At 39.0% G+C, this 72,089-nt stretch overlaps 1 protein-coding gene across 2 annotated transcripts; it reads right to left on the minus strand.

Annotated features, from left to right (window-relative positions):
* Positions 1-265: 265 nt before the first annotated feature.
* Ppt2 (palmitoyl-protein thioesterase 2) lies at positions 266-57,296 on the minus strand. 2 transcript variants are annotated; one of them, XM_067146562.2, is made up of 6 exons: positions 57,142-57,296; positions 56,884-56,974; positions 52,052-52,193; positions 49,010-49,117; positions 46,468-46,741; positions 266-851 (listed from the first exon to the last, which is right to left on the minus strand). In XM_067146562.2, the coding sequence occupies exons 2-6, from the start codon at positions 56,911-56,913 to the stop codon at positions 653-655; spliced, it is 753 nt and encodes a 250-aa protein (XP_067002663.1). In that variant the 5' UTR covers positions 56,914-56,974; positions 57,142-57,296; the 3' UTR covers positions 266-652. The 2 variants fall into 2 exon arrangements, with proteins under 2 accessions (XP_067002663.1, XP_067002662.1); XM_067146561.2 differs by having other exon boundaries at positions 56,884-57,296.
* Between the last annotated feature and the right edge of the window lie 14,793 nt (positions 57,297-72,089).

A 72,089-nucleotide genomic window follows, 5' to 3' on the forward strand; every position in this document is an offset into this window, starting at 1 on the left:
TATTGATCCCAGCCATCAAACCAGTGTCTGTTACAATAAGTTTGAATACACCCTGTATACCACCTGATTTGTCACTTGCTTGTTTCTCTCCACTGCTTTCTGCTGAGTACATACACTCAGCTCTAGAATGTATGAAATCTCTTGGCCAAATTATTTTTTAAAAGATTTTGCAACCGTAAATAGTTATAAATATAATTACAAGGCAAATTTTTCCTACAGTGACTGTAAGGTTAAGGTCTAAGCTACCACTACAAGTAAAAAATGGTACGAAGCAAGAGTCATTATATTTAAACATTTTGATATACATAGACTGATACATAGTAATAGGTACTTAGTAATCTACTTAATCTTATTCCACCTTAGAGAACAGGAAAATGTCTTCTGGCAATGCATATCACAGATGACCTAATATGTTATTAGTTTTATAAGAAATAAAACATATTTCTAAAAAACTTAGCAATAAACATCATTATAATGATAATTTCAAAGAAAAACAAAGCCTAAGTAAACGCAGAGTATGATGAATAAACTCTGTGTTATTTTCTCCTTGTTTAGAGATGTTATGCACCAGCATTAGGTTGAAATGATCACTACAAGACTACAAATTGTACAACAAAATGCGATTAATGAATTAAATTAATGTCACTAAACATTAATCAAGGAAGGGTAAGATGTATTTGTCCAAGACTGTACTATTCTTATGCCAGTCAAAGTGTGAAACTCCACTTAATTCCACTACTGTTAACTTCCCATTCAAGTCCAATGTTTTCAAGCCAATTAGATCGTTCTTATAGAATTCACGTTGTCTCATGTCAATAACTTCTTCTTCTTCATTGTAGTAGCCGAAGTGACTGGAAGAAGGAAAAACAGAGTATTAATTACAAATCACCACAAATTGAACCACTCTCATAAATACCTGATAAACTTATATTCGGGAGATAGTGAGTTCAAACCCCACTGTCGGCAGGCCCGAAGATGGTTTTACCGAGGTTTCCCATTTTCGCATCAGTACCTTAATTAAGACAACGGTCGCTTCCTTTCCACTCCTAGCCCCTTCCTGTCCCATTGTCGCCATAAGACCTATCAGTGTCGGCGCAACGTAAAACATCTTGTTAAATATAAACTTATATTCCAGATTATTTATATAGAAAGATAGAAATATGAATAGCGACACATACTAGAATAAGCACAATGACAGGTCGGGGTGGGCAGAGGAAGAAAACAGAAGTATGAGATAAGTACAAACATGAAATACAAAAGGACAAGGATATTCTCCATACTTTTGTTCATAGCCATCTTCAAATAGATAGGATCTCTCCCCATCAATGCCAATTATTCTACATCCCTTTCGGGTCTGAGGACAAGACCTGTGTTTAAACAGTGCCTGGCACCAGGAACAGTACTCAGAAACAAGCAACTGCTCAGTAGCAATATCATGCCTTCAGAAATACTGACTGAGCAGTGAAGGCTTGCATCTCTAATCACATAAGAGGCGGCCTATTTTGTTTGACTGCCAGACTGAATTGACAACGCCCGCTCTAGACTATGTGAAATAAAAACAACAACAACAATAATAATAATAATGTATGTATGTATGCATGCCAATCCTTATCCTGTTTCTTTACAAGGCTGGGTATGAATCTTTGTAGCAAGTTTTTATGACATCCCCTTCCTGACAACAACTTCATTAGAGGAGTTAATGAGATGAAATGAACAATCTGATATATGATAGTAGGAAGGGAAGTTGAAACCCAGTGCCAGCACATAAGCCTACTCCTGTTGAATAGCACCAAGGGGTCTGTTCAAGGCTTTAACGCCTCCATTTGATGGACAAATCACCATCAACAGTCATATGCCCTCACTCCATATAAACACTACGGAAAGGTTTAGAAATGAATCCAAGCTTTTGGAACACAATCTAATGATTAGAAATTGTATTTCACCACCTCTCCTACCATGCCAGCCAATATTCTGATAGTGGAATCTTTTTTTTTTTTTTTTTTTACTAACAGGAGTCAAACTGGCTGATCATGGTGTCAGATCATATTGCAGACTTGATGTCTTAAAGATCATCACCACCAGAAGGCCTAATAATAATAATAATAATAATAATATCATCATCATTTGATGCCATTTAAGCTGCCTACATGTCAATTTTGACATTCCATTTTATTCTGCCAGATAGCAGAGTAAACCGGATCTCTGTGGTCAAGTTTTAATTGATTTTGTTGGGTAAACACCGAACGTGTCACCACAGATCTTTTACATGCTGACGACATAGGACATAGTTAGCTGCCCTTCAAAAACTATTACCTCTGCCAAGTTTGAACCCATGATCATGGAGTCTAGAAGCCAACACTACAGAGGGAGCTCAAACACTGATACTTGTCAAAATGTAACCACTACGTACTAGCCCAAAAGACAAGATCTTTCTATCAAGTGAATGAATTGTGCCCCATTTACTGCTCTGACAATCTACAGTAGAGGAATAGTTCCTATCTTCGATATACTGATAATGAGCTCCTTGGTAATGCCCGTGTCGATGAATGTGCCTATATTTTCACATCCTGTAGTGTGTTAAAATTTTATAATTTGGGGAGCAGTTACCTGTACCCATTACATTTAAGTTGCATGTGCTCCCTGGGTGGCGCTAAGTGGATGAGAGCAATCAGGTGCTGCCGTACTCCACTCTTGGGCCTCACAGCCGATACACAAAAGGCCACATTTAAGCCTAGTAGTCCTTCTGAGGGTGTAAAATCCCACAAGAACATCTGAACAACAATTAACAGTGTATCAATAGCAAGGGAATCAGCAGAGCTAAAAGGGATTACTCGGCCAAAATGCTGCAGGGTCATCATGTTGATGAGCTGGTATTGCAGGAAACTCTCACAACTTGTAAATATGCAGAGAAACCCTACCTATAATATATTAACAGCTATAAATCATAAACCCTAAATACTGTATTGCCACTAAGAAAGACATTAATTATCTATATATAATGCCTGTAACAGTTAGATCAAACTGTCTTTTTCACAGCAATAGAGGTACAAAATATAACCACCATGAATGCCTACAATCCTCCGATGATAAACTGGTCAATTGCCATCCTGACAGAAAACTCTGTAATCCTTGGCAACTTTACTGCATGGGATTACAACTAAAATGAAGAATATTGTGACAAGCTCTGATGTTTTGTATACCATAGTCTGATGGTATAAACTTCCTAAATTCAGAGACAAGTTATGAATGACTTCCCACACACCAACGCAGGCCTATAATTTACAGATTCCGGTCATCCAGTGCAGACCTAAGCCTCACTGGAACTTTCAGAAAGCTGATGGGTCACACACTAGGAACACAGATATTAACATCAGATGGAATGAAGGACCAAGGACCAAGGGAAAAGTTTTCATTCCCCTTCCCAAAGGGAAGGGGCGGGCCACCTAGAAAGTTACGCCTTCTCTCTGGCCAGGAGATTTGGCGATGTTTGGGGACTTGTTGGAGTTGGAAAAGGAAAAAATACGATGTTGTGTTTATTGGGGATGTTACGGGATTTGGCCTCTTGGCTAAGACAGTGCTGTTCTCTGGTGCTTTATTAATGAGAAGTACATACATGGATTGACATATACAAAGCGTTTTTACAAGATACATAGTGTTTTTATGTGAAGTGCATAGTGTTTTTATAACCAGGTTACATACTGAGTGGGGTTTTGGCTGGGTTGTGATAGGAGATGGAGTGCTAGGATATGGTACAAAGATGAAAAGTTTACTAGGGAGGTAAGCAGAAGGTTTAGGAAGTTAGACGGAGGAGGGGGTGGTGGGCGGTTACTAGGTGGGGGTTTCTAGGTGGTGGTGGTAGATAGTTGTTGGGTGGCAGTGGAGGTAGACGGGAGTGTGGACTTGGTGGTAGAATAGTGGGTGCTGCCCGGGAGCATGTGCGGTGGTGGGGTAAGTTAGGTCGACTGGGGGTTTGGGGAGGGGAGCGGGAAGGTTCAATCTGGTGGTGGCGTCCGTTGAGATGTACTCCATGGTTTATTAATCGCTGGACGTCTTCGGGTGTAGGCAAGTGCAGTCGTACTAGGTACGTTGGGCCGTCATCGTTTCGTATTCGGAAGGCTCTCAGCACCAGGAGTCCTGTTTGCTGGAGCTCTTGGAGTATTGCTGTGACTGGTAGGCTTGGTTCTACTCCACAGGCAACACAGCTGAATGTGTTGTTCTGGCTGGGTGGTGGTGGTGGTGGTGGTGGCAGCCTTGTATTTTGTTCTTCCTGCTGGTCCTGGGCGGGGGGAGGTGGGGGTGGGTATGTCAGAGGAGAGGGGTGGGTTGTTACAGTGATGGTAGTAGGAGCATAGGTGGTGGCTTGAATGGAGGTAATAGTAGTAGTGGTGGTGGTGGTGGTGGTGGTGGTGGTGGTGGTGGTGGTAGCTGTGGTGGTTAGGGAGGTGGAGGGAGGGGGCTGCTGCTGTTGCTGTTCTAACAGCATTTTGGCAATCTGCTTTGCTGACATCTCATCTATTGGGTACTGCAGTCTTCAGAAATAGACACCATTTTCCAGCGCCATCTTGAAGTCTTCTAGTGATGGGTAGAATAGGATGATTTCCCTTAGGGGTACGCCATTTTCTCTTGTTCTGATGGCGGAGTAAACGCCAGTGGGTCGGAGTTCCGTAATTACGCCTTCTACTGGGATTGCAGGGTCAATATCACCGAGGGAGATGGCATACATTGTAGGGGACGCCGACTTCCTCTTGGTGTCAGGCCTATTTGCTTTTTTACCTCGGCTGGGTGTGTAGTTATAGTTGTAGCGCTACCCGGCCGAAAAAAAATATATTTGTGGGTGTTTTGAGGGGTCACAGTCCACTTTTGGAGTTTGGAGAGGGGATCTGGAATGAAACCAGTTCTGAGACCTATGAAGATTGTGTGGCTTAATAAAATCAGCTGCCAAAAGAAGTGTTCCCAGAAACTTACAAAAGGAGCTCATACCAGGCTGGAGTGAGAAGACAAGTCAATTGAGCAGTGAATTTCAGGAAGATGGATATCCTGAGAAAGCCACAGAACTGTTAAAATTCCTAGATAATACTAAAATAGAAAAACAGGCTAAAACTGTCGAAGACAAATTTCACACACTCCAGCCAGAGAGCCTGGTCCTTCATATGCAAGTTGGACTCTTATATCAATACCAATGAGAAAGCACACTCTATCAATGTGGAACTACTGCTATTAACCACCTTCTTTTCATCTACAGAATGGCTAGATAGAAGAAACTGACCAGATAGGTCAGAGCTGAGCTGACAGAGAAAGCGAGAAATCCAACCCCATGCATTTTATTCTCAACCCTTCAATCAGCGTGGAAGAATTACAGACTGGGCCAGATGTACTGCAAAACAGAAAAGCAGCAGGATTTGACGGGATACTCCTTGAACTTCTGAAGAACTGTGGCCCAGCAACCAACTGTTGGCTTGCCTCCTTTTTTTTCACCTCTATCTTGCATTCAGGATGACTGCCTCCTTTGGTCAAAAAGACCAAAATCATTGCTATTTAAAAACCAGCAAAAGATCCAAGTCTACCCCAGAGCTATAGACTACTCTGCATCAACTACAAACTCTTAGAAAGACTAATATTCAACAGAATTGCTCCAGCAATAAATCGCCTTAACCCTGCTGAACAGACTGGATTCCATCCCGAACAATATTTCAGCAACCAGGTACCAGCACTCGTATCTTATCTGGAAAATGGATTCCAATCCACTGTATACAACACTGGACTAAAAGGAAGGAGAGAAAACCCGGCTGACCAAAGCTAGAAAAAAATCAGCACTGGATCTTGAGCACTTTGTGTGTATAAAAGGCAAAGATAGTCAGCAATTACAGGAAAACAGGACATCCTCAAACACTGGCTGTAACACTTTGAAGAGATTTCCAACACTGAGTTCCTGTACCCTCCCATTTCAGAAGATAATCCAACAGCAGGCCCTAACTTATGCATCACGTCAGAGGAAGTCAGCAGCGCCATCAAAAGTACGAAGAACCAAAAAACGTCAGGATCAGATTACCTTCTGGCAGATTTTTGGAAGTTGCATGAATTAAAAGAACCCACAATCAATTGCATGACCAAATTTTTCAATGCCGCAGTAGACTCTGCTTCAAGGGACATCTTGCAAAAGGACTAAATGAAAAGGCTGAAGGAAACACAATAGAAGAAGAGTGGATAGTCATGAAAAATGAAGTCGGTAGGGCTGCTAAAGAAATGTTAGGAAGGAAGAAAAGATCAACTAAGAATCAGTGGATAACTCTGGAGATACTGGACCCGATTGATGAATGACGAAAATACAAGAATGCTAGAGGTCAAGAGGGCAGAAAAGAATACAGGCGATTAAAGAATGAAGTGGATAGAAAGTGCAAGTTAGCTAAGAAAGACTGGCTGAAGGAGAAGTGCAAGGATGTGGAAGGTTGTATGGTCCTAGGAAAGGTAGAAGCTGCATACAGGAAAATCAAGAAAACCTTTGGAGAAAGGAAATCTAGGTGTATGAATATTAAGAGCTCAGATGGAAAGCCACTTCTAGGGAAAGAAGACAAAGCTGAAAGATGACAGGAACATATCCAACAGTTGTATCAAGGTGAAGGTGTAGATAATTTGGTTCTAGAACAGGAAGAGGCTGTTGATGCTAATGAAATGGGAGACCCAGTTGTGAGGTCAGAGTTTGACAGAGCTGTGAGCGACCTAAATAGGAACAAGGCACCTGGAATTGATGACATTCCCTCTGAATTACTGACTGCCTTAGGAGAATCCAGCATGGCAAGTTATTCCATTTAGTGTGTAAGATATATGAGACAGAAGAAGTCCCGTCCAATTTTTGGCACAATGTTGTTATACCTATTCCCAAGAAAGCCGATGCTGACAGGTATGAAAACTATCGCATCATTAGTTTAGTATCCCACCGGGCGAGTTGGCCGTGCGCGTAGAGGCGCGCGGCTGTGAGCTTGCATCCGGGAGATCGTGGGTTCGAGCCCCACTGTCGGGAGCCCTGAAGATGGTTTTCCGTGGTTTCCCATTTTCACACCAGGCAAATGCTGGGGCTGTACCTTAATTAAGGCCACGGCCGCTTCCTTCCAACTCCTAGGCCTTTCCTATCCCATCATCGCCATAAGATCTATCTGTGTCGGTGCGACGTAAAGCAATTAGCAAAAAAAGTTTAGTATCTCATGCCTGCATTATTGTTTACAGAAGAATGGAAAAACAAGTTGAAGCTGAGTTGGGAGAAGATCAATTTGGCTTCAGAAGAAATGTAGGAACACGTGAAGCAATCCTGACTTTACGTCTGATCTTAGAGGATCGAATCAAGGAGGCCAAGCCCACGTACATAGCATTCGTAGATCTAGAAAAGGCATTCGATAATGTTGATTGGACCAAGCTATTTAAGATTCTGAAGGTGATTGGAATCAGATACCGAGGACGAAGAATTAACTACAATCTGTATAAAAATCAGTCTGCATTGATAAGAATCGAGGGCTTTGAAAAAGAAGCAGCAATCCAGAAAGGAGTGAGGCAAGACTGCAGTTTGTCTCCCCTCCTTTTCAGTGTTTACATAGAACAGGCAGTAAAGGAAATCAGCGAGGAATTTGGAAAGGGAATCACAGTCCAAAGGGAGGAAATCAAAACCTTGAGATTTGCCGATAATATTGTTATTTTATCTGAGACTGCAGAAGATCTCTGCATTTTATGTCCTCCTCACTTCTGCCATCGTTAGTTATTTTACTCCCCAAGTAACAATATTCATCTACTTCCTTTAAGACTTCATTTCCCAATTTAATATTTCTTGCATCACCTGCCTTCGTTCGACTACACTCCATTACTTTTGTTTTGGACTTCATCCATACCATTCAGCAGCTTCTCGAGATCTTCTGCAGTCTCAGATAAAATAACAATATTATCGGCAAATCTCAAGGTTTTGATTTCCTCTCTTTGGACTGTGATTCCCTTTCCAAATTCCTCGCTGATTTCCTTTACTGCCTGTTCTATGTAAACACTGAAAAGGAGGGGAGACAAACTGCAGTCTTGCCTCACTCCTTTCTGGATTGCTGCTTCTTTTTCAAAGCCCTCGATTCTTATCAATGCAGACTGATTTTTATACAGATTGTAGATAATTCTTCCTCCTCGGTATCTGATCCCAATCACCTTCAGAATCTTAAATAGCTTGGTCCAATCAACATTATCGAATGCCTTTTCTAGATCTACGATTGCCATGTACGTGGGCTTGTCCTCCTTGATTCGATCCTCTCAGATCAGACGTAAAGTCAGGATTGCTTCACGTGTTCCTACATTTCTTCTGAAGCCAAATTGATCTTCTCCCAACTCAGCTTCAACTTGTTTTTCCATTCTTCTGTAAACAATAATGCAGGCATGAGATACTAAACTTTTTTTGCTAATTGCTTTACGTCGCACCGACACAGATAGATCTTACGGCGATGATGGGATAGGAAAGGCCTAGGAGTTGGAAGGAAGCGGCCGTGGCCTTAATTAAGGTACAGCCCCAGCATTTGCCTGGTGTGAAAATGGGAAACCACGGAAAACCATCTTCAGGGCTCCCGACAGTGGGGCTCGAACCCACGATCTCCCGGATGCAAGCTCACAGCCGCGCGCCTCTACGCGCACGGCCAACTCGCCCGGTGGGATACTAAACTAATGATGCGATAGTTTTCATACCTGTCAGCATCGGCTTTCTTGGGAATAGGTATAACAACATTGTGCCAAAAATTGGACGGGACTTCTTCTGTCTCATATATCTTACACACTAAATGGAATAACTTGCCATGCTGGATTCTCCTAAGGCAGTCAATAATTCAGAGGGAATGTCATCAATTCCAGGTGCCTTGTTCCTATTTAGGTCGCTCACAGCTCTGTCAAACTCTGACCTCACAACTGGGTCTCCCATTTCATTAGCATCAACAGCCTCTTCCTGTTCTAGAACCAAATTATCTACACCTTCACCTTGATACAACTGTTGGATATGTTCCTGTCATCTTTCAGCTTTGTCTTCTTTCCCTAGAAGTGGCTTTCCATCTGAGCTCTTAATATTCATACACCTAGATTTCCTTTCTCCAAAAGTTTTCTTGATTTTCCTGTATGCAGCTTCTACCTTTCCTAGGACCATACAACCTTCCACATCCTTGCACTTCTCCTTCAGCCAGTCTTCCTTAGCTAACTTGCACTTTCTATCCACTTCATTCTTTAATTGCCTGTATTCTTTTCTGCCCTCTTCACCTCTAGCATTCTTGTATTTTCGTCATTCATCAATCAGCTCCAGTATCTCCAGAGTTATCCACTGATTCTTAGTTGATCTTTTCTTCCTTCCTAACATTTCTTTAGCAGCCCTACCGACTTCATTTTTCATGACTATCCACTCTTCTTCTATTGTGTTTCCTTCAGCCTTTTCATTTAGTCCTTTTGCAAGATGTCCCTTGAAGCAATCCTTCACACTCTTTTCTTTCAAATTGTCGAGATCCCATTTTTTGCATTCTTTCCTTTCTTCAATTTCTTCAGCTTCAGATGGCATTTCATGACCAACAAGTTGTGGTCAGAGTCCACGTCTGATCCTGGGAAAGTTTTGCAATCCAACACCTGGTTTCTGAATCTCTGCCTAATCATAATGAAGTCTATTTGATACCTTCCAGTGTCTCCAGGTCTCATCCACATATACAGCCATCGTTTGTGGTGTTTGAACCAAGAATTGGCAAGGAAAAAATTATGATCAGTGCAGAATTCAATCAGCCGACTTCCTCTTTCATTCCTTTGTCCCAATCTGAATTCTCCTACTGTATTACCTTCTCTTCCTTGGCCTATCACTGCATTCCAGTCTCCCATCATAATTAGATGCTCGTCACCTTTTACATATTGTATTAAATCTTCTATCTCTTCATATGTTCTTTCGATTTCCTCATCATCCGCTGAGCTAGTAGGCATATAGACCTGCAGTATTGTGATGGGCATTGGTTTGGTGTCTATATCTCGACAACAATAATTATTTCGCTATGCTGGTCATAGTAGCTTACCTTGTGCCCTATTTTCTTATTCATTATTAAACCAACTCCTGCATTTCCCCTGTTTGATTTTGTGTTGATAATTCGGTAGTCGCCAGACCAAAAATCCTGTTCTTCTTGCCAACGTACTTCACTTATACCAACTAAATCTAACTTTAGTCTATCCATCTCCCTTTTCAGATTCTCTAATCTACCACAACGATTCAAACTTCTAACATTCCACACTCCGACTCACAGAATATCAGTATCCATCTTCCTGATGATCGCCCCCTCTCGTGTAGTCCTCACCTGGAGATCCGAATGGGGGCCTAGTTTACCTCCAGAATATTTTACCCGGGAGGAAGCCATCATCAGTACATCATTCATACAGAGAGAACTGCATGTCCTTGGGAGTTAGTTACGGCTGTAGTTTTCTGTTGCTTTCAGCCGTGTAGCAGTATCAACACAGCTAAGACATGCTGAGTATTATTACAAGGCCATATCAGTCAATCATCCAGACTGCCACCCTCGCAACTTCTGAAAGGCTGCTACCCCCCTTTTGATGAACCATTCCGTAGTCTGGTCTCTCAACAGATACCCATTCGATATGGCTGCACCTGCGGCTCGGCTATCTGCTTCATTGGGACACGCAAGCCTCCCCACCGTGGCAAGGTCACATGGTTTGCAATGACATTTTATTGTGATTGAATCACATGTTACACTACTCTTTTGTCGGAAATCACCGGAACAAATTGAGCTGCTTTTCTTTGGATATTTTCCAGTTCTTGAATCAAGTAATCGTGATGAGGGTCCCATACACTGGAACCATACTCTAGTTGGGGTCCTACCAGACACTTATATGCTCTCTCCTTTACATCTTTACTACAACCCCTAAACACCCTCATAACTATGTGCAGAGATCTGCACCCTTTATTTACAATCCCATTTATGTGATTACCCCAATGAAGATCTTTCCTTATATTAACACTTAGATAATTACAGTGATCCCCATAAGGAACTTTCACCCCATTAACACAGCAATTAAAACTGACAGGACTTTTCCTATTTGTGAAACTCACAACCTGACTTTTAACCCCGTTTATCTTCATACCATTGCCTGCCGTCCATTTTACAACATTTTCCAGGTCATTTTGCGGTTACTCACAATCTTGTAATTTATTTATTACTCTATATAGAATAACAACATCTGCAAAAAGCCTCATCTCCGATTCGACTTCTTCGCTCATTTAATTTATATATATATATATATATATATATATATATATATATGAAAACATAAAGGTCCCTTATCAGTGCTACTGCGCACACGTGGCTAGCGGGGTATATAAGAGTGAGCAAGCTGCTGCTTGCTCATTCTGAGCGGAGCAATGCCACGTTATAGACGTGTATGTTATCCATGTATAGGTCTCCTCGACCTATAGTTAAGAAAAGTGTAATTCATATTGATAGTTATGCTAATGGTGATGGCTATCATGCATTCTTGTTGTATAAGCCAGAAGAATAAGGCACCCGTCTATAATAAAACCATGACGGGTGCCGCTGTAAAACTTGCCGGCGAGTTTCTAACCATGACGGGTGCCGCTGTAAAACTTGCCGGCGAGTTTCTAAGTCCCTTATCAGTGCTACTGCGCATGCGTGGCTAGGGGGGTATATAAGCGCAAGCAAGCTGCTGCTTGCTCATTCTGAGCGGAGCAATGCCACGTTACAGACATGTACGTTATCCTATGTATAGGTCTCCTCGACCTGTAGTTAAGAAAAGTGTAATTCATATTTATATTTGAGGAATTCCCCTCTTAAATATTACAGGGTCAGATAGAGTTTTGCCTACTGTAATTCTCTGAGATCTATTTTCTAGAAATATAGCAACCCATTCAGTCACTCTTTTGTCTAGTCCAATTGCACTCATTTTTGCCACTAGTTTCCCATGATCCACCCTATCAAATGCTTTAGACAGGTCAATTGCGATACAGTCCATCTGACCTCCTGAATTCAAGATATCTGCTATATCTTGCTGGAATCCTACAAGATGAGCTTCAGTGGATAATAACTTTTCCTAAACCCGAACTGCCTTCTATTGAACCAGTTATTAATTTCACAAACATGTCTAATATAATCAGAAAGAATGCCTTCCCAAAGCTTACATGCAATGCATGTCAAACTAACTGGTCAGTAATTTTCAGCTTTATGTCTATCACCCTTTCCTTTATACACAGGGGCTACTATAGTAACTCTCCATTAATTCGGTACAACTCCTTCATGCAAATAATAATCAAAGAAGTACTTCAGATATGGTACTATATCCCAACCCATTGTCTTTGGTTTATCCCCAGAAATCTTATCAATTCCAGCTGCTTTTCCAGTTTTCAACTTTTGTCACCATCACCATCATCATCATTTCCCAACTCCAGTTTCCTAGGTGTGGTGTACAAGCGCTCGCCATCTCCTTCTGTCTTCATAGATCTTCTGTTCCAGTACATCCTCCCATTTGTGTCCTCTCTCCTACACATCTGATCTTACAGTCTCTATCCAGCGTTTTCTTGGTCTTCCCTGTGGTCTTCTTCCTATGAGTTAAGGTCAAAATTCTCATTATGTGCCCATACCACTGAAGTCTGTGTTTCTTTATGGTAATAGGAACGTCGATACCAGCTACTTTCCTATTCACTTCATTTCTGATCTTGTCCTTTCTGGTAGTTTGGTTCAGGGTTCTAATAAATCTCATTTTAGTTGCTTGGATTCTACTGAAGTCTTTGTTTGGTAGGGTACATATCTCTAAACTGTACGTGAGAACTGGTACAAAGTAAGTGTGGTACATGATTGTTTTTGCTTTTTGTGCTATTTTGCAGTCCCAGAGAAGATTTCTGACTCGACTGTAGAAGTTTGATGTTTTCTGTGTCCTGCTGAGTATTTCCTGCCTAACAGTGTTGTCTTTCGAGATTGTGCTTCTGAGGTACTTGAAGTGGGAAGCTGATTCGATTTTTACTCCTTCCAGAAATATATTTCAGCTTGTTCATTCCCTATTGAGGGTCATTTCCACTGTCTTTCTTTTGCTCATCCTCAGTGCAAAATTTTTGAATGTATTGTTCCATTTGTTAAGTTTCTTCTGAACTTCAGCTTCTGTCTCTTCCCATAAAAGCACATCAGCAAATACCAGGGCGTTTGGTTCACTGCCCATTTTCTTGATAGATTTTATGAACTTGTCCAATACTGTTATGAACAGGAGTGGTGATAGGGCACTTCCTTGCTGGACACCTCTCTTTGTTTCAAACCATTCTGATCGTCCGTTGTCTATCTGGATACAGCTGTAGCACTTCTGGTATAGCATCCTGACTTTGTCAATTAAGTACTTTGGCACATTTAGGACATCCAGACATTCCCATATCTTGTTTTGAGGAACACTATCATATGCTTTTTCAATGTCCACAAATACAATCACAAGATTTCTTCCGTACTTTTCTGTAAGCATTTTTTCTGCAAAGATAAGATCCACAGTACTTTGACCTTTCCTGAACCCGTGTTGTTCTCTCTCAAGCAAAGGTTCCACTACCTTCCTAAGTCTCACTTCTATGATCTTCTCCAGCAGCTTCAGTGTGTGTGACAACAGCGTGATGCCTCTGTAATTTACACATTTCTATCGGTTGCCCTTTTTGACTCCTTTACTCCAATCTTCTGGGATTTTGTTAATCACTGATAACACTCTATATAGCCAATTCAAGCCTGGTATTCCAGCTGCCTTTCTCGTGTCTGAGTTGAGAACATCAAAGCCTGCGGACTTCCCATTTCGCATGCTCTTTAGTGCTGTTTCTACCTCAAGCCATGTTAATGGGTATTTATTTTTTTTGGCCTCACCTATACTACAGTCATTGGTGGTGGTGTTGCCCCCACCTCCATTTAACAGCACACTGAAGTAATGGTTCGCGGTGTGGGTTACTATAGTCACATCCTAGTTCGTGAACCATGGGCAACGGCTGAGTGGCCTAGTAAGTGGTCCTGAGAGTTGGGATACCAGGTGCTATGGAATGGGAGTGAGCATCCCGGACATATTCTGAGTCACAGCCCTTGTGCTCAGGCGGCTAGGACTATACAATCCACCGGTGGTCCATAACCCATTAGAGGAGAGATCCTCACTTGGACTATGTGTAAGTAAGGTAGCATCCTGCTTCATGAATTTACCAAGCTCAGAACATTTTAAGCAAGCATCGGAACTATGGGAGTAATGGAGTCCCACTCCCATTTGACGGGAGGGACTCCTTGTCAACAACTTGGAAAACGAAATGGAATTTAATGGGACTTATGGAAGAAAGAAAGTAGAACTAGCTGAGACAGCAAAGAGGATGCATCTGGATGTGCTAGGAGTAAGTGATGTTTCGGGTAAGGGGAGATAACGAGGAAGAGATAGGAGATTATAAAGTGTACTTGACGGTTGTTAGAAAGGGAAGGGTAGAGTATGGGGTAGGGCTGTTTATCACGAATACCATTGCACGCAACATAGTTTCTGTTAGTCACGTAAATGAGCGAATGATGTGGGTAGATTTGGCAGTTGGAGGAATTAGGACGAGAATTGTCTCAGTGTATTCACCATGTGAGGCTGCAGAGGAGGATGAAGTTGACAAGTTTTAAGAAGCATTGAGTGACATCGTGGTCAGGGTCAATAGCAAGGATGGAATAATGCTAATGGGCGATTTCAATGTGAGAGTTGGAAATAGAACTGAAGGATACGAAAGGTGATTGGTAAATGTGGGGAAGATATGGAAGCCAATGGGAATGGGAAGCGTTTGCTGGACTTCTGTGCTAGTGTGGGTTTAGCTGTTACGAATACATTCTTCAAACATTAAGCTATTCACCGCTACACATGGGAAGCTAGGGGAACCAGATCAATAATAGACTACATGTTAACCGATTTCGAATTCAGGAAATCTGTTAGGAATGTACAAGTTTTCCAGGGATTTTTCCGAGACTGACAGGGATTTGTACGTAGATGAAAGAAACAGAGCGAAACAAATAGTTGTTGAATCCAAAGATAAGTCGTGGAAAGATTTTGGTAGTAATCTGGAAAGGCTAGGTCAAGCAGCAGGGAAACCTTTCTGGAAAGTAATAAATAATCTTAGGAAGGGAGGGAAAAAGGAAATGAAGTGTTTCGAGTAATTCAGGTGAACTCGAAATAGATCCCAGGGAATCACTGGAGAGGTGGAGGGAATATTTTGAACATCATCTCAACAAAAAAGGAAAACTTCCTGGTGGTGTAAACAGCCAAGCTCATGGGGAGGAGGAAAATGATGTCGGTGAAATTACACTTGAGGAAGTGGAAAGGATAGTAAATAAACTCCATTGTCATAAAGCAGCAGGAATAGATGAAATTAGACCTGAAATAGTGAAGTATAGTGGGAAGGCAGGGATGAAATGGCTTCATAGAGTAGTAAGATTAGCATGGAGTGTTGGTAAGGTACCTTCAAATTGGACAAAAGCAGTAATTGCACCTAACTATAAGCAAGGGAACAGGAAGGATTGCAAAAACTATAGAGGTATCTCATTGATTAGTATACCAGGCAAAGTATTCTCTGGCATCTTGGAAGGGAGGGTGCAATCTGTAGTTGAGAGCGAGTTGGATGAAAACCATTGTGGTTTCAGACCATAGAGGAGGATGTCAGGATCAGATTTTCAGTATGAGCAAGGTAACTGAAAAATGCTATGAGAGGAATAGGCAGTTGTGTTCATGTTTCATAGATATAGAGAAAGCATATGACAGGTTACCGAGGGAAAAGATGTTCGCCATACTGGGGAACTATGGAATTAAAGGTAGATTATTAAAATCTTCAAAGGCATTTATGTTGACAATTGGGCTTCAGTGAGAATTGATGGTAGAATGAGTTCTTGTTTCAGGGTACTTATAGGGGTTAGACAAGGCTGTAATCTTTCAACTTTGCTATTTGTAGTTTACATGGATCATCTGCTGAAAGGTATGAAATGGCAGGGAGGGATTCAGTTAGGTGGAAATGTAGTAAGCAGTCTGACCTATGCTGACGACTTGGTCTTAATGGCAGATTGTGCCAAAAACCCACAGTCTAATATCTTGGAACTTGAAAATATGATGATGATGCTTGTCGTTTTAAGGGACCTAACATCTAGGTCATCGGCCCCTCATGGTACAAAATGAAATGACAAAACAAAAGTTTTAAATCATCCACTGACCAAAAGAAAAAAAAAAAAGGTGACATGAAGAATGAATGGATGGACACGAACCCAAAACAATCGGTGGATTCTACCCAAAAACTACCAGAAGGAAACAGCGTTACCGACCAGGGGACCATTCTAAGGTACAATCCTGATGATGATGACGCTTGTTTTCTAAAGGGGTCCAAATTCCAGGTCAACAGCCCCTCATAATGATACATGTAACTAGTAAAGTAGAACCATGGTATTTGTCATGTTGGGGTACTAATCAAAAGTAGCGAAGACTCATGGTGTTCCACACATGATGGTACTACTCACAGGTATTGTACGTCGTACAGGTAACCCAGACCTATGGTGTTTCTCACACAATGGCGCCACTCATAGCCAACATAAACCGATGAGGTTCCTCACCTAGGTGTACTAGTCACGGGTGCCGGTAATCCCAGGGTGTTCCTCACATAGTGGTTACTAATCACAGGCAACGCAGACCCACGGTGTCGCTCATATAGTGGTACAACCCACAGGCAACGCCCAGACTCGCGGTGTTGCTCACAAGGGTACTGGAAACCCACAGGCAAACCAACTCTGCTTATACTAATCATAAACCTATTTCGTACCTAATATAGTGGTACTACTCGCAAGTACAGGCAACCCATGGTGTTCCCCGCGTGATGGTACGAATCAAAAGAAGTTTCATGGTTCTAATTCAATCATCCTTTAGTCACCCCTCACGACAGGCAGGGTGTATTTTTCGTCTGCGTCCCCCACCCACAGGGCGTAGAGAGAGAGAGAAAAGAGAACAAGAAAGAAGGGATCCGTCACTTCGAAAAATGAAGTAACGGACGATGAAAGGCTAGGGCCAAGAAGGGTGTGAAAAAGAAAGACTCCCTAGGCCTCGAATGCTCTAATATCATCGGGGTCGGAAAAGAGCAATAGTTGACCGAGGGAGGTCAGACAGGATAGACAAAAGTTAGGAGCCTGGCACAAGTAAGTGGAAGCAATGCCAAGACTCAACTAAGGGCCCCGTGGTCACCAATCCACACTCTTAAGTTGAGAGCCCCTTGGGCCCCTTGTAGTCGCCTCTTATGACAGGCAAGGGATACCGTGGGTGTATTCTACATGTGCATCCCCTACCTGCAGGGGTAGTGTGTTTGGTCCACGAGAGGTATTTTATTTCCCTCAAGTCCACCAGCAAGCCGGTTAGGACCCCCCTATCCGCCACGTGGAAGTAACACCTCTCCCCCTGCTATGCCAGCGTAGTAGGTTTGTGAGAACTTGAAAATAGGTGCAATGAGTATGGTATGAAAGTTAGCCTTTCAAAGACTAAATTGATGTCAATAGGTAAGAAATTCAACAGAAATGAATGTCAGATTGGTGATACAAAGCTGGAACAGGTAGATAATTTCAAGTATTTAGGTTGTGTGTTCTCCCAGGATGGTAATATAGTGAGATTGAATCAAGGTGTAGTAAAGCTAATGCAGTAAGCTCGCAGTTGCGATCAACAGTATTCTGCAAGAAGGAAGTCAGTTCCCAGATAAAACCATCTTTACATCGGTCTTTTTTCAGACCAACTTTACTTTATGGGAGCGAAATCTGGGTGGACTCAGGATAACTTATTCATAAGTTAGAAGTAACAGACATGAATGTAGCGAGAATGATTGCTGGTACAAGCAAGTGGGAACAATGGCAGGAGGATACTCAGAATGAGGAGATAAAGGCTAATTTACGAATGAACTCGATGGATGAAGCTGTACGCATAAACTGGCTTCAGTGGTGGGGTCATGTGATGCGAATGGAGGAGGATAGGTTACCTAGGAGAATAATGGACTCTGTTATGGACGGTAAGAGAAAGAGGGGGAGATCAAGACGACGATGGTTACACTCAGTTCTAACGATTTAAAGATAAGAGTTATAGAACTAAATGAGGCCACAGCACTAGTTACAAATAGAGGATAGTGGCAACGTTTAGTAAATTCACAGAGGCTGCAGACTGAACGCTGTAAGGCGCAACAGTCTGTAATGATAATATATGTATATATTGAAGTACTTCTTCATTTCATCCCTGATCCCTTCCTCTGTTCATATTAAGCTACCATATCTGTTTCCAGTGCAAGGATGTTTATATATTCATTTCTTTTACTGTTTACTATTTTGTACAGTAGTTTCCTACTTTCTTGACAGTCTTCCTGTACCCTCGTAGTAAAGTCTTCCCAGCACTTTTCTTTTTCTTCCTGGCCTGATCCCTTCCTCTGTTCATATTAAGCTACCATATCTGTTTCCAGTGCAAGGATGTTTATATATTCATTTCTTTTACTGTGTACTATTTTGTACAGTAGTTTCCTACTTTCTTGACAGTCTTCCTCTACCCTCGTAGACAAGTCATCCCAGTACTTTTCTTTTTCTTCCTGGATCAGTCTTTTTACAGCCAGTTTCTTTTTCCTGTATTCCTGTACTAGATGTTCAATTTCGAATTCATCTCGTCTATCATCTTTTTTTTCTGTTTTTCAAGGTCTAATTTTCTTTTCAATATACTTCTATCTTTTACTGTTGTCTTCACTCAGTCATTCCACCAAGGTGTTTCCTTCTCTTTTGGTGTGGCACTTGTTTTTCCGCAAATTTCCATGGCTTCTTTTACAAGGATTTCTTTGAATAAGGACCATTCTTCTACCCCTCCTTTCTCAGTTTTGGATAATTTGGCTGATATCCTCACTTCATAGTTTCCTTTCCTCTCCATGTCCTTCAACAGCCATGTCTTAATCCTTGGCATTTTCTTTTGTTCAATTTTGGGCACAAGGACATCTTTTAGGTCAGCGATTAACAGCCGATGGTCACTATCAAGGCACTCGCTGGGTATGACTAATATCTGTAACATACAGACCCTCTTTTCTATCAGTGATAATGAAGTCGATTAGTCTTGAGCTTTCCATCCCAACTGTATCTCGTTATTTTATGGCTCTCCCTCTTCTGATACCATATGTTCTGTACGGTTAAGTTGTTTCACACACAGTGTAACTTTTGATGATAATAATAAATAAAATCATGAATAAAAATATATAAATAAAATTACTCAAAAACTTAATAAAATTAATAAGCATAATTAACCGAAATGTCCGTAGTATGGGCGCCAGAGTTCACCAGAATGGATCCCTCGAATTTAGATAAGAACATGATAAACTTTATATCCCAGGGCGTGTACATAATGCTGCGTACTGGTACATCTGCTGCAGGCCTTACCTAACCTCCTGAAAACGACTAATTAGGTAGGAACTGCACCTAGGTTCATCAATAACACTGATTCTAAAATAGCTAACTATATTCTGAACAAATTCCGTGCATGAGCACCTCATCAACATACAACATTATACATATAATACACACATAAAATATTGCTGGAAGTCTCCATATTTACAACAACAACAATAATAATAATGAAAACAGTGGGAAAACGAAAGCGAGAACTAAGCTACCATTTGTAGATGGTCCGATGAACAATGTACATGTCTCTATATCAATTCGATTTACCAATTCTCATAATCGGCAGTTATCACATCACACAGATACTGTACCTTGTACTACTGTGTTCACATATTTTAACACTTGTTGTAAAGATATATACACACGTCTGTCGATCCTCAACATATAAATTTATGGAAAGTCTGAGATAGCTTTCACCAACATATACTGCTAGGCCGCCACAAGTGCTACAATACTTAATGCGCAAGCACTCTCCACAATCAGCCACTTTCCACAAACATAACAAGACTACGCTCCACGAACGTTTGAAGTCCAGTCCATTGCGGCCGTGTCACTCCAGTACCGTGTATCAGCACCACTTCCTTCCCGTACAGTGCGTCAGTTGTAGTTCTAGTTGTAGTTATCTTCCTTCTCGTTCCTTTACAATCACTCGCACAATGTCCCTTACAATGTCTCTTACAATCTTCCATACAATGTCCTGGTTGCCGCCGTATCATCAACCTTTATAGACATCAACATCCCCCTCCTCTCAGATGAGACGTCTGGATTGGTGCTTGCCAGCCAATCATGAGCGAACCTCTTGTCAAGACATGCCCTGAACTTCTCCTTTCTCCCAAGAGATAAACAAACACTCGGGAGTTTTACATGAATCACCAAACTTTCCCTGGTACAACAACAAGCTCATCTCATCAGGCTGGGATATATACATGAGTAATGGAATTTCCCGACACAAGTACATCACAACAAACTGGGGTAGCCAGATGACTCATTCAAATTACCAGAGTTATTAAAGCGATGTTTTCCCACTCGTGCAAAACAAATTACTCGTACCTACATATGTGGATATCTTCCAGCTTACCAATATAAACGGCAAAATATATAAATGAAATACTACTACTACTACTACTACTACTAATAATAATAATAATAATAATAATAATAATAAATCGAATACTGACAATAATATCTCTACCTTCTACATATAATTCGGGGGTGTGATATATGTACTATCACAACAGAAATCAATCAGGTTCTCTCTTTCAGAGTTTCTGTTACCATAGCCATGGGGACCAACGATGTTTTCACAACCTAGTCTTTCTTTACCAACTTGGGAATTCAGATCACCCATAAGGATTGTGTTCTCCTCTGTTATTTGTTTCTCAAGTTCAATAAGGAATTGCTCTTTCTCTTCTGTTATACATTCTGTCTGCAGTGCATATACTTGAAGAGTATGATGTGCTTTACCAACACTCAGTCTCATCTGGATGATCCTATCACTCACATATTTGACATCTGTCTGTGTGTCTATATCTTTATAAAGGAGGAAGCCAACTCCATTTTTGGACTCATTATTGTTCCCACTCCAGTACAGCACATATCCATTTCTCAGGGACTTCTTCCCATATCCTTTCCATTTTGTCTCACTCAACCCCAACATCTTGAGCTTACGCCTCTCCATAAGATCCACAAGTTCTTCATATTTGTTGATGAGAGAGAGGATATTGAGTGTACCAATTTTCAGTAGCTCCTTCTTGGGAGGATTTTGTGTCTTCCGGTATCTCCGATAAGCATCAGGCTTTTGGCCATCATAAATTCGGACGGTACGAGAAGAATTGTCATGTCCGGTATTTAATTTCTTCTTGCATCCGAGGCTTGTTTTAGGTTTGAAAGCAGTATATTCATACTCAACTGTTGACTTGCTAGGCCTAACACAGGTGAGGATTTTCTTTTGGGGTTTACTCCCTTAGCCTTTGAAGATCCCTCTTTTCCACAAGGTAGTGATGGTGGTGTCCTCTTCTAATTATCCCCAGGAAGGATGGGTTGCCTCATCCGCCATTTCTGCCATTCCGAAGGTCTCCTCTGCCAAAGATGCCGTTAAGTTCTTCAACTTTTGTATCTTATTGTAAATGTCATTGTTATTATATGTAAATTTTAATGCTTCTTTAGCATTAGTCACCTCCTCCATTTGGACATTATCCTTGTAACCAACAATCTTTACATACTGCTGACTGAATACTTCTGCCTTTTGAAGATCCTCACATACACACTCCCCTTGTTCATTAATGATTCCTGGAATGTCCTTCTTCAAACTTGTTTTTGCCTTTAAGTACCTATATATACCCTTCCATTTTTCACTAAAATTTGTATGACTGCCAATTATGCTTGCCACTGTATTATCCTTAGCTGCCTTCTTTGCTAGATTCGGTTTCCTAATAAGTTCCTTCAATTTGTCCTTCCTTCCACAGCCATTTCTAACTATTTCTTTCCAATCTACAGGGGAGTGGAGTTGCTCACGTCCGTAGGTTTTAACCTAAAATTACCCTACACATGCTCCCTGGGTGGTGCTAAGCGAGCAACAGCGATCGGGCTGCCAGACTATCCTAGTGATGTCCTGGCTATTTTACATGAAAATGAAATATCATTCAAACAGTTCTTTTCAGAACCAACAGGCAAAGACTTTCGAGCCTACACTTAAAGTCCTTCATCTAAATATAGAAGGCATAAGCAAATCCAAATGCCAAGAATCCTACGAGATGGAAAAATTGATGTGGTTGCCATTCAGGAAACACATGCTGCGGATGTACACCAATTACAAATGAGAGGGCTAATATCGGGATATGATATCATAGGTGCAACATAGCACCATGCATATGCTACAGCTACGTATATCCGTTGTACTGTTGAAAATGCCTCATTGCTCGCAGCTATCTCAAAAGACGACATACATACAGTTGTCATCAAAGTTGGAGATGTCACCATCATGAACATCTACAAGCCTCCACCTTCACCATGGCCCTCTCAGATGATTCAGGTACAGGACCATCCAGACATCTATGTGGGTGACTTCAACAGTCACCATGAAGAATAGAAATATAGTGCCACTTATTCTAATGGAGAAACTCTCATGAACTGGGCCGAGGAACATAATATTCATCTTGTATTTGATGCAAAAGATAGAGGAACATTTAGATCTGCTGTATGGAAACAGGAATACAACCCAGACCTATGTTTTGTTTCCAGTGATCAGAATAATCAACCTCTGCCCACATCACGGAAAGTACTTCAAGATTTCCCACAGTCAACATCGACCTATATGTCTTGAGGTTGGAATGCAAATACCCCTGGTAACTTCTTATCCTCATCCATGATGGAACTTCAGGAAAGCAGACTGGAAAGCGTTCTCGTGTGACCTTGATAAATATGTTAGATGGATACCACCAACAAGTAACAATTATGAGAGATTTGTGGGTGCTGTAATTGCCACAGCAAAAAAAATTAATTCCTAGAGGCTATAGGAAGGAATATATTCCTGGCTGGACTGATGCAACTGAAAAGTTATACCAAGAATTCCTTGCCAGCGGTGAACAAGAAATCGGGGATGGACTGCTTCATAATCTAGATAATGCTCGAAGAGAAAGATGGACTGAAACTGTAACATCTATGAATTTCAGAGAATCGTGCAGAAAGGCAGGGTCATTGTTACGGAAGCTTGGTGGGGCCACTCCAATCTTTCGTAAAATTCTGCAGTCACTACAAACAAAATTGCAGCTTATATAGTTGATATGTCTAGATCACCGAGAGACAGAAATCATACAAAGAACATCAAAAAACAATTAACCAGTCTTAAGTCCACAAGCCCCCCTGATTCGGAATACACTAGACCATTTAGTGTACAAGATATTGAGACAGCTTTAAAAGACATAAAAACTGGTAAAGCACTAGGATTTTATGGGATTCATCCTGAGTTTCTAATTAGTTGTGGAGCAAATACGAAATTATGTTTATCTAGGTTTCTAACCTACATTCTTAGAACAGGTAATCTACCTCGCTTATTTAAAATGAGTAAGATAATTGCAATCCTAAAGCCAGGAAAGCCTAATGATGCACCAGAGAGCTATAGACCAATAGCATTGCTTATTGTATGCTATAAATTACTTGAAAGGCTAATCTTGAATAGAACTGCTACAAAAGTGTTGGAAACGATCCCTATTGAACAAGCAGGATTCAGGCCACAAAGAAGCTGTGCTGACCAAGTCTTGTTACTAACTACTTTCAATGAAGCAGGATTTCAGCAGCATTTATTAGAAGGCAGCTTACAACACAGTTTGGAGAGAAGGGGTAATCAGCAAACTCCTTAAAGTGATTCCGTGTAGGAGTCTGGCTCATCTTATAAATAACTTGCTGAGTGACAGAACATTTCGTGTAGTCATGGGGGATGAAATCAGTAAACCCAGCAAACTAAATAATGGACTCCCGCAAGGTTCAGTGCTTGCCCCACTCTTGTTCAGTTTATATATCTCAGATATATCATCCTCAAGATCCAGGAAATTTGGGTATGCAGATGACTGGGTTCTTGCCACTAAAGACCTATGCCTTAAGCAGACAGAAGAAACGTTGACAAAAGATCTCTCTGTTTTAGAAAAATACTTTCGAAAATGGAGACTCCAACCAAGTATGAATAAAACAGAAGTTTCTTGTTTTCATCTGAACAACCGAATGGTTTCAAAGGACCTCAAAGTATACTTCGATAACACTCTCCTCCGCCACAATAGACACCCCAGATATCTAGGTGTTACACTCGACAGAACACTGTCATTCCAAGAACATCTGAGAAAGAGTGCTGCCAAGATTCAAGAACTTAGCAGGAGTACAAGTACTCATTCAATTATACTGATTTGCGTCGTATATTTTTATATACCGGTACGTACTTAACTTCCCGCAACCGTGACAAATTCTGGACCTTCAAAACATTCTCCACTTTACTTTGGCGTTCAACCGCAGCGCATGACCTTGAATGTGCCGCGCTGATCACCAGGAGCTGGCGGCTTTCTACTACAAATCTATTCGTCTGCGACTTCAAATTTATTTTTGATCTTCGTATATTAGTTGATAGTGTTGTGACTTTGTGCATGACAGAATGTGGTGTCGTGTCTTTGTGCCTATCAGAGTGTGAAACTGACCTCCAATATTCATAAACATTGTACATGTTTTTTACGGCTGATGATGACCTGGACTAAGGTCGAAACCGGTCCCATTTAAATAGGAATGTGATTACTGCATTTCTTTCTTTTAAGTATTGAATAGGTTGAACTCCTTTTCAATTATTTAATTTTTAACATCAATAATTTCAATACGGAACAATGAAATTTTTATCTTTAAATACGTAACAACATAATTCGAAAACTGTGTAGTTCTTCTTGGGGTGCAAGTGCAACTACTGTACGCTGCTCAGCTCTAAGTCTAGTTTACTCTACTGCGCAGTATTGTGCCCCTGTCTGGATGAACAGTCCTCATGTGAAGAGAATAGATGTTAAGTTAAATGACACAATGAGAATGATCACGGGCACGATTAGATCAACTCCAATTCAATGGCTGCCCGTACTAAGCCATATTCCTCCACCCCACCTCTGTAGATGCACTGCTCTGATGAAGGAATACAATAAGATCCAGAATAATCAAAGATTGCCCATTCATGAGGATATCCACCACCTACATATAGACAGACTTAAGTCAAGACGTCCACCCATCTGTACAGCGGAGAACCTTATAGCCAGTCATTTCAATCTGACTGAGAGATGGTCTAATGAATGGAGACAATTTGCTTCAGCAGAATCCTTAGATATGCCGTGCATTACACAGAAGGTACCTGGCTTTGAACAACCTCGGAAAGTATGGTCCAAGTTAAACCGGATCCGGACTAACCATGGTGTGTGTGCAGATCTGCTGTATAAATGGAGGAAAAAATCATCATCCTGCTGCGACTGTGGTGCTGAGAGGCAAACTGTGAAGCACATCACACAAGAATGCCCACTGAGATGTTTCAATGGAGAAACGAGTGAATTTTTCCTGGCGACGTCACAGGCGATTACCTATGTAAATAATGTAGATATAAACCTGTAATTTATTGCACTGCTCATGTATATGCCCCACGATAAATAAAATAAATCCAATCTGCACCTTCTTCTTAGTCTCTTTATTTCTTTATTATAATATGGTGGGTCTTTACCATTCCTTATCACCTTCAAAGGTACAAACCTGTTATTACATTCCTTAACAACTGCTTTAAACCCATCCCAGAGTCTGTTTACATTTTTTTATTTACTGTTTTCCACTGATCATAGTTACTTTTTAAAAACTCCCTCATGCTTGATTTCACAGCTATATGGTACTGCCTAATACTCCTTCATGATCACTAATACAATCTATTACTTTGGTTTCTCTATAGAGCTCATATGGTTTTACCAGCACCATGTCCAGGATATTCTTGCCTCTAGTTGGTTCCATCACTTTCTGAATCAGCTGCCTTTTCCGTATTTACTTATTTGCCATTTTTTTTGGTCATACTTCCTGTCCTTCGCATTACTTTCCCAGTTGACATTTGGTAAATTCAGATCTCCCACTACAATCACATTCCTTTCCATGTCGTTTCCCATATAGCTGATTATCTTATCAAATAATTCTGAATCAGCATCAGCACTACCCTTTCCTGGTCTACACACTCCAAAGACATCAAGTTGCCTATTATCTTTAGCAATGAGTCTTACACCTAAAATTTCATGTTTGTCATCTTTAAATTGTTAGTAGCTTACAAATTCTTCTTTCACCAGAATGAATACTCCCCCACCTACCATTCCTATCCTATATCTACGATACACCCTCCAGTTCCGTGAGGAAATTTCTGCATCCATTATATAATTTCTCAGCCATGATTCAACTCCTATTACAATATCTGGGAAGTATATATCTATTAAATTACTTAGTTCTATTCCTTTCTTTACAATACTTCTACAGTTCAACACTAACATTATTATGTCATCCCTACTTGACTTCCAGATCCCTGTGCCCTTATCACCCCTCTCTACACCACCCTGTTTCCCTGAATGTACCTCCCTACAACCCTTCCAAACAAATTTCCTAACTTATACGTACCACTGCGGTTTAAGTGAAGGCCATCTGAGTGCAGATCCCTATCTGCATTACATATGAATTTTGGATTATCTAGAGAGAAAAATATGGTATGTTCTTCAAAGAATGTTTACATAACTATGGTAGGTGTAAAATTATGTTAAGACTGAAAGGAATACTTTGAAGTTAGGACTCAGACCTTTTAATATTAATGCCAATGTGGTGCTGGACAGCAACTATAATGAGATACTGGGAATATGAATACACATGAAATGAAGATTGAATATAGAGTCTTCGAGTCATAAAGTTATATATCGGAATATGTGATTGGCCGCGCTGTTATATGAGTCAATGGACATGGAATTATGGGAACTGTATATGATCTTTGAATTATGTTACAAATGATAAATAGTTATGGAATAGTTGAGAATCTTTGATGAAGTTATCACTAGAATAATGATATGGAAAGGGATGAATGTTTATCTGTGTGGAAGTATGTTTTTTCGTCCACTTCAACTGTGCGGTAAGAATCATCTATAACAGGGATTTCCAAATGGCGGCCCACGAAGCCATTTTTGTGGCCCGCGAAAGCACTGTAAGAAATAACGTGTATAAAAGTCACAAACATATTTATTAGCTCGTTCGAAAACGTGTTAATTTTTATACACATTGTAGACCCAAGTCGGAACTAATTATTCTTTAATACTAGTTCCTCTTTTCATGTATACACTTGTTCTCAGATTATTTTTGATTTTAAAACATTTAAAATCCAAATTTCAAGTAATAATGTATTATTTTTGCGTCCCACTGACTACTTTTGATGGTTTTTGGAGATGCTGAGGTGTCGAAATTTTGTCCTACAGGAGTTCTATTGCGTACCAGTAAATCTACCGACATGAAGCTGACGTATTTGAGCACCTTCAAATATCACCGTACTGAGCCAGAATTGAACCTGCCAAGCTGGGGTCAGAAGACCAGCGCCTCAACCGTCTCAGCCACTCAGTCCGGCTCCAAATTTCACTCTTTTATGCAATTTTAAAATTATGTTTTAAGCAATTAAAATGATCGAACCAGCATTTCAATTGAACTGTGCATATTATTTCATAATAGTGCTTCTGTACTATTTGCAGAATTTTACGAAACTTGTCATATTCAAGTGCGGCCCGCGAACATGACTAAGGTTTCCAAAATGGCCCTCGAGCCCTTACAAATTGGAAACCCCTGATCTATTATATGCATTTACTGATGTTTAGCCTAACCCATTCCTTGCTAATTCATATTTCCTGCATGTGTAACAAAACACTGCTTACTGAGCATTTATATAAAGCATAAAGTCATATAATTTAAATTTAAGAATTTCATTTTTAAGTCTGTATTGAACCGAGAATAATAGATAAGTAAAATTAAAAATCCACCTTTTCAATACTAATATTAAACTAAACAAGTTATAACATTTAATTGGAACTAGTTTCGATGCTGGTGAGCATCACCTTCAGCTAACTGTAAGAACAGGCAATCGTAAATAAACATATCATCATCATATCAATGCACATATAAACACTCTTAATATGGGACTTAATGCCCCTAAAAGTATTTGGAAAAAACTTCAAATAATCACAATTTCAAAATCTGGAAGTCACAATTAGAATGACACTTAACACAACATAATTCTTTTCACTGAAGTTAGAACTTTGAAAGTGTTGAGTTCGACTTAAAACAGTAAGATTCTCAAATAAATAAAAAGTCTTGTCATAAATGAAATGTTACAAAAAGGTCGAACCATAGTAAATATGACAGTTCCAATTGGAACGACACTTTAACATAATTAAACTCAAGATGGAATCTTCAAAGTCCTGAGTTCTACTTAGAGTAGGAAGATTCACAATTTAAATAAAAGTTCTTGTCACAATTGATCAGAATTACAATGGATGAAACACGTATAAAGTTCCTTTATAAACACTAAAATTATTCTTGAAAAACAATCATTCTTCTTTCACCAGAATGACTACTTCCCCTCCTACCATTCTTATCCTTCGTTTATAAACATTAAAATTATTCTTGAAAAACAACAATAAACTCTGAAACACATCAACGCCATAAAATACAACAGATTTTCTGCAATAGGACAACACATACAAGATTCTTATCATAATTTCATCAGTATTGATAAAGACATGAAAATACTTAAAGTTATTAACCACAGCCCCCTTCTAAACACTACTGAAAATTGTTTTATTCATCTTGACCAATACTTCAATCTCAATTTGAATTTAAATGACATTTCTGAAAAACCTAATATTTTATTCGACTTCCTTATCCGCTTTTTCAAAAATGTAAATTTACAAACCCAAATTCAATATTCCAGTCCTTATATAGTTACTACCAACATTTTCCACTTCCTATAACCCACCCTCCTGATCCAACTTAAACTACTTCACCTCATTTATTTCCCTGTTCTTCTCTTTATTTATTTATTTAGTCATTATTTTTCTGCTTCAACTTTTTCTTTCCTCATTACATTTCTCTTTTTTCACTCTCCCATTTGAATTACATTTTCTAACATCTCTAATGATTTTGACCACTCTAACTTTCAAATTTATACTTTACGCTATTCTAAGTTCGACCACAACTCTTACCTTCATGGTATCTCACGCTATATCATTAGACTCTTCAACTGTTCCAATATTGCGCTTTTTAGTATTTTTTTTCTCATCACAATTGTTTTTTCTCTATGTCATATGTTTTAATAACTTCATTGATCTAACTTACAAAACTTTTGGAAGCTCAGTGCCAATCTACTCTTCAAGAACTTGCTCCGTAATACATTTATATATTTGATCTGCGATTTTCCTCATAATTTTTTTGGATCTATCAACAAGCAGTGCTAATTCCTAAAATTATACAGTGCCTCATGGACTGCAGTTGAACTCTTCAAGAATTTACTCCATGCTACATTTAGATACGAATTTGATTCTGGACCTCTTCACACATCTCTAACACATCTAACTTAAGATACTTTTAGAAGCACAGTGCCAATCTACACTTCAGGAACTTGCTCCCTAGTACATATGCGTATTTGATTGGCAACTGCTTCATAATAATTAGATCTATGGACGGGCAGTACTAGTCCCTAAAATTATACAGTGCCTCATAAACTGCACTTGAACACATCAAGAATTCGTTCCGTACTACATTTGGATACATATTTGATTCTGAACTTCTTCCCATACAGTGCTCTCTAACGCTTATGTCATACTAACGTTCTTGATCCATGACTTCTTCATGACTGACACGCAGTGCTGATCCTTAAAATTATACAGTGCCTTATAAACCACAACTGATAAATACGTATTTGATTTTAGACTTTTTTCGTAACATTGTGTTATAGTGCTTCATAAACTGCATCTGACAGTATCATCTAAACTTCATATTTTTACCTGTGCATCTTATTTGTGATTGACTATATTTCAATGCACAGTACTCCCTAAAGATTTTAGTGCTTCACTAACAGCAACCTACAAAATTCTTATTACTTCGCAATTTATATATACGTGCATTGTTTTACACTTACTTGATATCAGCTGATGATGACCAAAAATACTGGTTGAAACCGGTACCAATTTTAATTAAGTAGGAATGTACACTTACATTTCTTATTTTAATAGTACTGAGTGTTGGGCGGCGGGAAATAACCTGACTCCCTAAGGGGGCCAACGGCTTCGGGCGAATGAGCCCCTTTGGGTGGGGTGATGGTCCCCACAGTGGAGGAAATGCCACTGGAATCCATTATGCAGCGTCTGTTCTCCAGGTTAGGGGCGGCTGCACAAGGCGTCTGTACTCCAGAGGAGCGGCCTCATTATCACCTCACTGGATCACATCCAGAGTTGTAATTCGGGACTTAGTCCCACACAGGTGACACCTTGACAGTCAACCATGGAAGGTCTTTTAAGGAATACTCCACCGGCTGAACCAAGAGTTCAGAGAAGGCAGCATTCGGATACGGTGGGCTGCCACCTGAAAGATACCGTGAAGTCGGAGGCACGGAAATACCCCAGTACTACATACACGAATGAGACAAAATCAAGAATCAAACCAAAGCAGATAACATACTTCTCTACACACAACATAAACTCACTCATGCAAACCGGTAAACTAAAAGTGATCACCGACATAATGGACCAACACAAAATTCTTATCATGGGATTACAGGAAATTAGAAACACTGACCAGGATGCCTTGGAATCTCAAGGGTACAGACTTTATACAGGAATACCCGGGAAGAGAGTGATGAAGAATGTCCCACAATTTGGAACAGGATTTTTGGTCAGCCTTAAAATAATAAACTCAGTTCAAGAATTCAGATCACAGTCTCCACGACTCTCAACGCTCACCTTAAAGGCATCTAATAAAATCTATACTATAATAAATGCCCATGCTCCCACTAATGATAAAAACAACTCCTCAAAAGACCAGGAGGAAACAGGAGAATTTTGGGACCTATTGGACCAGACCATAGATAACATCCCCAAACACCATATAAAATTATTAATAGGCGACTTCAACGCTCAACTAGGCAGAGAAAGAAAATACCGTGACATCATCGGAAAATGGCCAGCACACAAGAAAACAAATAAAAATGGAGAGAGACTAGTTGACCTGTGTAGAAACCATAATTTAATCTCAAAATCTACATGTTTTAAGAGGAAACCTCAAAAACTCAAAACATGGAAACACCCTGACTACACTAAAGGAGAATGGCAACTGGACCACGTCTGCATGGACAAATACCACCACAAAGAGATCTATAACGTCAAAAGTCCTCTGAGGAATAGACACAGGTTCAGATCACTACGTAGTTAAAATTAAAATTAAACTCACTCCCCAGAGGAGACAACAAAAGCAAGCCCTTAAAACTAAAAGAAAAATAGATCCTACCCAGCTAATCAACAACAAAAATTACCAGAAAGCAACTGAAAAAATAAAAATCACAGACAAACTTGAAGACTTAGTACACAACCTTAAACAAATTGCAGAAGACCTAGCTCCAATTAAACCACGTAAAAAACACCAATGATGGAACAGTGAATGTGATGAAACAGTGGAGAAAAGACATCAGGCATGGCTATTACATCAGTCCCAAAAGACAGAAATATCCTATCAAAAGCTAGTAAAACAGAGAAAAGAAACTACCCAAGTCTTAAGAAGAATAAAAAGACAACATCATAAGGACACCCTGCAGTTAATTGAAGAACAGTTCAGTAAAACTAAATCAAGGGACTACTACAAAACCTTCAGAAAGCAGCTCCAAAAATATGAACCCCCGACCCTACTGATGAAGGATGAAGATGGTAAGCTGGCCCATAACAATAAAGACAATGCAGAAATTCTGGCTAAACATTTCAACAAGCTTTTAAATTGTGAGGAACCTACAGAACTCCTTCATTTGGACACCAACACCCCGATAAAAACATCACCAGAAAACATCAATCCCCCCACAATAAAGGAAGTCTACCAAGCTCTGAATAAATTAAAAAACTACAAAGCGCCAGGAGAAGATCAGACCTTTGCGGAAATCTGGAAATATGCAGGAACCTCAGCAAAAGTTGCCCTCCATCAACAACTTGTCTATCTGGATTAAAGAAGAACTACCAGAACACTGGACAAAAGCCCTCATTCATCCTCTGCACAAAAAAGGGGACAAAACCGACCCTAATAACTACAGGGGAATCTCTCTCCTAGACATAACATACAAAATATTTTCAATAATCATCCTTAATAGGATAAGTTTACAACTTGAGAAAGAACTAGGAGAATATCAAGGAGGTTTCAGACCCTGGAGGAGCTGTCCTGATCAGATCATGAGTCTTAAGTTGATAATGGACTATAACAGGAGAAGAAACAGAGATATGGTGATAACATTTGTAGATTTCAAGAAAGCTTATGATTGCATCCATAGAGAATCTCTGTTTAAAATTTTAAGACACCTTGGACTACACCCCAAATTAATAAACATGATAAAATTGACTCTCACCAATACCAAGTCAAAAGTGAAGTTCAGGGGTGAAACATCAGAGACATTTGAAATTAAAACTGGACTACGGCAGGGAGATGGGCTCTCACCACTATTATTTAACTGTGCTCTAGAAATGGTAATGAGGGAATGGTTTAGAAAATGTCCCCCCAAAATAAAGATTGGCCGAAAAATCAAAACAAATTGCCTGGGTTTTGCTGACGATTTAGCATTACTAGCAGTGGACATAAAAGAAGCAAAAACCCAGATATCAGAACTTCAAAACATTGCAAATAAAATTGGCCTCAAAATATCATTTGAAAAAACAGAAATTATGCCCCAAAAACCAACACAGCTAAAAGAAGTCACCATAAATGGTAATAAAATCAAAATAGTAACTCAGTTTAAATATCTTGGAGAAGTAATAACACATAACTTAAATGAAAAAATCTCAATCCAAGTAAGAACAAATAGATTAGCTAAAGCACAAAAATTAACATGGGATATCTACAAAAAGAAATGTCTATCAATAAATACAAAAATAAAACACTACAACACAGTTATAAAACCGGAAGCTACATATGCAGCAGAAACACTCTTTTACCTGAATAAACAATCAAAGACTGACAGACTTCAGAAAATTGAAAGGAGGATTGGAAGAACCTGTATCAACAAAAAATATCAGAAAGATGGACAGTGGCGGTTAATACCTAACAAAGTCGTGTACAAAGAGCTAGAACCCATTACAGATACTATGCGTAAGAGGAGACTGGGATTCTTTGGACATATCATGAGGATGCAGGACTCGAGACTTCTGAAACAACTAGTACAACACAATCTCGTCTCAAAAAATACCACAACAGGATGTAAATGGATCAGAGAAGTAAGAGAGGATCTGAAGGAAATAGGCCTTACAACAGAAGACACCAAAAATAAGATAAAATTGAATACAAAACTCAAGAATACAAACCTCCGTTTTACCCTTACACAAAACAAACCAACAACACGCACATTTTCAACTGAGGAAAGGGCACGAAGATCGGAGCGTCTGAAGAAGTACTGGGAGGACCGCAAAGCCCGAACAATCCCTTCAAAGAGACCTGAACGACGGACTGACTAAAGTGATCCTATGTGGTCATAAAAGAAGAAGAAGAAGTACTGAAAGGTTGAACCATTTTATACTTTCTTTTAACTTATTAGTGAATCATAGCAATGCCAAGATTCTATTGTTTATTGTGTTGACTTCTTCTTCTTCTTCTGAGAACACACTGGATCACTTTAATCAACCCTTTTGTTTGTCGATTTCTTGGTAGGAAGTGTCCGAGCCATGTGGTCCTTCCAGTACTTCTTCATATATGTTGACATTCTTGCCCTTTATTGTGTAGAGAATATTCTAGTTCAGATTTTCTTCTTTGTGAGTGTACAGTGGAAAGTCATATTTTTAAGTGTTGTGTTTACTTTTTTCTTATCCATAGTGTCATCTGGTGTAAGGCCAATTTCTTTCAAATCCTCCCTTATTTCTTTTATCCATCTGCAGCCAGTTGTAGTATTTTTTGAAGCAAGATTGTACTGCACTCACTCACCTACATATTTTAATTGTGTTACAATTTTAAGTTTTGTATCATTAATACGTATTTCTTTTAATGGTGATAGTTTTTGGACCATAATTTCTGTTTTCTCAAATGATATTTTAAGGCCATTTTTATTTGCAATGGTGTGAAGCTCTGATATTTGAGTTTTTGCTTCATCTAAATCTTTGACTAGTAACGCCATATCATCTGCAAAACCAAGACAAATTATTCAGATTTTCCTACTTATTTTAATATTTGGAGGGCATTTCCTAAACCATTCTAGCATTACCATTTCTAGTAAATAATAATGATGATAAGCCATCACCCTGCCATAACCCAGTAGTTACTTTGAATGGGTCTGATAATTTGCCTCTGAACTTTACTTTTAATTTGATTTGATCTCTGTAAGAGTTAATTTTTATCATATTTACTAATTTAGGGACAGGAAGGATTGCAACAACTATCGAGGAATCTCACTGATTAGTATACCAGGCAAAGTATTCACTGGCATCTTGGAAGGGAGGGTGCGATCAGTCGTTGAGAGGAAGTTGGATGAAAACCAGTGTGGTTTCAGACCACAGAGAGGCTGTCAGGATCAGATTTTCAGTATGCGCCAGGTAATTTGAAAAATGCTACGAGAGGAATAGGCAGTTGTGTTTATGTTTCGTAGATCTAGAGAAAGCATATGACAGGGTACCGAGGGAAAAGATGTTCACTATACTGGGGGACTATGGAATTAAATGTAGATTATTAAAATCAATCATAGGCATTTATGTTGACAATTGGGCTTCAGTGAGAATTGATGAGTACTTGGTTCAGGGTACTTACAGGGGTTATACAAGGCTGTAATCTTTCACGTTTGCTGTTCGTAGTTTACACTGGATAATCTGCTGAAAGGTATAAAATGGCAGGGAGGGATTCAGTTAGGTGGAAATGTAGTAAGCAGTTTGGCCTATGCTGACGACTTGGTCTTAATGGCAGACTGTGCCAAAAGCCTGCAGTCTAATATCTTGGAACTTGAAAATAGGTGCAATGAGTATGGTATGAAAATTAGCCTCTCGAAGACTAAATTGATGTCAGTAGGTATGAAATTCAACAGAATTGAATGTCAGATTGGTGATACAAAGCTAGAACAGGTCGATAATTTCAAGTATTTAGGTTGTGTGTTCTCCCAGGATGTTAATATAGTAAGTGAGATTGAAGCAAGGTGTAAAAAAGCTAATGCAGTGAGCTCGCAGTTGCGATCAAAAGTATTCTGTAAGAAGGAAGTCAGCTCCCAGACAAAACTATCTTTACATTGGTCTGTCTTCAGACCAACTTTGCTTTACAGGAACGAAAGCTGGGTGAACTCAGGATATCTTATTTATAAGTTAGAAGTAACAGACTTGAAAGTAGCAAGAATGATTGCAGTACAAGCAGGTGGGAACAATGGCAGCAGGGTACTTGGAATGAGGAGATAAAGGCTAATTTAGGAATGAACTTGATGGTTGAAGCTGTACGCATAAACCGGCTTCGGTGGTGGGGTCATGTGAGGCGAATGGAGGAGGACAGGTTACCTAGGAGAATAATGGACTCTGTTATGGAGGATAAGAGAAGTAGAGGGAGACCAAGACGACGATGGTTAGACTCGGTTTCTAACGATTTAAAGATAAGACGTATAGAACTAAATGAGGCCACAACACTAGTTGCAAATCGAGGATTGTGGCGACGTTTAGTAAATTCTCAGAGGCTTGCAGACTGAACGCTGAAAGGCATAACAGTCTATAATGATAATGTATGTATGTATGTACATAATTTAGGATGTAAACCCATGTGTCATAAAATTTTTAATAAAGATTTCCTGTCAATACAATCATAGGCCTTCTTGAAGTCAATAAATGTTATCACCATATCTCTATTTCTTTTTCTGTTGTAATCCATTATCAGTTTGAGGCTCACAATTTGGTCAGTGCAACTCTCCAAGGTCTGAAACCTGCTTGATATTCCCCTAGTTCATTGTCAAGTTGTAATTTAATTCTATTGAGAATAATTTTACAGAAAATTTTATAAGTAACATCCAGGAGTATGAAATGGCGTATGGCTTTTGGTGCCGGGATATCCCAGGACCGGTTTGGTCGCTAGGTGCAGGTCTTTCTATTCGACTTCCGTAGGCGACCTGTGCGTCGTGATGAGGATGAAATGATGATGAAGACAACACATACATCCAACCCCCGTGCCATTGAAATTAACCAATTAAGGTTAAAATCCCCGACCCGGCCGGGAATCGAACCCGGGACCCTCTGAACCGAAGGCCAGTATGCTGACCATTCAGCCGACAAGTCGGACATATCCAGGAGTGAAATCCCTCGATAGTTAATAGGGTCTGTTTTGTCCCCTATTTTTATGTAGCGGATGGATAATGGCAGTTGCCCAATGTTCTGGGAATTTTTCTGTAATCAGATGTTGACTAGTTCAAATCAAATCAAAATCAAAATCTCTTCATTTGCAAATGAGGTGTCTACCTCGGTGGCAAATGGTACACTAAAATACATTATTGTCAAGCACTAAATATTAAATTAACAAGAGAAGAAAATTTTCCTATAACACAATAATACAATAATAATAATACAATTTACGCTAGCAATTTTTTCTATTAAACACACAGCTCATCCTTAATAAATTTATATTGTTTACAAAATTCTACTTATATCACCTGTACTACTTGCAAATATAGTCAACTGATATACAGTATGTGGAATTACTTCAAATGATACTGTACAACTGGTATAAGATTAAAATGTACATTGCATTTATTTTTTACCCATTCTGGAAACTAAGTAGCATAACGATCTGCTGCGTCTTAACCGGAGCCCCTTTTGCCACCACTTTTCAGAGTTCCTGAAGGGCCTTCACAGCTACCGTAGCGGTCCCAGGGCCCTCGAATCCCCACTGTACTTCACCCCTGCAGGCAGTCCCCTACTTTGGCTGTCCAACTCCTTAGACCAGGGGATGGAATTAATTTATTCACACACATTTTTTATTTATATTAACCTGCACTGGTCGAATGCCCTCTATTCATTTATTTTCTCTGTTGCTGTTTATTCTCTTCTTGAATATCTATACAGATTTTGGAAAAGGATCAAAGACTACCCCTGGTAAACTGTTCCACTCCTTCACACCCTTCCCAATGAATGAAAATTTACCACAATCACTTCTGCTAAAATTTCTTCCAATTTTATACTTGTGGTCAGTTCTGCCGATATAATTATTTTCCAACTGAAGCCTTTCACGGATTTATCCCCATGCTTCTCCTGTATAGGCTCTATATAATCCTATAAGTCTAGTTTTCTCCCTTCTCTTACTTAAAGTTTCCCACCCTAGTTCCTTTAACATTTCTGATACACTACTCTTTCTCCTGAAATCCCCTGTTACAAATCTTGCTGCTTTCCTCTGCACACTATCTATTTCTTTTATTAGGTATTCTTGGTGAAGATCCCAAACACTGTTTGCATATTCCAATAATGGATGAACCATACTTAGGTAACTTTTCTCTTTTAATTCTTTGTTGCATCCTTTAAGTAGCCTCATTACGACATGTAACGATCTGTATGCTTTCCCAACAATGTCATCCACATGACCCTTCCAGAGCAAATTACTTTCAAATCTTACACCTAAGTATTTGCACTTGCCATCTTTTGGGATAACTACCCCATACAAATTATATTCAAATTCAGTTTTAAAACTCCTGTTTGTAAATGTTGTACCAGTTGATTTGCCTCCATTAACCTTCATATTATTCTCTTCAACCCATTGTTGGATACTCTCAAGGTCACTTTGTAATTCTGAACAATCCGCAATGGTATTTATTTCCCTATAAACAATTATGTCATCGGCATACAATCTTATTTTTGATGTTATATTATTCCCTAAATCATTTGCATATATTAAGAAAAGTAACGGACCGATTATACTACCCTGTGCAATTCCCTTCCAAACTTTCTCTTCCTGCGATATGTAATTTCCTACTTTGACTTTCTGAACCCTTGAATTTAGAAATGTTTTTACCCAACGTGTAACCCTTACGTCCAATCCTATTCCCTCCAATTTCTTTAATAATATTCCATGTTCCACTCTATCAAAGGCTTTGGAAAGATCTATGGCTATGCAATCTAACTGGCATCCTGAATCCAATTGGTGAGATATGTCCTGCTGAAATCCCACCAGTTGTGCCTCACAAGAAAATTTCTTTCTAAATCCATACTGGCTCCTCATGAACCAATTTTTATCATCACATATCCCTCTGATGTACTTTGATAAACTCTCCAGTATTTTACAAACTATACTGGTCAGACTGATTGGTCTGTAGTTCTCTGGTTTCCTTTTATCACCCTTTCCTTTATAAATTGGTATTATTATAGATTCCTTCCATTCCTTTGGTATTACACTATTATTTATGACATAGTCAAAGAGAAATTTTAAATAAGGCACTATGTACCACCCCATTGCCTTGAACACCTCCCCAGTAATTTGATCACTTCCTGCTGCTTTTCCTTGCTGGCGCAGTTGGATTTCTCTGAAAATCATTTGTGAATGAGAAGCTTCTTGTTTCCCTCTGTGTCTCTCCCTCTCTATCTTCTGTTTCGGTTTCCAACTCCTGACAATCATCTACTGAATCTGTGAATTCCCTACTAAAGAGGTTTGCTTTCTCAGTATCTGTTAAATAGTGTTCACCCCCTTCTCCCACCATAGTAGGAATTTGGATTCCTTTTCCTTTTTGATTCCTGATATATGAATACAGCTTTTTCCATTTCCCTTTGTGGTCATTACCCTCTTGAAGTATGCCATTCATATAATTCTCTTTTGCTTCCTTTTTCACTCTATTCAGTTCCCTCATTAGCTGTTTTCTACTTTCTCTACTCTCCCTACCTTCTTTGATTTTCCTGTTTACTATTCTACATTTTCTTTTTAATTTTCTTATTTCCCTTGTATAATAAACAGGGTCTGAGGTCATTTTACCCTTCTTAACAGGTACAAATCTCTTCTCTCCTTCCCAAATGATTCCTTTGAAATTAGCCCAAAGTGTATCCACATTACTCCCTTCACTTATCCAACAACTGAATTGTGATTTAAGTTAAGTCCCAAATCCATCAACTTTAGTTTTTCTGTACAATTTCTTGTCTTGTGTGACCCTCTTATTAAGACTTTTTGGTACCAGCCCCACATCCATTATTACAGCCTTATGGTCACCTATTCCTTCAATTACCTCAGTTTTATCAACAATTTCCCATGGTTTAACCAGGAATACATCTAGTAAGTTATTGAGACGAGTTGGTTCTTGTACTACTTGTGTAAATCCTCCCTCCCAAATTAACTTATTTGCCAGTTTCTGTTCATGGGCTTCACTTGCAGCTCCATTCCATTCAACTTCTGGCAAGTTTAGATCTCCCCCAATTATTATCACATCATTATTATTGTTTTTTGAGTATAATCTATTATTTTCTAAAATATTTCCATGTCTCTTTCCTCTCTTCCAGGCCTGTATGTTCCTATAATTCCCACCTCCTTCATATTATCACAAATTAATTTTATCCCTAATATTTCATCCATTTCATCGGTAAACCATTCATGTGAGCAATAAGTTTCCTTCACCAGAATAAACACCCCCCCCCCCTCCCTTTTTATCTTCTCGGTCTCTACGACAGACTGTGTACCCTTCTGGAAATACTTCTCTATTACCCACCCCTTCTCTCAACCACGATTCCACTCCTATCACCACATCAGTCTCATAAGATTCCATCAATGTACCGAATTTTAATTGTTTATTTACTACACTCTGACAGTTTACCAAGAGCAATCTCAGACCCCCTTCCTCCCTAAAACTTGACTGTTGCAATCGGGTAACTTGAAATTCCTTACTTTCCTGAGTTTCATTTTCTAGTTGGCTGAGCCAGCTTGAAGTACAGCTGGCTCTTTCTACTAGTTTTCCTGGTCAGTATTATAACTCAAGGGAGTTGCCTGTTTTATAGTACATATCTTAAGATTAATAAAATCTAGAACAATATTTGCTATCTTTCGTTTACCTGAATTGTTTAGATGAAGGCCATGCTTTGTGTAACAGTGTCTCTTTAAACTGCTGCTATCAATTACCTGTGTATTACGAAAATGTTTACAAATTTTAACCATATCTGTGTTAACTTTGTCCACTTCAATGTTCACACACGAGTCTCTAATCAAGTCATGCCTGTGGGGTACGTTCACTACAAAGATGTTAGTGAGAGTCAGCTTACCTAGTGTACATTTAAGTTCAGAAATGACATTCTTACCGTCGTTGTGAGCTACGTCGTTCGTCCCGCCGATGATCACTACTGCATCACGACTTCCAAGATTTCTTGCCGCCTGCTCCGTGTTTTCCAATACCTTCTTCATTGGGGCCCCAGGATAGACGAGAGCCGATGCTGCAATATCTTTATTGTTCATTTTCTCCGCAATTCCCCTCGCCTGGCTATCACCGAATATAAGAATGTTCGACACTTTCGCCGGTGCACTGTGTGGGATTTTAGGCCTAACTTGGCCGCTTCTCGTAACGGATTTTGCGCTATACGTTTGACTGCTTCCCGTACGGATACCTTGCGTATCGCTTACTTCCCTCATGGTTGAAAATCTATTTTTGGTGTCAATTACAAAATTGTCCGTATTTAAGTGTACACTTTTCCTCCTAGAATCTGAAGCAACTTGACACCACGCGCTAGAATTCACAGAGCCACCTGTGTTCTGAGTGTTTACTGGTACCGGTACTTTCGATTCCAGTAAACGTACCTTCTCCTTTAAAATCTCATTCTCTGCTTTTAATGCTTGTAAATCCTGTTGCAATAAAGAGAGAATTACAAGTACATTATCATTACCTCCATCCTCTAAAGAATGAGACTCCAGCAATTTGTTGTCCGTTGTAGGCCTAGGTTTGTTACCGCTATTCAAATTGCTCTCGCCACAGCTAACACAGGTCCAAGTATCTTCAGTTTTAGCAAAACCAGCACTGCATATACACTCAAAATGGTACCAAATTAAACACGTTTCACACTGGATACCATTCTACACTCGCTTCTTGTTTACACCACACTTATTTCCGATTATTTTGCAAGAGAACCGGGACCTATCTTCACTTACATCCTTCGCTGACGCCATCTTGTACAGAAGTTGTTGTTGATGAAGGGCAATTATTGCTGAACTTCCAGCATATTTCCAATTTTCTGCAGAGGTCTGATACTCTTCATGTCATTCAGTGCTGTATAAACTTCCTTTACTGTAGGAAGGTTTATATTCTCTGTTGGGTTTGTTATCGGTGTATTGACATCTAGGTGAAGGAGTTCTGTTGTTTCTTCACAATTTAGGAGCGTTTTGAAATAATCAGCCATAAGTTGTGCATTGTCATGATTGTTGTGGGCTAATTCACCATATCCATCTTGTAATAATAAGGTTGGGACTTCATAACTAGTCAAATGTTTTTTAAAATTTTTGTAATAATTCTGTGAATGTGATATTTTGAATTTCTCTTCAATTGAGTTCAGAGTTTCTTTAAGATACTTCTTTTTATTCTTCTTTCTGCTGTTTAAATTTTGAAAAGATGCTTCAGATTTTTGGGACTGGTGCAATAACCATGCTTTGTATCTTTTCTCAATCATATCATCACATTCATTATTACACCACTGATGTTTTTTACGAAGTTTTATTGGGGCCAATTCATCTGCAATTTGCTGAAGGTTACTAACTAGGTCATCTATGTTATCTGCGATTTTAATTTTTCTGTTGCTTTTTGATAATTTTCATTTTCAATTACCAGTGTAGGATCTATTTTCCTTTTTGGTTTATAGGCTTGTTGTAGTTTCCTTTGGGGAATTAATTTGATTTTAATTTTAACTACATGATGATCTGAGCCTGTGTCTATTCCTGGAAGAACCCTCACATTATAAATTTCTTTGTGATATAATTTATCCATAAATACATGATCTAATTACTATTCACCTTTAGTATAATCGGAATGTTACCATGTTTTGAGCTTTTGTGGTTCTCTCTTAAAATATATAGATTTTGATAACAGGCCATGATTCCTGCAAAGATCAATGAATATTTGACCATTTTTTTTTGTTCTCTTCTGAGCAGGCCATTTACTAATTGCATCACGATATCTACGTTCTCTTCCTAGTTGGGCATTAAAATCTCCAATTAATATTTTAACATGGTTGTTAGGAATGTTATTTAGAATATTGTAGAGTAGATCCCAGTAGTTTTCTATCTCTACATGGTCTTTTAAAGAAATATTCTTTTCGGTGGTAGGAACATGTGCATTAGTTATGGTATACATTTTATTACCTGTCTTTATTGTAAGTGTGGAGATCCTTGAGGAATGAGATTTAATCCTCCAGTGGTCGCATGGATTACTATTGTAATCCAGGCTTATTTGTTTTATATCTGCAAACATAATACACTTGGTTTTGGTACATGCTGCTCAGTACCTTTCCTAGAATGTCTCCCCACTAAAATCACCATGAAATATTATATCACTGACCACTACCGTGCCAGTGGCATACCAAAGAGTTAATCTTGATTACAAATGTAGTCCACGCGACTATTTACGGAACTACTTGTGAAGTGGCTGTCGTATGAGTCACTGTGGTTAGATGGGTTGTTTTGTGGTGTATGCATTCTGTCAAATTAGTATTCTCTGGCGATTATGAGTGGACAGATATATTGGTGGTTATTAGAAGACCAGGATGATGAAAACGGGGATTGTAGTGAGATTTTGATACGAACACTGCTACCATAAATACACTTAACATATATTCCAAAAACAATAATTGTGAGAAGATAACAGGGAGCTCATTCCTACAAGATCTCTGCTTGGCACTTATGAAACCAGAAATGGAGAGGAGAATAATGTACAAAGTAATGCCAAGGGCGATAAGAGTATGTGGAAAGCTGCTACTTGGCATTCAGGAAGAGACTGCGATGCCAGTGGAACCACCTAAAGGACATGTAGGACAATGTTTCCTTTGCAGTCGACAGAGGAACAAGAGCACCCGGCAGCACTGCAGTAAGTCCATGAATTGGGTGTATCAAGAGCACATGAAGAAGGTTTGTGTGAAATGTTCGAGTGGTGAATAAGACTGTGGCTCAGGTTCAGATTAGAACACTTCAACTGCATTGGTTTGATTGTATAGATACAGTTTTGTATAGGATATGGAAACTGAATATATTATAAACAATTAATTGTAGAAAAAATGCTCATCTGTTATCAAATATTTCAGGTTTCATTATTTCTTTAAAAATTTCAAATTAAATAAATTTTCCATGCTGTGTCAAAATATTTGATATTTTGTGTACTTGTCTCTGATTAGTATATATATCATACTCCATCCTTCTTATAACTTTGAAAATAGACATTTGAAAACAAAAAATAGTTAATAAAATACCCACAGAAAATTGGACTACGATTGTAATCCACACGACTACTGGCATATTTTTGAGCGCGTACCACTGGAGGGTTAAACTTTTGTATAAAGTTTATTATTTTAAGGCTAACCAAAAAGCCTGTTCCAAACTGGGAGATATTTGTCACTCTCTTTCTTGGCATACCTTTGTCGAGTCTGTACCCTTGAGATTCCAGTGCGTCCTGATCGATATTTCTAATTTCCTGTAATCCCATAATGAGAATCTTGTGGCTGGTCCATTATGTCAGTTATCACTTATAATTTGCCAATTTGTAGGAGGAATTTTCACTGTGTGTTGCAAAATATTACATATGGTTTGGTTTAAATTTTGACTTAGGTTTAGTAGCCTTGTCTGTATGTGGGTATTTTAATGCCTCCGACTGCATTGGATCTTCAAGGCGGCAGCCCACCGTATTCGAGCACTGCCTTCTCTGACCATTTGGTTCACACGGTGGAATATTGCTTTGAAGAACTTCCATAGTTGATTGTCGAGGTATTACCTGTGATGGGACTAGGTCCCGAGTTACAACTCTGGATGTGATCCAGTGAGGTGATAATGATTTATGAGTTGGTGATTGTATTGACTACTTATGGACCTATTACTTTTTCCACTTGTCATGTTAGTTGTTGGATATTATGTATATTTGTTCTTTGGGTATACATAATTTTTTTTTTGCTAGGGGCTTTACGTCGCACCGACACAGATAGGTCTTATGGCGACGATGGGATAGGAAAGGCCTAGGAGTTGGAAGGAAGCGGCCGTGGCCTTAATTAAGGCACAGCCCCAGCATTTGCCTGGTGTGAAAATGGGAAACCACGGAAAAACCATTTTCAGGGCTGCCGATAGTGGGATTCGAACCTACTATCTCCCGGATGCAATTACATAATTTTATTAATTTAGTAGGAGTAGTACAGTGTCAAAGCAGCACATCTTCTGTTATGCTGCAATTGTTTTGTTTGGTTCCCTTTTCATAGGACTATGACGTTGAATTTTACTTACGATTGCATTTGTCTTTCAAGACTCGTATAGCTATTTACAAGTAATTCATTAGTAGGTTTTGACTGATTTTATGTCATTTTTAAGAGGAATAGTGTCAAAGAAAAGTAAAGATTTGCCACACCACCATTATAAGTACACAAATCATATTTGCAAACCCTCTACTAGATTCCATCATGATGAATAAAATTTAAAGTAAAGACTTTATTTCCACTTGAATGCATTTGCTTGTTTGTGATGTTTAGACAGTAATGACTATATTTACTTGGAATTAACGCTATATTTTGTCTGGGAAGCAGCTGGGTGGAATGTTAGTTTAGACCTGATTGTCACCCTACAGTCCCCATTGTTGACACGGTCTTGCATTCGTACTTGATATTACTGTGGATAATAATCAATCCCACGTGCTATACAATAGGATTCATTGTAAGATTTTGTCATGATTTGATGTCATTTTTCTTTTTTATTTCCCTGAGAATCGACTGAATTGACTAGAGCTGAAAAGCAGCAAGTCAGTTTTCACTACATTTCAGGAGAAAAAATGGTATTACCCGAATAGAACATAACAAAAACACTAACATTAAAGTTCTATATTGAGAGGGAGCTACTCAGGTTATATTTGTGTTAGTGTAAAGCCATTTTATATTAAATAAAATCTTTCAAAATCAATTTTGAAAAGTGACTTAATGCCTTTCAGCTCCGTGGTCAGTTTAATATGGCATAAAGCCATCCATGATATTTTGTCTAAAAATGTATTTGTAAAATTAAAAACTACCTAAATGTTATACAAATATAATTTACAACATAACTCATGACATGGAATGTTAAGAGGACTCTCTTTCATTTGCCATATTTGGCCACTTATGGTCAGTTATACTGTCTTTACTAACCTGTAGTCTTTGCTTATTTTCTTCTCATTGACATTCTCCTACTGTAGATTGTGTACACTAAATCTTTCCAGTTAGCATCTTTTATGTTTTTCTTGTGAAGATGTTTCCTATAACCAGGTTTTCTAAAATAAACAATAAGTAACCAGGAAATGCCACAAAATAATGTGACATGCGAAAATCTCTCAGTGTGGCAAACATTAAGAAAGAATACAGCGTTGAAAGGCAGGGAATCACCAACTTGATGCTTTCGTCCTCCGATCGTGCAACATGTATTTTCTTTTTTACAAGTTGTTTCACGCTGCCCCGACATAGACAGGTCTTATGGCGATGATGGGATAGCAAAAGGCTAGGAGTGAGAAGGAAGCGGCCATGGCCTTAATTCAGGTGTGAAAATGGGAAACCACAGAAAATCACCTTCAGGGGTGCCTACAGTGGGGCTTGAACCCACAATCTCCCGAATACTGGATACTAGCCACGCTTAAACGACTGCAGCTACTGAGTGATTTCTGGTATAAAGAGAAGGCTGACAATTCTTTTTTATGCCATTCAAAGGCCCTTGCTTCAATACTTCAGAATACTGAAAGTTTACAAAATGTGCAATTTTGACTTAATGATTTTCAGCTCCGGCCCATTGTATTTATGACTGTATTTAATAAACTAAGAATTTTCAAATGTTATTTGAATTTGTCATTCACTGGGTGAAATGTAAATGAGTCAATCTGCCACCTTGACCTTCTTGTGTACCTGAAGGGATAAATGTGAATTAGACCCGCCGCCCAAAGGTAACTCGCAGGTCCTCGAGGTTAGTTTCGTGTTAACTCCGCGAGTGAAGACTGAAGCAAGACGGGTAAATTATTTTTATGTAAATATCCAATGCATCATGCTAAATAAATAAATGTTTAAATATGGAAATTCTTTTTTACTGTTTTCACAATTTCACAACAATGTCATACCTGGATTGCCAAGGGGTGATAACTCCATCATTAGGCCCACCTATTAGCACAAGACGTTCAAGCTTTGTGATCCCTGATTTAAAAACATCACTTCGTGGTGATGAAAGCTCGTTGTCAATGTAAGGTAGAAATCGGCTGTAGTTGTAGAAGAGCTTCTGTTGATGTGGATCATTCCAGTAATTGCCAACAGACGTATGCTGTCCTACACTCGAGTAGAATAATTCATATGCAGTCTTGCAGAACAAGTGAGGGAAGATGAGATGTAAAAATTTTGCTGTAACAAAAATACTTTCTTAGTTGAAACAGAACTAATAATTGTGCAAATGGCTTTCTAACAATTGTGTATTTTCTTTTTCCCTTTAATATACCCTATTTGCTTGCATAGTTTACACTACTGAATAATTGATGCACTCCAAACTTCTCACATATTTGGTGCACTTGACTCCTAAAGCAATTCTGCTGAATTATGTGTCTGAACCATAAATAGGAACACATTACAATATAGATGCAAGTATATTTCAAAATGCAAATGCCAACTACTGGTTTGTCTATTTCAGCACTGTTGCACTTTAACAATTTTCACTTGCTGCTTCTGATGTTACAGAACATTGGTTAAGACTGAGTACTGAGTGGATCCACAGCAGTCTATTCCAAACAACAGTGAAAAGTGATTAACATGTATGTTTGGAATTAGAACTGCTTGTAATGGATGGCATGACCAGTGTCTAGATTTGATGACCTAATAACTGTAAAAAAAAAAAAAAAATTCTATAAAATGGTATAAGACCCTCTAAAGTAACTCAGAATGAGCTTAAAACAACCCTAAAATATTAAGGATAGTATCTATTCAGTAAAAACAATACATATGTACATTCATTTTGTAACAGGGGCAATTTATATATACTTTTTGCTACTCTTTTAACGTCTCACTAACACATCAAAGGTTTTCGGCGATGGAAGGATGGGAAAAGGATAGGACTGGTAAGCAGTGTTGCCAACTTATATTTTCAAGATCCGCTAAATACTACTAAAAATCCACTAAAACTCTGCCAAGAAATCCGATCAATAAGTTAATATAAAGAACCACCTAATCTATACTTTATTTTATGCCTTAGGCAAAACAAAATATATATTAACACTTACAGGACATGTTTCGACCACTTAGTGGTCATCATCAGCTGTATAAAGAAGAAACTAAGATGAAAAAACATTAGGACAATAAGCACAAGTAATACTCTTAGGTTATAAAGAAAAAAATCGCTGTGTTGACTGTTTGGTAAAAGTTCTTTGTTCTTCAATAGCATGCTCAAGCCACCCACAATTTTTAAGTTTTCTTTTTGCTAGTGGTTTTAACATTGCATTAACACATATGGGTGGGAAAGGGCTAGGACTACGAAGGCAGCGGCCGTGGCCTTAATTAAAGTACAGCCCCAGCATTTACCTGGTGTGAAAATGGGAAATCATAGAAAACTACCTTCAGGTCTACTGATAGTGAAATTCCAAGCCACCACCTCTCAAACGCAAACTCTTAGCTATGCAACATTAATAGCACAGCAAATTAATTCTGTAATTTTGAATACATAAATAAATAAATAAATACATAAATAAATAAATAAATAAATAAATAAAATGAAAATCCACAGCCTGTTTCCAGGCATCTGACCGGGCCAAGAATGGAATGAAGACCCATCTAGCGGCGAGGATAGGAATTGTGCCGGCTGACAAAGCCTGTCGCACTCCTCTGGGGCAATGATTAATGACTGAAATGAAATGATACTGGAGAGTGTTGCTGGAATGAAAGATGACAGGGAAAACCGGAGTACCTGGAGAAAAACCTGTCTTGCCTCCGCTTTGTCCAGCACAAATCTCATATGGAGTGACTGGGATTTGAACCACGGAACCCAGCAGTGAGAGACCGGCACACTGCCGCCTCAGCCACGGAGGCTTCAAATAAATAGGCTACATTTTCATTTTTACAAAAATCAATTCTTCTTCATCTTCACGGGATGAAGATTGTAAAAATGTTGTTGTCACTTTCCATAATATAATCTCAATAATCTAAGTGATCAAATGGAAAGCATCACATGGAAGAAACAAGCAAGCACCAGGAGGCAGTGATTCAGATTTTGTGCACATCTCTCTGAAATGTACAACTCAGCAGATGCTTTAGACCATGGACTATTTCAATCCATCAGCGATCTGTGTCAAGACTTAGTTGGAAAACCTGACTGTAGTACATGGAAGAATACATGAAGACACTTATGATGATATTGGAAAGTATTTTTTCGTGTTGCACATGATCAAACAGACCATGTACTGGTACATGACCTGTGTTGGAAAGAAATTTTCAATTGGCAAAATTTTGAGTGTAATATTTATGCTTAAATAATTACATTTGATAGCTTCAGATAACCTATCAAAAACAATTTCATACCATCAAGCTTGAATTTAAACTATCAAAAGTGATTTCATCATTTGACTCATGTAAAAGAAATACATTTTTATAAATGACCAATTCTCAAAATTGCTAGTTAGAACTTACTTCCATATTGTCCAGCTTGAGGTGAACTTAGAGAAATGAATGTTTTTACATTATGGTTGGGAAACTGCTGGAGAATTGCTCTAGCTATTAAACCACCTTGAGAATATCCTGTAAAAATAATAAATGAGGTAATTATTTATATTAGAATAAAACAGAATAGAATACTCCCCTCCTCCAGTTCCAGATCACTAGAAACTGAGGAGAGAGTATTCAGTTTAATGGCAATTAGACATACACCTATTACAGCCAAATCAAACCAACAAGCAAGTATAAAAAATATGACGAACAAAACTAACCAAATATTTAAACAGAAAAAGATACTAAAATTAGAGTTATCATTATTGTCTTCGACTCTAGACCTTTTCCATACTTTTTAGCCATGATTTTGTGCTGTGTAAATGCATGGTTATGAAACCTCGTTTTTACTTCCCCGTACAGACATGATACTTAAGAAATTGAACATTTACTGTACAGCTAAATAATCAATTTTGGAGTGTTTCTCTCTTCCAACTTCAGTTGACTGAGGCAGGAGGGACAAGACTTGGTTCACCCTGAAATATTAGTAGCTATGCATTTCTGCATGTATAGTATAATTATCATCTATTGTATCAGAGAGAGAGAGAGAGGGGGGGGGGAGGAGAAATAAGAAAGGAACACACATAATGGAATGAAAATAAGAGCAGGTCAGTGTGAGAAGAGGGAGCAACAGAAATAGGAGAATAGGAGACAAAGACAAACACAAAAGGACAAGGACAATCTCCACATCTTCAAAAACTGCCATCTTCAAAGAGATGGGCTCTCTACATTGATCTCTTCTCAGCCCCCAATGAACTTGTTTCTGCTTCCCAGCTTCATCAGGAGGGCAGGTACAGCACTCATTGGGAGGGGACATCTTGACAGATCTTCAGTCTTGATGTGGGATAAGTGTAGGATAACGAGAAAGCCGGATAAGTACAGGAAAATGGCAGAAACATAATACAAAGAAAAATATAGATGGAAAAAGAATAGGAACACAGGACAAGCTCAAAAGGAAAAAAGGATCCCAATGGGATAATTGTATAAGTATAAACTTAAGTATACTTATATACACACAGGCGGAAAAAAGTATCCAAACAACAAGAAGGGGCTGTGCTAGATTGACGAACGTTGGCAAGCGTGTTTATACATCTGCAAGATGACTTTGATCCAAATTTCCTGCAAATTGCATTAACGCGGCGCTAGCAGCGGTCCCATTACATTGCACATTAGGTTTGCTTTAAATACGAGCTGTACTGGGCGAGAGTGTTAGTTACCTGAGATTGGACAGAGTGACTGAGTGGGTCGAGAATGCCTTTATGACGACGTAGAGGCCAGTATCAACAGCTCACTGCGGTTGAACGATGCCGTATAATAAGGCTACGTGAAGGTGGATTTTCCTTCCGCGCTATTGCAGAATGACTTGGCAGGAATGTCCCAACTGTGCATGCGTGCTGGCAGCAGTGGTCACGAGAAGGTACGCTTGCGAGAAGACTGGGCTCCGGATGTCCCAGCAGCACCACCGAAAGGGAGGACTGCCATATTCAACGTATGGTTATGGTGCAGTGGACTGAGTCTGCAGCAGCAATTCAAGCAGCAGTTGGCACTACTGTGTCGCAACGAACTGTTCAATATTGGTTACTTGAAGGACAGCTCCGAACCAGGCGCCCTGCGGCGTACATTACTCTTACCCCAAACCACCACCGTCTGCGACTTCAGTGGTGTCAAGCGAGAGCTCATTGGAGGATGGAATGAAGGTCCGTTATATTTTCCGACGAAAGCCGGTTCTGCCTTGGTGCCAGTGATGGCCATGTGTTGGTTAGGAGGAGGCCAGGTGAGTGCTTGCATTCCACCTGTCTGTGGTGTCGACACAATGAAAGTTCTGGTCTGAGGAGCAACTTCCTATGACAGCAGAAGCACTCTCGTGGTTATCCTATGCAGCCTGACTGCAGATGTATATGTCTGTCTGGTGATTCGACCTGTTGTGCTGCCATTCATTAACAGCATTCCCGGGGGTGTCTTCCAACAGGATAATGCACGCCCCTAGGTCGCTGTTGTAACCCACCTTGCTCTACAGAGTGTCGGCATGTTGCCTTCGCCTGCTCGATCCTCGATCTGTCTCCAATCCAGCATGTATAAGACATCTTTGGATGACAACTCCAGTGTCACCCACAACCGGCATTAACCGTCCCTGTATTGACCAACCAAGTGCAACAGACATGGAACTCGGCATCCATTACCAAAAAATGGATATAATATGCCTTTATATCTTTTGATCAGCATTTTTGCAACCATATATAGACATAGTCAACAAACACCTTACATCTTCATTTCATAGTTAGGCCCAAATATTCCATATCAAGAACATAAATTAAGAAGAGAACTGATGCTAAAATTAAACCCACAGATACTTTCGTCACTTACATAGAAGGAAAATAATACTGTCATAAATGACAATGTTCATTATGACAGATTATGCTAAAACTATCCATATGCCATTACCCTACTATCAGTCTATTTTAGACGCATATATGTTGTATATAACAGAAACTCTGAAGTATCAACATTAAAGTTTTACTACTATATTAAAAGTTTTTTTTTTTTTTTTTTTCCTAGTTGCTTTACGTCACACCAACACAGATAAGTCTTATGGAGACGATGGAACAGGGAAGGGCTAGGAGTGGGAAGGAAGCGGCCGTGGCCTTAATTAAGGTACAGCCCCAGCATTTGCCTAGTGTGAAAATGGGAAACCACAGAAAACCATTTTCAGGGCTGCCAACAGTGGGGTTCGAACCTACTATCTCCCGCACTTAAGCGGCTGCAGTTAAAAGGTCTTCATGTAAAGAAATACTTCAAAGCTCATTCATAACACTTTATTTACAGATGAGCTGTTTCTTCTAAGGTATATTTAGACAACTAAAACAGAATATGATGATGAAGTTGAAAAAGCCCTCTTCATTTTCAGACAGTGAAATAATGGAACAGGTTAAGTCTCATTTACGTACACATAGCAGATGAGTCATGTACCAATAAGATTTATTCCTTGAGGATGGGCAGCAGATAGCTTCATTAAATCATTTCCCAGGTCCACCACTTGGTGCCACATAGGAGCTAAACTTGACCAACCTCCAAATTTTCCAGGGACGTGAATATCAGTGCCTGGATGTGCCTAGAGAAAAATAGATTTTAACATTACCTAAAAACTGAAATTTGAAAACAATACTTTTACAAACATGATTATCTGCTTCTCATTCCTGCTAGAAAATATTAACAGAAAAGAATAGGGAGGCAAATAATAAAGCATCAGTAGTGGTAGTGTAGTATGATGATGAATTACAGCTAGACAGATATGGTTACTTTAAAAACTTTGTGACTAACATTCAACAAGCAAGCCTCTATGCTGTCATTTGACGGAAAAAGCCCCAAACATGTGTTGATTCCTATCTGTAATTCAGAGAATTCATATATTGGTGATTACAGGAGGCAGAATCAGATGAGTAGTTCTTGGTATAACGGTGGCATATTCTGGAGGAAATGAAATAGGAAACTTGCTTAGAATGGCAGAGATACATTCACAATGAAATAACTTGTCAGTCAGTAAAACCTTACAGCTTGGGGGGAAGGGAAAAGTGCTAGAGGTGAAGTAGGGTATAGAAAGCAGATCTCATGAGCTGCAAATTATATTCCAGCTATGGAACCGGATAGTTGATGTGTAGGGTTCAGTTGCTCAAACCCGTAGCAACAAAAAGTATATATTTTTAGAGTGTTGTTAGAGGAAGAACCACGTAATGCGCCCAAGAGTGACCTGTAAGCAAGTTGGAGATAATGTTGAAAGAAAAGAGCAGTAGAAGTTATATTTTACGATCCCAGATGGAAGTTGGAGCAGACTACACAACATACACTATTTGCAAAGTGAATAGGTACCAGTAACGAAAATCAAATTTTAGTGACTGTCATCTTCTTCACAATAGAATAAGTTTACCCATGAAATATGTCGCACAATGATTTCCACAAACATTCCTTACAGCATGGGGTCACATTTCCTTTAAGCTTCATTCAGAAGTTATAAATATTTCTCTCCCACAGTTCTTCAGACTTAAAGGACTGTTTCCTTGACAATCTCAGGCTTTGCCATCTGGCATATCTGACAAATACTTTGTTTTCTGAATGGGCTAAATAAGAGCTTTCAAGGACTCCATACCACACCTTTGTCAGTCTGTAAAATATAATTTGAAGAGATATGTACCACTTTATAAGGCAAGGGACTTTGTAATCTTTAGACCAAGCAAAGCTGGGTACGACAGCTAGAACCAGATATAATTAAAATAACTACATTCAACGATTCAATATCATTAATGTGGAAGTGTACTATCAGAAGAACCGGCTACTGTAAAACCCAGCCAAGACCCAGGTGTACCGGGCAAGTTGGCCGTGCGGTTAGGGTCCAGCAGCTGTTGAGCTTGCATACCGGAGATAGTGGGTTCAAACCCCACTGTCAGCAACCCTGAAAATGGTTTTCCATGGTTTCCCATTTTCACACCAGGCAAATACTGGGGCTGTACCTTAATTAAGGCCACAGCCGCTTCCTTCCCACTCCTAGGCCTTTCCTATCCCATCATCGCCATAAGACCTATCTGTGTTGGTGCGACGTAAAGCCAATTGTGAAAAGGAAATAACCCAGGTGTGTGCATTTCATCTTCGAAATCGAGACGCTACTAGGCAGCTGTGTGTGACGTGGGAGGGTAAGCAAATGAAACATTGTTTTACACCAATGTACCTGGGTGTCACCTTAGACCGGACCTTAACATACAAGAAACACTGGGACAGAAAGTCTCATCCCGAAATAACATCCTCCGTAAACTTGGCTGAAGCAAATGGGGAGCCAATCCAACTATGTTAAGAACCTCAGCTCTTGCTCTGAGTTTCTCTGCAGCTGAGTATGCATGTCCTGTCTGGTTCAGCTCAGCCCATACGAAGCAGGTGATACAGCCCTTACTGAAACATGCAGAATAGTTACTGGGTGTCTGAAACCCACTCCCACTTACAAACTTTACTGCTTGGTTGGTATTGCTCCTCCACGAATTCGGCGAGAAGTGTTTGCAAGGCAAGAAAGGTCGAAGGTGGATCTCACAAACACAAAAACCCACCCGTTATTTGGACATAGACCTCCACCCAGAAGACTGAAGTCCAGGAAAAGTTGCCTTGCAATGTCTCCAAGGCTGTGGATAAACCAACAAGAACAGCACGTTGTGATATGTGGGAGCAAAAATGGAGCATCTTTCTGACTGGATGGTGCCTTCTGAATCTCCACCCCCTGGTCATCATTTGGAATGGACAACCTGGAAGGCACTGAATCGTTTGAGGAGTAGAGTAGGTAAATCCAAGGATAACCTAAAAAAAATGGGGTTATTTGAAAGATTAGTCAGACTTCTGCAGAGCAACAACCTACCCAACACCTTTATGACTGTCAGTCCTGCCCTGTTCGCTGTACACTTCACGACCTGACTCAAGCCACTGAAGAGGGAATTGCTGTTGCCCATTTCTGGGCAGACTTTGTGTGAAACATGTTTGTGACATAAGATGTACTTAATTTTGTTTGTATATAAAAACTTATTTATATTTTAAGTCTTTTCAACACTCTGACACGAAATAAATAAAAATGTGGAAGTCAACTATTCTTTCTAGGACTTACCATGATAAATAATGAAGAATTTTATACTTTCAATATTTATGCAATTTATGATCAAAATTTATCAACTGGCAACCCCTGTTGAGAGGAAAGTGAATAAAGTTCCAATCCTCTGAAATGAATGGATCTGTTGAAAGAATTTTTTTCTAATAAACGGCATGTGGAGTTTGGTAAAAGCGTCAATGAATATGGAAACAGTGAAGGCAGTTCTGACATGTATGTGCATGCACAGAAATGCCAATATAAACAAAGCATGGTTCCCTCCCCATGTCCTTGCTAAACGCATTGCTGCAAGTATACAACGTGCTACAAGACTGTTGTGATTGAAATGGGCACAGTGGTGGATTTATAACAATACACACTGTGCCTTCAGCACTACCCATTCAATCCCTTCCCCTCCTTTTCGGTATTGGAGCAGCCCACCTTTTCAGTACAAATGTATTTTTTAGTGATTAAATTCTACATGAATTAAAAACACCACTTAGGAACATGTTTTGCCCTAGTTATGGGCATCTTCAGCCTAATACTAAATCTTAAGGTCAAGAATTAAAACTATAAACATCGGAACTTAACAGTAAACTTAACTTAATACTAAATACAATGGTCTTATGCTTTTTACATAGTTTACAATATGTACAGTAGGCCTATATACTGTACTACACCTTCACTCCCATCCCCCTTTTCAGTAGCCTACTGGAATGGAGCAGTGTTGATTGTTTATGTTGAGACACCATTTCTGTGCATGCGCGTACCAGTGAATTTCAGAGAATCGTGTGTGTAGAAATGTAAGATATATTGAAGAAAATTCCAACAGTTTAACAAGAAATCCATTCTTCCAAAAATACAGCTGGTTCTAGCTTTCAAATAAGACACTTAGCTGTAACTGATGGACACTTTGTCAGGCCAGTCTTCAATTTCATCTCAATAATTGTGCTGGTATACACTAATGGCAAGTCATTAACTCATTTCTGTTCATTTTACCCTACTTGCATCAGTATGCAATAACTACAGAAGCATTTAATAATATTCATGAATCATGCTCTGGTATTTGTCTATGGGGTTGAGTATGAAGCGATACGAATCTTTGTTACAAGTTTTTACCACTGCATGCTCTTCCTGACATCAAACTCATCAGAGGAGTTAATGAAAATAAATGTACGATTTGGCAAGATAGGAAGGGAGAGGGTGAAAACTAATGCTGGCACATGGTTTACTAATCATGCCCTGGTATGAACATCCAAAATTACAGTCACCTTAAATTCATATAGATGATGAAACAATAATGAATTATTTAAAAGGATCTGATAATATGGTTATTAATAAATATTACAGAATATGAAGCATATAGTAGAGTTTAGACAACAACAAACACAAAAACTGAAGTTGGCAATAAACAACATCTGAATCATTGTGCTGGTATACACCTAGAAAGGCCGGGCTGAGTGGCTCAGATGGTTAAGGCGATGGCCTTCTGACCCCAACTTGGCAGGTTCGATCCTGGTTCAGTCCGGTGGTATTTGAAGGTGCTCAAATACGTCAGCCTCGTGTCGGTAGATTTACTGGCACGTAAAAGAACTCCTGCGGGACAAAATTCCGGCACCTCGGCGTCTCCGAAAACCGTAAAAGAGTCGTTAGTGGGACGTAAAACAAATAACATTATTATTATTACACCTAGAAAGATGCTTCCCCTCCCCCCCCCCCCACCCCGCTTCAACAATTTGCTTTACGTTGCACCGACACAGATACAGTAGGTCTTACGGCGACGATTTGGTAGAAAAGGGCTGGAGCAGGAAGGACGTGACTGTGGCCTTAATTAAGGTAGAACCCTATCATCTGCCTGATGTACAAATGGGAAACCACTGAAAACCTTCTTGAGGGCTGCTGACAGTGTGGCTCGAACGAAGAATACTCTCGATGAATACTTGAGCTTCAATAGCGAGTCGAAAATGGGCTGCTTTGGGTGGTATAACTCATGGTGACGTCGTCATTCCTGATGTCAACGTAATGCATGAAGAAGTAAGAAAAGCTTAAGTGTCAGCAAGCTGTTTGGGATAGATTTTAAGGAAGCTCAACATTCGTTCACAGAGGCTTGCAAACTGAATGACATAAAAGTTATAACGAAAAATAGAGGGTCTGGATTACCACAAACCTTTCTTAACATTTCACTTACCTCTTGAATTCGTTTAGCCATAGCCACCATACTTCTATTGGTACTCAAAATTCCATGAATAATAAATATTGGCTTGTAACGATATTCCTCGCTACAACACGAATTAAAAAACAGGGCTAAACAAAGATAAAAGACTCCAACATTTGTCATAATATTGGTTTTCATCATTTTCAGGTTTCACAGCAACAAGAATATCACAGAACGAGCATTACGAGTTATAACGAAAATAAATTAATTATTTTGCGCTAAAAATATTACGTTAGGTATCACGAAAATAACTCGAAGTGAACCCTTTTGAACCACAACCTTTACAACAAAACAGAAAATTATCATTTGAAACAGCTGTTGAATGTGGTTCAATTGTTTCCACCAAAGGGAATCTTAAGAAAAACAATTTCGTCTTTTTCTTTGGAAGCGATTTCGACTGCGCACCTTAGAGCATTAATACTAGATCGAAGCTGCGCACAGCGCTACCCAAAGAGCTACAATAACATGTTCTGTTCGTGAAGTTGATTTGGGCTCGTTAACTACAATAACATACAGAGGCGGAAGCACTGCCTGGGTGAAGCTAACGGAACGAGCGTCCGCCATGTTTCCGGTTATCACATAAAACGAGGGCGTGGCTCTTGAATGACATAAAGTGTAAAAAATTCGCATTTTAGAATCACTGGGGCAGAATTAAAGACCGTTAGCAGAAAGCTTAAAGTATTAAAAATCAGAGCCTGCGAATACCGCCACTTCATCATGTTGCGGCATGAGGTCAACATCACGATAAATTGAATGTAGGGTATTTCGAAATCGTCTCACTGACATACGAATAGGCCTCGAAATCGAAAAAACACGTTACCGTGTTTGGCTGTTGTAGCGTAAATTACAATAAAAACCGTGAACATAAATATTTATGAGAGGAATTTTTAAAATGGTAGGGACCTACAATAGGTAACAACCTCATTCTTATCATATTCTTAAAAGTAATCCATCCCGCGTACGGTACCACTATAATTGTTTAAAGCAAGTATTTATGATAGCATAGGGGACATATTTTTTCCCATTACCATATCATACTGGGATTACCAGCTGAAAGGTAACCTTGAAAGTTAACCATTATGAGGTACAGCCTAGTTTTAAATGCTAATGCTACTGACATCTACTATAAAGGCTGCAAAAATTTCACAAACAGCAGTAAAATACTGTATATACTAGGCTTGGTGTACGTTTGACCGAAATAGGCCTACATCAAACCAATGCCCAAACACAATATGAGAGTAATATATATACTTCAGGACCACAATGGAGGGGAAAAAAGAAAGAGCCTCAATAGAAAAATTTATTTATTCATTAATCACCAATGGCATATGGCAACAAAAGTAAACTCTCAAGGGCAAAAGACAAACATTTACCGGTACCAGGAAATCCTCACTCATCATAAGTCTGTGAAAATGGAACATTATCAAGCACCATACATACACAAAAACTAGATGACAACATAATAATAACAATAACAAATAAAGAGATGCATAAAATGCAACTAAGGTAATATTTCACTACAAAGACATCTGCTAAAATAGTCTTAGTCTGAAGCACGTTACAAAATGCACATATCACTTTTCAAGTGCAATAACATAAAAAAAGAAAATATTCAGCAATATTCACCCATAGTACAGAAACAAGTCATGCAAATATGTAAAGTAGTTTAAGAATGAATTTGTATACACATCAACCTGATTCACTGACAGTGATTAGAGGGAAAATGAAAAAAAAAATTAAAATCTCTTTATTTGCAAAAGAGGTGTCTACCTCGGTGGCAAATGGTACAATAAAATACATTATTGTCAAGCACTATTTTTGTCTAGAATACAATAATACGCAATTTAGACTAACAATTATTTCTATTAAACAAACAGCTCATCTTTAATAACTTTATATTGTTTACAAAATTCTACTTATAACATCTCCTATACTTACAAACATAGTCAACTCATATACAGTATGTGGAATAACTTCAAATAATACCATACAACTGGTATAAGATTAAAATATACATTGCATTTATTTACTTTATAACCCATTTTGTTGGGTTGCATAACGATTTTTGCCACCACTTTTCAGAGTTCCTGAAGGGCCTTCACAGGTATCGTAGCGATCCGAGGGCCCTCGAAGTCCCACTGTACTTTACCCCTACAGGCAGTCCCCTACATTGGCTGTCCAAACTCCATGAACCAGGGGATGAAATTAATTATTTTCACACACATTTTTATTTACAATAGCCTGCACTGGTCGAATGCCCTCTATTCATTTATTTTCTCTGTTGCTGTTTATACTCTTCTTGAATATCTATACAGATTTTGGAAAAGGATCAAAGACTACCCCTGGTAAACTGTTCCACTCCTTCACACCCTTCCCAATGAATGAAAATTTACCACATTCACTTCTGCTAAAATTTCTTCCAATTTTATACTTGTGGTCAGTTCTGCCGATATAATTATTTTCCAACTGAAGCCTTTCACGGATTTATCCCCATGCTTCTCCTGTATAGGCTCTATATAATCCTATAAGTCTAGTTTTCTCCCTTCTCTTATTTAAAGTTTCCCACCCAAGTTCCTCTAACATTTCTGATATACTACTTTTCCTCCTGAAATCCCCTGTTACAAATCTTGCTGCTTTCCTCTGCACACTATCTATTTCTTTTATTAGGTATTCTTGGTGAGGATCCCAAATACTGTTTGCATATTCCAATAATGGACGAACCATATTTAAGTAACTTTTTTCTTTTAATTCTTTGTTGCATCATTTAAGTAGCCTCATTATGACATGTAACGATCTGTATGCTTCCCCATAAATGTCATCAACATGACCCGTCCAGTGCAAATAACATTTAAATCTCACACCTAAGTATTTGCACTTGCCATCTTTTGGGATAACTACCTCATCCAAAGTATATTCAAATTCAGTTTTAAAACTCCTGTTTGTAAATGTTGTAACAGTTGATTTGAATTCATTAACCTTCATATTATTCTCTTCAACCCATTGTTGGATACTCTCAAGGTCTCTTTGTAATTCTGAACAATCCTCAATGTTATTTATTTCCCTATAAACAGTTATGTCATCTGCATACAATCTTATTTTTGATGTTATATTGTTCCCTAAATCATTTGTGTATTTTAAGAAAAGCAACTGACCGATTATACTGCCCTGTGCAATTCCCTTCCAAACTGTCTCTTCCTGTGATATATTATTTCCTACTTTGACTTTCGGAACCCTTGAATTTAGAAATGTTCTTATCCAACGTATAACCCTTACGTCCAATCCTATTCCCTCCAATGTCTTTAATAATATTCCATGTTCCACTCTATCAAAGGCTTTGGAAAGATTTATGGCTATGCAATCCAACTGGCCTCCTGAATCCAACTGATCTGATATGTCCTGCTGAAATTCTACCAGTTGTGCCTCACAGGAAAATTTCATTCTAAATCCATACTGGCTCCTCATGAACCAATTTTTATCATCATATATCCTTCTGATGTACTTTGCTATTAAACTCTCCAATATTTTACAAACTATACTGGTCAGGCTGATTGGTCTGTAGTTCTCTGGTTTCCTTTTATCAACCTTTCCTTTATAAATTGGTATTATTATAGATTCCTTCCATTCCTTTGGTATTACCCTATTATTTATGACATAGTCAAAGAGAAATTTTAAATAAGGCACTATGTACCACCCCAGTAATATGATCACTTCCTGCTGCTTTTCCTTGCTGAAGCAGTTGGATTTCTCTGAAAATATCTTCATTTGTGAATGAGAAGCTTCTTGTTTCCCTTTGTGTCTCTCCCACTCTATCTTCTGTTACGGTTTCCAACTCCTGACAATCTTCTACTAAATCTCTGAATTCCCTACTAAATAGATTTGCTTTCTCAGCATCTGTTAAATAATCCTTCTCCCACCATTGTAGGAATTTGGATTCCTTTTCCATTTCGATTCCTAATATATGAATACAGCTTTTCCCATTTTCCTTTGTGGTCATTACGCTCTTGAAGTAAGCCATTAATATATCTATTTTTTGCTTCCTTTTTCACTCTATTCAGTTCCCTCATTAACTGTTTTCTAGTTTCTCTATTCTCCCTACCTTCTTTGACTTTCCTGTTTACTAATCTACATTTTCTTTTCAATTTTCTTATTTCCCTTGTATAATAAACAGGGTCTTAGGTCATTTTACCCTTCTTAACAGGTACAAATTTCTTCTCTCCTTCCCAAATGATTCCTTTAAATTTTGCCCAATATGTATCCACATTACTCCCTTCACTTAGCCAACAACTGAATTGTGATTTAAGGTAAGTCTCAAATTCATAAACTTTATTTTTTCGGTATAATTTCTTGTCTTGTTTGACCCTCTTATTAAGTATTTTGGTACGAGTCCTACATCCATTATTACAGCCTTATGGTCACCTATTCCTTCAATTGCCTCAGTTTTATTAATAATTTCTCATGGTTTAACTAAGAATACATCTAGGAAGGTATTGAGACGAACCGGTTCTTGTACCACTTGCGTAAATCCACCCTCCCAAATTAACTTATTTGCCAGTTTCTGTTCATGGGCTTAACTTGCAGCTCCATTACATTCAACTTCAGGCAAGTTTAGATCCCCCCCCCAATTATTACCATATCATTATTATTGTTTCCATGAGTATAATCTATTATTTTCTCAAATATTTCCATGTCTCTTTGCTCTCTTCCAGGCCTATATTTTCCTATCATTCCTACCTCCTTCATATTATCACAAACTAATTTTATCCCTAACATTTCATCCCGATCATCAATAAACCATTCATGTGAACAATAAGTTTCCTTCACCAGAATAAACACCCCCACTTTTTATCTCCTCGGTCTCTACGATATACTGCATACCCTTCTGGAAATACTTCTCTATTACCCACCCCTTCTCTCAACCATGATTCCATTCCTATCACCACACCAGTCTCATAAAATTCCATCAATGTACCGAATTTTAATTGTTTATTTACTACACTTTGACAGTTTACCAAAAGCAATCTCAGACCCTCTTCCTCCCTAAAACTTGACTGTTACAATTGGTTAACATTTGACTCATGAGTTGATAACATCCCTGGAACCCAGATCCTTGTACATAGGTCTTGATTTAAGGATCAGGGTTTTTCTGGCAAATTTCCCTACAGGTGCAGGCTGAACAACCAGGTGCCATTCAGACAGAAATCGAATTATCTCCGAATAGCTCAGAAACAGGCGGTCTCCTCACGAACCCGGATGCTAGTAAAACTGTCGTTAATCTTTCCAAGAAATACTTGGACGAGAACCATACGGCAGTTCTAGCTAGGGGTCTTAATTTCGCTGTCGTTCCCTCTAAAATATCCACTGAGGAGTTAATTACTTCCTTTGAGGCAGTCATTCACGAACATTCTACAGTTGAGACTGAGGAGTTAAGACAGAAATGTGTGTGACTCATAAGGTCCGTTGTTGCACCCACGCCCAATTTAACAAGAGGCGAAAGGAGAGCTCTGAAGGAACTAAGAGATGAATCTGAACTGACCATTCTCTCAGCTGATAAGGGTAATGTGACACGTTATGGACACTGGCGAGTATAAGAATAAGATCTCGGCTATATTGGCAGAGCCTGTTTACAGACTGAGCTCACGTGACCCCACCACCCGTGTTTTCAACGCCATCGTGAAGCTCTTAAGCCAATCTTTAATTCCAAAAGAGGAGGCTAAACATCTGTCCCCGGGGGTGCATTGCCACCTAGTTTATATGGACGGCCTAAGGTCCATGAAAAGGTGTTCCCTTAGACCTATTGTTATTGCGATAGGTTCTCCTACGTATGCTCTGGCAAAATACCTACGAATATTGCTTCAGCCATATATGGGACGTACTGAATCATACGTCAGGAACTTTCGGTATTTCGTCAAAAAGCTGCCAAACATAACCCTTCAACCCAATGCACTTTTGGTGAGTTTCGATATGGAGTCCTTGTTCACTAAAGTGCCGATTGACTCGGTCACGTCTCTCATTGAGCGTCTGTTCCTTGAAGACATTGCTAAGCTATTTCCAGCTATTTCTTGTGGGGTGGGAATTTTTACGAACAGACGGTCGGAGTGGCTATGGGATGTCCACCTTCAACCGTAGTGTCTAATATCTTTATGGTGCATTTTGAGGAGCCGGCTATTGCTTCGGTGCCCGTCAAATCTACGATATGGTGGAGGTATGTTGATTATGCATTTGTGGTCTGGACAGAAGGTCCCGAAAAACTTCAGCTATTTCTAAACCACCTAAATCTGCAACATCCTTCAATTAAATTCACTATGGGAATGGAGTCGGACGGATGCCTTCCTTTCTTGGGTGTTCTAGTAAGAAAGAAACCGGACGGCTCTTTAGGACATACCGTCTATCGTAAGCCTACCGACACAAATCGCTATCTTCATGCAGATTCTCACTACTATCCAGCACAAAAACAAGGCATTCTCACGACACTCGCCAAGAGGGCGAGACGAATTTGTGAGCCATCAGATATCCAAGTGGAGATGGACACGCTCAAAGACACGTTCAAGGGTAATGTTACAGCGATTTGCAGATTTATAGACCCCTACATCCCAGAGAAACGACCAAGCAAAGCTCACAGAAGGAAGAAGTGTTTAGCACTGCCACTAAAATTGCTCACAGTCTGAGTAAAACCAAGGACAAATTGTCCCCACTTTAACATCCTGGAGCATACGAAATTCCTTGTACTTGCGGTAAGGTATACATCAGCCAAACATGCCGGTCCATTGGTACCCGTATCAAGGAACATGAACGTAATATTCGTCTCAACCAGCAAGACAAATCGGCAATAGCTGAGCACGCTCTATCGTCGGGTCATGATATCATGTTCGAAAGTGCTCGAGCTCTCACCCACACTAATCACTACAGGCCCAGGATTGTACGGGAAGCTGTGGAAATACGTAGAAATCCTAACAGTTTCAAAAAGGACACTGGCTATCAATTAAGTAATACCAGGTTGCCAGCCATTAAAGATTTACGTAGGTAGTTCCCTTCCCTGTCCCTTCACTATTGTTATTTCGTTTCGGTGTTTTCCAAATTCATACGTTGCTCATCGCCGGATGTTTTGTTCCAGGCTTGTGTCAATGTCATGTGTTAGGTACACATGTTATGTGACCCTCTTAGACTGATTCTGATGGTTCGGTCATCTTTCACTTCGAACGCTAAAAGCTGTGCCACGTCCGGGGAGCAATGTGGTGACGAATGAACGCACCGTTTCCACTTCTAATATACGCCTAAATTTCAAAAAGTCATCGTTTAAGAAGCCTTTCTCGTTGACAGTCGAAATTTTCTTTTGACGACGCAAATCACAGTTCTCTGCGAAACGTAAAGAATTTCACCTTATTTTCTTGATACGGAATAAGCCCAAAAGCCTATACAGTATCATGTCTATAAGAACGGGCCGTGAAAGCATCAATGGCAATAGTTTGTTCTGGTTTAGCAAGGGTTCCACAAAACAATTAGCGGCTGCAGTTAGCTCAGCTAGTTGTTATTTTGTTCCTCTAAAGCTTTTATAGGTCTTCCACCATCATAAATATGCGGACAAAAAGCACACAAACACAACAAGAATTCTGAAAATATCGAACAATATTACGAAGAATGAATGTAGTCAGAAGTACGACGGTAATTATTTGTAGATTTATGGAGATGTATGAGTAGGTGAGCAACTTACAAACGTTACATATAATCACAATTAATCATTTATGTGCAATACTAACAATAGCTGAGCGATTCTTATAGGTTAGCTAGAAACATGACATTTTTAAATAGGTGGCAATGAATCTTGGGTTAGATACCCGTGTACTTACTTGAATAGCTGATATGTTAGGGCTATATTGTATATTACTTATTATCCTAGTACTTAGTTAGCAAGAATGGTTACATAAAGGCAGTGAATTAAATGCTCCTCAATTTAACACCAAGATAGGCCTATATAATTTGGGTTTGGAATGTTATTATCCATTGTAGCGAGTTCTTTGTAAAGAATATTCGTACTATATCACGCCGGATTTCTACTGTGCTTAATTTTGGAATATTTCAGGAACAACTATAGTGTAGGGAGGTTGCATACATATAGGTTTCGAATTTTGGCTTTCTCGATTAGTAGTAGATCCAACTTACAGTTGTCGGGTGCGGTCTGAAGCAATAAAACTGCAGTATTGTTGGGTCGAAAATCCATAACTAGACCAGAAATCGAACCCGGGGCTCCTTATAGCAGAGGCCAGCACGCTAACTATTTAAGGGTGGAGCCGGATATTCACTGAAATCAATACACTGCACAGAACCACGTCAATTTAAGCTGGATGTACAATGTTTTATAATATTCATTGAAATCATCACACTGTGCAGAAAAATACCCCCCGCGGATTGAGGTTTTAAATAACAACCCCTATGTCTCCTGCCTGTCGTTAGAGGCCACTAAAAGTGCTGCCAGTGGCTCTTAACTTGGATACGTGCGTGGGTGACCACGGCCCCATTAGCCGACTCCTGACATTGCTTCCACTCGTGGGGGACTACTGTACATTGACAATGTCCTGAACATTGATGCTTTAACCGCCCGTACTTATAAACATGATATAGGCTTTTGGGCGTATGCCATGTCGAGAAAACTATTGTTAATTAATGTTAATCAATACTGCACATATAGCCTTCATTGGCCTTTCTCCTCACAGTTGGTGGTTGTGATTATTGTTTACGAGGAAATACAATTGGGCAACTACAGTATCCTCTATTATTACTAATCAAAGGGGAAAATTGGAAGGGGACGGACACTTCGAAGAATAAAGAAATCGGCCAAAGAAAGGCAAGGGCCACGTAGGGCGTGAAAACGAAAAAACTTCCTAGGCCTCTATACGCAATACCGCGGGGTCGAAAAAGAACATGAGGTGACCAAGGGAGGGCGGATAGGATAGATGAAATTAGGAGTCTGACGCAGGTGAGTGGAAGCAATGTCAGGACTCAGCTAAGGGCCCACGCTCCATAGTGAAGATTCACTGGCACTCCTTTTAGTGGCCTCTTACTACAGGCAGGAGACACCGTGGGTGTTATTCTACCACTCCCCCCACAGGTTTTTTTTCTGCACAATGTGATAATTTCTATGAATGTTATTAAACACTGTATGTCCAGCTTAAAATGACGTGTACCGAGCTCGATAGCTGCAGTCCCTTAATTTGGGCAATTATCCAGTATTCGGGAGATAGCGTGTACGAATCCTACTGTCATCAGCCCTGAAGATGGTTTTCCGTGGTTTCCCATTTTCACACCAGGCAAATGCTGGGGATGTACCTTAATTAAGCCTTAATTAAGGCCACGGCCCCTTCCTTCCTAATCCTGGCCCTTTCCTGTCCCATCGTCGCCATAAGACGTATCTGAGTCGATGCGACGTGAAATAACTAGTAATAATTTGATCTGTTTCTGTGTAATGTGCTGATTTCAATGAATGTCCCGTTCCATGACCAGATGGTAAGCGTTCTGGCCTTGGACCAAAGGGTCCCGGGTTCGATTTCGCGCCGGGTTGGGGATTTTGGCCTAACCTTCATTGGTTAATTCCGATGGTTCGGGGTCTGGCTGTGTGTCCCGTCTTGAGCATTAGAATTCATGACAGTAGGGCTCCATTCTCACAGACGCGCAGGTCACCTATGAGATGTCAAATCGAAAGACCTGCAACAGGCCTCTCCGGAGGCCATACGCCATGCATTTATTTTTGTTTATTTATTTATTTCAATGAATTGTATTAAATAATGTACATCTAGCTTACATGGACGTGTTTCTGTACAGTGTTCTTAATGAATGTTATTAAATACCAGTACTGTACATACAGCTTATATTGACGTTTTTCAGTACACTATCCCGATTTCAATAAAGGTCATTAAATACTATATTGGTACAAAGAAAGTAACATTAGTTATATCCCATTTATCCTAATCTCCTCCCCTCACACAAAATACGTGAACTAATTAAAAATATTCCGAACAGGATTTTTATAAAATTTGATTACCGTACATCATTTAGATCAATTTTGTTTGTATAAAGTTGCGCCGTTCCCGCGTCCAGGCATGGACTCAAGAGATCCTGACTAGCTCTACCGACTGAGTCCTACGGGTGTGAGTTCCGTAATAGAAAAACGTCCAGGTCGATTAATGGTAGTTTCTAACTAACGCAGAAAGACGTCTCTTACTCGTATCTAGTTAGGTACCATATTCTTATTAACTCTTATAGAAATTATCGTCGCTTGAAACTACTACAGTCTTACAACTAATTCTTATTCTAAGAACACAGAGAAAGAGTGTTTAGGTTTCACTATTCCATATTTATTTTAAATATTAAGTCAAATATTCAAGAAAATTATCTCAAATTTTTACCAATGAAGTCGTTCTTGAAATGAGTGACTCATTGTCAACCCTATAGTCTATATCCGTCAACAACTTTCAGAAAAATTACATCTTCCGAATTCATCCTAAATAAATGTCTTCTCGGATCATATTATTTCCTTTCATAAGCCCATAAATCTCCAAAATCATAAATTATTAGCATAAATTCCATGTAACATCTGGGAAATTTTTGAAAAAGCAGCTATGTTTTCCTTCGTATACAACTCACCTACAAAACTGGGTGATGACAAAATAAATTAATGTGAATACAGATAATGGTATTTACATGTGCCATACTGGCAAGAAAATAAACATTAAAATCAAGTATACTAAGAATATAGGATGCATCCTCAAAGAAGAAAATAAAAATTGTATTAACTACTATTTACAGTATTTCTAGTGACACTCTCTTGAGAAAATAAAGAAACGCTAGTAGAATTGCCGATTTTTAATGTTCAGTCAAGAAATGGAGTTCAAGTTGTCTGAATCAATTATTCTTGGGATTCTGTTAGTTACCACCTAATCCTTACTCTATAAACTGTCACATTCCTTAATTTTCACTGACTGTTTGTCTAGATGCAGGTTTAGGACTCTCAATGAGGCTATCACCAAGCTCTTCTTCAGATTTGATTTGACAAGTACTCTCTTGTATGTTTTACATTTTAAACATTCACTTCTGCCTACTTAGTTGCCTCTTAGACGCTCATATTTCCTTGTGTCACACATCATGAGCCAAGCTACGTCCATTGTAAGTCGTAATCACCCTACAAGTAACATTATCGCAAGATTTAATTTATGAACTTAAGGTAATATGACCTTAGCTTATTGATTATCAGACTACGTGCGTACATGGTTGCAAAAAAAAAAACAAAAAAAACGTCACCACACATATCATATGTAGCTATCATAACACATACTATCAACGGAAAATCTACATGGTCAGATGACACTATCTCCGACTAAAAAAATTAATTCTCTTTTGAAAATCTAGGTCACCAGTGATCAGCCTATAGGTTGAAATTTATCCAGAAATAAAGTTATACACCGTGAGAATTTTCAAGATCATCCTAAGTAAATCAGTGAAAGCTCAAATCTATCTTGAGTACATATATGATTCTCTAGGTAATCCTAACATGGATGAAAAAAACATTGCACTACTCGTCTCGAGATCATATCCTAAGCTATGTACAATGCGTAAGATCCAGAATTATTACATGGAATTGGTGAGAATTCTGTGACACCCTCCGAAACATCATTTGAAATGACTAGATCTCACTTCGCACCACTATGACTATTTCTCTCTCGAAGAAAACAATAACTACCACCATCATAAATCATTAACATCCATATATCATATCTATGACGCGTTAATATACATATATTTCATATATAACAACTCTTTCACTTCATTATATGTAAATCACCACCTTAACTTACACATCAACGTGCCGTGACATTCATAAAATGCCTACTTTACTTACTACTGTCATAGTGCCAAATTTAACATGAACTTGGAGTAGTCTACTGCCATATTCCTTCATAAAACACATCCTATATACGATCTCGAACTGATTGACATTGCTTAAATTAGGACACACAGGTATTAATGCTAACTTCACGCACTACTCAACACTGGTAATAATAATAACTCTCGCTGTCTCTCCTCACATATCACTGGAAAACATTACGATCGCACAATCACTTGGTGACCACGCCTACAAGTGGAATTAACATACCATATGGATGAATACCTACTTCCAATCACATCAGCAATACGTTTATCCACGCACAGTCTTAGCACAAAACAAACATCAACATGCAATAAAAGAAATAATATACTCTTACTTACGAAAACGACTTAGGTAATGGACTTAGCTTTGCTCAAGATGGTCTCGATGTTTCCTCATCTCCGGTCATCTGAGATTAGGATCTCGTCATCTGGTTCCTCCAGAAGTGGTCGGGTACATCGTAGCTTCTCAACACTGATCACAGGTCATCCGGGACAGCCAACATCGTATCGCCTCATCAGGATCCAAGCAGCATCGCCTTGCTTCCTTACAGACCCATGGTGAAGACTCGTGCGTATGAAGCAGAACAATAATAGAATATTTGATTCATTGCTGACATCTTCCAATTAATATATCTCTTGCGTTGCTCAGATTGCATAGATATCGTTGGGGTACAGTTGATCCAATAAACTAGTTCAAAATCGACTAAGACAGATGTTCTGTATATATTCCAATTTGAAAATAAATTTCTTTCCGCTATCTTTTTATTGGCGTAAATGCACTCAACAACTGGTCAGTACGTGTCCTTCAACATTAAACAGTATCGGGAAAATTTTATTGAGGACCTGCGCCACTTCGTGACGTAGTTCTACTGTAGTCTATTTATCACTTCTTTTTGCGTATTTAATCTCCCGCGCAGCGTTTAAATCTTGATATCAGCAGATTGGTGTGTAGTCGCAAATTATCTTTCGTTTCCAATTTATAGTATTTAGCTCCGCTGGATAATCCCTTTCAAATTTAGTCTTGCGTCTTCTTAACACATCGAAGTCAGATTATATAATAAGTGATGAGCATTTTTTTCTTGAATAATGGTTTTAAATAATGTCCATTTGTCATTTTTTTCTGCGCCTTCTATACGCGGTCATTTCCGTAACCGACCGACGAAAAGACTTACATTTCGGCCCGTACTGACGTTAAATGCATTTTATTTGACATTTTGATCGCAGAGACTCCATCTTTGTTACTACAGCTCTTAAAAAGAACTGTGAAACGGCACATTAACTTCCCCTACGTTGAAAAAAAAATATGGCTTGCTATATATTTATTATATTCGCCTTCCTTCTTATAATGGGACTTTTCACTGTTCTTTATAAGTTCTCATTTATATTATTACTCCTTTCTTCGGAACAATCTGTTCATTCATGATGTAAGTGGCTTCAATCTATACTTCTTTGCTTCGTCATCACATGAGATGGTCTGCCACTTCTCTATTCCTTGAAATATAACTTGATGTTTGCACTGTTATGTACTCCTTTACTGTTTCCATTTAAGTCGTGAATTTCGTATGCATTATTTCTGAATGAACGGTTGATCATAAATGGTCCTTCGAATAAATGTAAGAATTTCGCGAAGATTTTGTTCGTTACACTGGAAATTGCGGGTTTCTTTATTAATACAAGGTCGCCTTTCTTCAACTCAGGTTTGAATTTCTTATGCTGTACTCTCCTTAACCTTCTCTGTGCTTGTCTGTACATTCTTTCTCGAACCAGTTTGTTAATTTCGTTGATATCTAAGTTAGGTTCAGCAGGTAGGTGAATAACTGTGTCCCAAGGTCTCTTAGGTTTAATACTATGGTGAATAATTTTAGGTATTTGTCCGCTGGATTCATGTATTGTGTTATTCATGCTGTCTTCTATTATTCCAATTACCTCTAACCACCTCCAGTGTTGGTTTGGACAATAGATTCGACAGAACTTCGCTATTTCTTTCATGCATCTTTCAACAGGATTGGACGCTGGATGTCTCACCGAGCAAAGAATGTGTTTAATTCCTAACTCTTCCATGGTTTCTCTGAATTGAAGCGACGTAAATTGTGTCCCTCTGTCTGACAGTAATTTCTCAGGCTTTCCCATACTAGGTAAGGTGTTTTTGATTAGACGTTGTAATACCTGTTTTGTGTTGGCGCGTTGAATTGGTTGTAACGACACATATTTAGAGAACACATCCATCACTACGACTATGTATTTATGTCCCTTTCTGGCAGTTGGGAGTCTGCCAAAGATATCTATAGCATATAATTCTCGAGCTTTATGCGGTAGTATAGCTCTGGGTTCGTGTCTTACTGTACCACTGCCATGTTTGACCTTCTGGCATATGTCGCATGTTCTTACTGTATTCCTCACAGTCCTTCGAATGCCTTTCCAAGTAAATTTCTCGAGTATGACTTGGGTTACCTTTTCTACGCCAGCGTGACCTGTAATCCTATGTATGTGCCAGATTACTTCCTTGTATAACATCGAAGGTAGTACTATACGTATCCTTTTATGACCTTTACCTGTTCTAGCCATTAGTATTCCTTGCTCTAAGCTGTAGATTTTCGCAATCCTCGACCTTGTTTCACTTTCACGGTTTCCGTCTTCCAATTTATCTATAATTTGTTTCAACCTTTCGTCTTGACTAGGTACTAGGTTCAGTAGTTTCTCTAATGTTTCTTCATCTTCCGGGACCAATTCTATTTTATGAATTACTTCCTCTTTCTCCACAGGGTTACGACTTAAGGCGTCAGCAAGGATGTTTTCCTTTCCCTTACAATACTCGATTTTTATCTGGAATTGCTGCGTGAACAACATCCACCTTGTTATCCGCTCATTAGTCATTGCAGCTTTCAATCCAAACGTTAATGCCTTATGGTCTGATCTGACCGTTATTGGGTATCCGTAAATAGTTTTTCTCCATTGCTGTAAGGCGTAAATGATTGCTAACAGCTCCTGTTCTGTCGTGGTATAGTTAACCTCGTGGCTCCTCAATTTTCGGCTAGTGAATGCTAGATATATTCTTTTGGGAGGTGTTCCTTCTTATTCTTGGTACAAACAAGCTCCGATGCCAACATTAGATGCGTCTGACTGTATTATAAATTCTTTTTCATAATTCGGATAGCCTAATTTGATGCTTTTGGTTAACAAGGTCTTTAATTCTTGGAATGCTCTCTCTGCCTTTTCATCCCATTTCCACCTGTTGTTGATCTTTAACAAATCCTGTAAAGGTG

This window comes from Anabrus simplex, chromosome 4, assembly GCF_040414725.1.
Source record: "Anabrus simplex isolate iqAnaSimp1 chromosome 4, ASM4041472v1, whole genome shotgun sequence".
Taxonomy (NCBI): domain Eukaryota; kingdom Metazoa; phylum Arthropoda; class Insecta; order Orthoptera; family Tettigoniidae; genus Anabrus; species Anabrus simplex.

Bases quoted from the DNA above. Each gene is read 5' to 3' on its own strand.
- Ppt2 (XM_067146561.2), bottom strand. From the start codon at position 57,051: ATGATGAAAACCAATATTATGACAAATGTTGGAGTCTTTTATCTTTGT. The intron at 52,194-56,883 runs GTAAGTGAAATG...ATTTTTCTCTAG, and splicing joins TGGCTAAACGAATTCAAGAG to GCACATCCAGGCACTGATAT. The intron at 852-46,467 runs GTATGACATTGT...TCCTTCTTCCAG, and splicing joins ATCACCCCTTGGCAATCCAG to TCACTTCGGCTACTACAATG.